Here is a 72,089-nt window from a genome sequence, read left to right as displayed (position 1 = left end):
TAACAATCCATTTGTGGATTACTGGGTTAGTAGGTTATCTCAAGATTAATAAAGCTGTAATGAAACTCAGTAAGTTTGTTTCTGTTTCCTATAGTTCTCCCTTTTGCCACATGATTTCTTGCTTCAAGACTATAGAGTCACCACTAATATGAAGGACCTCACCAAATACAGTCCCCGTACCCTGGATTGTTGATATTTCACAGCTATGAGCTGAATAGATATTCTACTCCTTATAATCTGCTTAGCCTGTGGTATACAGTTATAGCAACAGGCTGTGCACCAAAATACAGGTACTCCAAATATCTTGTTCAAACTTTCATTCACTCAGCAAATAGTTGCAGGTGTCTACTTTGTGTGACGGTTGTGCTTGGTGTGCAGAATACAGTAATGAAGAAGAGCACACACTCTATGTTCGAGGTTTGCATGTCAGTGCTGGCATCGTTCTTAACCCAGTACACATTTCAACATCTCTTTCATTTTTATCCTCTCATTATAACTCAGTAGACATTCTACCACTAGCTCAATATAATTTTTCAGCTTCGATGTCTCCCCTGCATACAACTTTTTATCTTCAAATAATTCTCCAGCACTCTGATTCATCTTTATATACAGAGCTTCTACATGAATTCAGTAGGTTATCTTTTCTAAAATGAATGCTAAGAACTCATACAATCACAGAAAGACAACTGTCACATGATCTCATTCATCTGCTGTTCCTAACCTGGTCAGCCCGAGTTGCTGACATACCTGAACAGTATCTCGAGGCTTAGACAATAGGGAGGGTAGGGCTTGGGGGAAGGGAAAAGGTGGGGGGCACAAAACTAAACCCAAATTGAACTGGTAACACAGAAACCTATATCCCAGAAGTTAGACTAAAAGCTTGAACCCTCAACAGGACCTTAGGGAGAGCACCTGAATTGAAGGGCCCTGGAGTGCGTGAGATAAAAACTAAACTTAAATTTCTCCTGTTGTTTCTTTCCTTTCTGTCTTTTTCTTTTCCCATGGCCCTGGCCTATAATTCCCTGTACCAGGATGTGGACTACATCCACAACTGTTAATCAGAGAGATAAGGTTTCCCAAAACAAATAAAACAGACTTCTGTCAGAGCACTTGATTACCCACAAGAGGTTAATGGTAAGACCCTACTGCTGAAGACACTGTACATTGTTGGCATTGACCATGGAGAAACTTGGTTGGGATCTGGAAGAGAGCCAGTCCCCAGACAATTAGCCCATCTAGTGCTGGAAGGTGCTACATGAGCTACTGGGGGAAAGTGGCCAACATCTGTCAAAGCAACTCAAAGTCTAAGCGACTCACAAGCAGACAACCTGATGTGATGCTCACATAAGTGCAATAGTGGCACACAGCCATGGTGAGTAACCAACTGCTCTTGGATTGGCTAACACATCTGCTCAGTGGGAAGGAAACCATATATTAAACTTGGAAACAAGTCAGAATCATATCCACTTAACAATTTTGCTTTCCAATGTTAAACTCCCACTAATCTTGGGCTATAAGAGGGTCTACACCCTTTAAATTCTCTCTAGAGGAATAATGGTTATCCCATTTAACTGGCTGTCACTTCACTCTCCAATGAAGATTCTTCTCTTTTTCAAATAGGAACAGTACTTGCAGAGATAAATGACCCAGCACACTTTATCCTGGCCCCAGATGAAACCACAGAGGAATTGGGGGAAATGAGCAAAAGTGCTTCTTTCTTACTGAATTTGATATCAGTACAAGGGTGTTGCAGTCCAGTTCATATTGCTGGTAGAAATCACCCAACCAAGAGCAGCTTCTGGGAAAAAGATATTTATTTTGGCTTATAGGGTCAGGAGGGAAGCTCCACGATGGCAGGGGAAAATGATGGCATGAGCAGAGGGTGGACATCACCCCCTGGCCAACATAAGGTGGACCATAGTAGCAGGAGAGTGTGCCAAACACTGGCATGGGGAAACTGGCTACAACACCTATAAGCCCACCCCCAACACTATACTCCCTCCAGGAGGCCTTAATTCCCAAATATCCATCAGCTGGGAACCTAGCATTCAGAATACCTAAGTTCATGGGGGACACCTGAATCAAACCACCACAAAGCGTGATGGAGATAGACACTGATGACACTCACACCTACCAAAGCAGAGATCCAGAGTCAACTAAGAGCCTATCACTGAAGTAGACTTAAAATTTACCCAACACAGGCTAGAAAGATGGCTTAGCAATAAGGCAATTGCCTGCAAAGCTTAAGGATCCAGGTTCAATACTCCAGGTCCCATGTTAAACTATCAGATACAAAAAGTGGTGCATGGCTAAAGGCCCTCGTGTACCCATTCTCTCTCTCTCTATGTCTCAAATAAATAAAAATAAATATTTAAAAAATTACCTAACATGGCTCAGGGAATTTTGTGAGACAGGGGGCAGAAAGATTGTTAGAGCCACAAGTTGGGACATTATACACAGAGACATTGCTTCTCCCCAATAACTGACTTCTGCTCCACAATGCATGATCCACAATCCCCATGGGTTTAACCTGTAACACCAATGATGTCTTTGAAAAGGGGCCGGGATGAAGGAAAGGATCATACCAACATGTGTTGTTTACATACTAAGTATGTCCATATCTAATAAAAATAAATTTTAAAAATGAATGCTAAGTCTTTTCCCTTAAGCCTGTCATCTATATAAATTCTGAAAAATCCACATGAAATATCCAATCACAAACCTGTAATAAGTTATTGGTTGATATCCACCACACTCCATGTAATATCTCCATATTCTCTATTATACAATATTGAAACCCCATGTCTGAATTTCAGGAACATGGGTTCTCTAGTGTCAATCATCATTGCTTAATTATCAATGATTTCCTTCAATGTCAAAACATTGCATGCTCGTTCATTCAATTGTATGTCATATAACTTTCAATTCATGTCTACTTTTGACCATGCTGATTTACTAAGATAATGCCAGCTACCTTTAATATTCTTCATTCTCTCTGTCCCCTTTCCAAACCTAGTAATTATTTTAGAATTCAAGAATTTTAGAATTCAGGAAAACGTAGATCAATCCACAATCTCTCCCCTTATTGGTGAATTCAATGTAACAAAACTTGCTATCTGCTGTAAGTTTAATAAATGTATCCCAAAAAACTGTCCACAGTATTTACAAGTGATAGGGACAATGTGAGAAGCTAAGTATAAAAATTATAAGCATAGTGTTTGGTTATCTGAAATTTTCATTACAGAGAAGAGAAATTCAAACCTTTAATTAGAGACTCTATGATGTGTGAGTTTTTGATTTATTTTACCTTAGAGGTCATACCTCTTTGACAAGAGTAATTCATTCTGGAGAGATAGGAGGATCACCACAAATTCGAGACCACCCTGAGACTCCACAGTGAATTCCAGGTCAGCCTGGGCTAGAGTGAAACCCTACCTTAAAAAAACCAAAAAGAAAAAAAAAAAAAAAAAAAAAAAAAAAAACTAAAGTAGAAGGGCTGCTATGAATTTGAGGCCAGCATGGGGCTACAGTGAGTTCCAGGTCAGCATAAGGTGTTGTCTCTGCCTCATAGGTATTAGGAGCATAGATATATGTTTGCCATTAAGATTTTTTTGGCTAACTTCTGGTTAAGATAGTGACATAGGTACCACACCAAAGCAGCCTTGGGGTGGGGGGGGGAGAAGACAAAAAAAAAATCTCAGCAAAATACACACTTTTACTAAAAAGTGAGGTGTATAGGAAATTGAAATGGCAGCGGACAAGTAGAAGAGATCCAGAGCATCCAGAGCCCACACAGGAAGGCAGAAGCAGCTACAACAGGTCTGCTGACCGCAGCATGCCAGAAAGCCACCAAGCTTGGCTTGAGCCACAGGAAAAGCCAGGTGAGGGGAGTTTCCACTTACACTGGAGCTCTCTGCAAACTCAAGAAACGTGAAGGGAGAATGGCAGTGAACAATGGAGGAGCAGATCACAAGGGAGAAGAACACATGGAACAGCGAGAGAATGAGAGCAGTATCAACAGCCTCCCCTCTCCCACCTCCAGTGCCTAGACCCAGCTAACAGAGCAATGCCAAGTTGAACTGACAGCGGGACCCAGGAAGGAGCAGAGGTAACTGGGATTACACCAGGGAAGGGTCTCACCTGGTAACAAGCTGACTTGGAATCCTCAACAGAACAGAGATCTTAACCTCCTTGTTGTCCAGATTAAGGGTGTGGGTGGGGCACCACACACCCTAAGGGATAGTTAGAGGATCTGGTTGTCATAATACCTACTCTTGGATAAACACTTTGAGCTGTTTTTCATTAAAAGTGTACATTGTTTAGTTAAATTTTAGAATCTGCCTGTGTTTTATTCCACTCAGCCTAACTGAATAATCTCATAGCAGGCCAACCCAACAACTAAGGTCACTTTTGTAGATACTCTGAGAACCTTGAGAGCCACACCTAATGCCTTAAGCTCCTACCCTGAAGTTATATTATATATTATATATTATATAACATCAGATTGTCTGATACATCTAATATATACAGCCAACTAGGAAATCCAATCAGTAAATAATCCAGGATGCAAAAACATATACATTATAACACAAGAAACACCAAAAATCAAGACACTATATATCCAGCAAAAAGTATTAATGCACCAGAAATGACCTCCAGTGAGAATGAGTTACAGGAAATGCCTGAGAAAGATTTCAAAAGAATGATTATAAATATGTTCAAAGTCAAAGAAGAAATCAAAGGAATGAAAGAGGAAATCAAAGGAATCAAAGAAAACTGAGGACATCAATTTAATGAAATAAAAAGGTCAATACTAGACATAAATAATAAAGAAAAACCAGTCAGAATTACTAGCAATGAAGAACACAGTTAATGAAATAAAAAACTTTGGAGAAAATCACACCAATAGGATGGGTGAAGGAGAGGACAGAATATCTAAGCTAGAAGAACAGGTGGCAGATCTAAAACAGTCCAACAAAGAGAAAGACAAACTTATAGAAAAGTATGAGTGGGAATTTCAAGATATTTGGGACACTATGAAAAGATCAAACATAAGAATTCAGAGGATAGTAGGAGAAGAATTTCACTTCAAAGGCATAGTAGACGTCTTCAACAAAATCATAGAAAAAAACTTCCCCCAAATTGGGAAACAGGTGCCAATGCAGATACAGGAATCCTTTAGAACACCAGACAGACAAAACCTGGAAAGAACCTCTCCTCTCCATATTATAATCAAACTACCAAACACACAATCCAAAGAAAAATATTGAAAGCAGTCAGAGAGAAAAATCAAGTTACCTACAAAGACAAGCCTATCAGGGTTACAGTATATTACTCAACACAAACTTTAAAAGCCATAAGGGCATGGAGTGATATATTCCAAGTCCTGAAAGATAACAACTGTCAACCAAGGTTACTTTATCCTGCAAAACTATCCATTCAAATAGGTGGAGAAATAAGAACATTCCATGACAAAAGCAGGTTAAAGGAGTATTTGAAGACAAAACCAGCTCTACAGAAAGTACTTGAAAGAATCCTCCATGGTGAAGAAAAAGAAAAGCACACATATAAGGAACTGGGAAAAAACAAACAATACTCAAGTACTAGTTAACACAAGAGAGCAAAGGCAAAACCGGAAGAACTACAAAAAAAAAATGGCAAAAATGAATATACACCTTTCAATATTATCTCTTAATGTCAACAGCCTCAATGCCCCAACCAAAAGGCATAGGTTCACAGACTGCATTAAAAAGAAGGATCCTTCAATTTGTTGGCTCCAAGAAATCCACCTTTCTACAAAAGATGGACCATATCTTAGGGTGAAAGTTTAGAAAATGGTGTTCCAAGCAAATGGGCCTAGAAAACAAGAAGGGGTTGCCATCCTAATATCTGACAAGGGGGACTTCAGTCCAACATTAGTTAAGAAACATAAGGAAGGTAACTTTATATTGATTAAAGGCACCCTCCAACAGGAGGACATTATAATCCTAAACATATATGCATGTAATATGGGGGCACCTAAATTCATCAAACAAACGCTATTAGAACTAAGGTCACAGATAACACCAAAAACAGTGATAGTGGGTGACTTCAACACCCCACTCTCATCAATTGACAGGTCATCCTGGGAAAAAATGAACAGAGAGGCATCTGGACTAAATGAGGTCATAGAAGGAATGGACCTAACAGATATCTACAGGACATTTCATCCAAATGCTGCAGAATATACATTCTTTTCAGCAGCACATGGAACATTCTCTAAAATAGACCAAATATTAGAACACAAAGCAAATCTTAACAAATACAGGAAAATTGAAAGAATTCCTTGCATTCTATTTGACCACAATGGAATCACACTATAAATCAATAGCAAGAAAGGCTATAGAGCATACACAATATCATGGAAATTAAACAACACACTATTAAATGATGAATGGGTCAATGAAGAAATCATGAAGGAAATCAAAAAAATTTATAGAGTCAAACAATAATGAGAACACAACATACCAAAATTTCTGGGACACAATGAAGGCAGTCCTAAGAGGTTAATTTATAGCTTTAAGTGTCTAAATTAAGAAACTAGAAAGTTCACAAGTAAATGACCTAATGCTTCACCTTAAAGCCTTGGAAAAAGGAGAACAAGGCAAACCAAAAACCAGTAGACAGGAAGAAATAATAAAGATTAGGGCAAAAATTAATGAAATAGAAACAAAAACAACAATCCAAAGAATCAATAAAACAAAGAGTTGGTTCTTTGAAAGGATAAACAAGATTGATAAACCCTTAGCAAATCTGAACAAAAGAGAGAAGAGACACAAATTAATAAAATTAGAGATGAAAAAGGTAACATCACAACAGATGCCAGTGAAATTCAAAAAATCAACAAGACATACTATAAAAGCCTATACTCCACAAAGTATGAAAATCTGAAATAGATGATTTCCTTGATTTATATGATGTACCTAAATTAAATCAAGATGAGATTAATCATTTAAATAGCATGGAGATCCAAACAGTTATCAAAAATCTCCCAACTAAAAAAAGCCCAGGCCCAGATGGATTCACTGCTGAATTTTACCAGACCTTCAGGGAAGAACTAATGCCATTGCTTCTTAAATTTTTCCATAAAATAGAAAAAGAAGGAATAATACTAAATTCCTTTTATGAAGCTAGCATCACCCTGATACCAAAACCAGGCAAAGATAGAACAAAAAAAAAGAAAATTACAGACCCATCTCCCTCATGAATATAGAGGCAAAAATTCTCAACAAAATATTGGCAAACAGAATACAAGAATATATCAGAAAGATCATTCACCCTGACCAAGTATGCTTTATACCAGAGATGCAGGGATGGTTCAACATACGCTAATCGATAAATGTAATACGTTATATGAATGGACTGAAGGACAAAAATCATATGATCATTTCATTGGACACAGAGAAAGCATTTGCCAAAATCCAACGTCCCTTCATGATAAAAGTCCTACAGAGACTGGGAATAGAAGGAACATATCTCAATATAATAAAGGCTATTTATGACATATTACTAAGTGGGGAAAAACTGGAAGCTTTTCCACTAAGATCAGGAACAAGACAAGGGTGTCCACTGTCCCACTTTTATTTAAAATAGTGCTGGAAGTCTTAGCCACAGCAATAAGGCAAGAGATGCACAAAAAAGGGATACAAATTGGAAAGGAAGAAATCAAGTTATCATTATTTGCAGATGACATGATTCTATATATAAAGGACCCTAAAGACTCTACCAGCAAACTGTTAGAGCTGATAAACACCTACAGCCATGTAGCAGGAGACAAAATAAACACACAGAAATCAGTAGCCTTCATATATGCTAACAACAAACACACAGAGGATGAAATTAGAGAATCACTCCCATTCACAATTGCATCAAAGAAAATAAAATACCTTAGAATAAATCTAACCAAGGAAGTAAAGGATCTCTACAATGAAAACTATAAAACACTGTAGCAAGAAATTGCAGAAGACAGTAGGAAATGGAAAAACATCCCTTGTTCCTGGATTGGAAGAATCAATATTGTGAAAACGGCAATCTTACCTAAAGCAATCTACACATTTAATGCAATCCCCATCAAAATTCCAAAAGCATTCTTTACAGAAATAGAAAAAACAATCCAAAAATCCATTTGGAATCACAAAAACCTTGAATATCTAAAATAATACTGAGCAACAAAAATAAGGCAGGAGGTATCACCATACCTGATTTTAACATATACTACAGAGCCATAGCAACAAAAACACCATGATACTGGCACAAAAGCAGATATGTAGATCAATGGAACAGAATAGAGGACCCAGATAGAATTCCAGGTAGTTATAGCCACCTGATATTCGATAAAAATGCCAAAAATACTCACATGAGAAAAGGCAGCCTCTTCAGGAAATTGTGCTGTGAAAACTGGATATGTATCTGTAGAGGGATGAAAATAGATTCTTCTTTCTCTCCATACACAAGAATTAAATCCAAATGGACTAAAGACGTTAACATCAGACCTGAAACTCTGAAATTGCTAGAGGAAAAAGTAGGGAAAAGCCTTCAACATCTTGGTCTTGGCAAAGACTTTCTGAATATAACCCCAATTGCTCAGATAATAAAACCACAGATTAACCACAGAGACTTCATGAAATTAAAAAGATTTTGTACTGCAAAGGACGCAGTGAATAAAGCAAAGAGGCAACCTACAGAATGGGAAAAAATCTTTGCCAGCTATATATCTGATAGAGGATTAATATCTAGGATATACAGAGAACTCAAAAAGTTAAATAATAAGAAATCATATAAGCCAATTAAAAATGGGTTATGGAGCTAAATAGAGAGTTCTCAAAAGAAGAAATACGGATGGCGTATAAGCATCTAAAAAATGTTCTGTATCTCTAGTCATCAGGGAAATGCAGATTAAAACTTTGAGATTCCATCTCACTCCTGTCAGATTGGCTACCATCATGAAAAGAAATGATCATAAATGCTGGTGAGGATGTTGAAAAAGAGGAACCCTTCTTCACTGTGGGTGGGAATGCAATCTGGTCCAGCTATTGTGGAAATCAGTGTGGAGGTTCCTAAAACAGCTAAAAATTGATCTACCATATGACCCAGCTGTAGCACTCCTAGGCATACATCCTAAGGACTCATCCCATTTCCTTAGAAGTACATTCTCAACCATGTTTATTGCCACTCAACTCATAATAGCTGGGAAACGGAACCAGCCTAGATGTCCCTCAACTGATGAGTGGATAAGGAAGACATGGCATAGTTATACAATGGAGTTTTACTCAGCAGTAAAGAAAAATGAAATTATTAAATTTGCAGGAAAATGGATGGATCTGGAAAGGATTATGCTAAGTGAGGTAACCCAGGCCCAGAGAGCCAAGCACCGCATGTTCTCCTTCATATGTGGATCCTAGCTACAGATGATTAGGCTTCTGTGTAAAAAGGAAAAAAACCCAGTAGCAGAGGCCAGTAAGTTAAAAAGGAGATATAAGGAGAAGAGAAAGGAAGGGAGGAGGGTGCTTAATAGGTTGGTATTGTATATATGTAAATAGAAGAATAGATTAATGGGGATGAAAAGGCCCAAAGTGAGGTCAGGGGAAGAGATTGAGTAAAGGAAAGGTAGAGGGAGGGCTAATCAAAATCTAAGAGGATGCAAATAAATCATATGGAGTCCCCTGGTTTTGGACAATGGAACACTCAGGAGCCATAGATCATTATTAGAAAATTTTCAGTGCCAGGGATGATATACCTCCAGGGAGTTGTTGGCAAGGGAGGTCCCTGATGCCCCCAAAACATTATAGGCCATTGCCGAGGCCCTTGGTTTCCCACCAGGAATCGATAGTAAGACCTTATTGCTGAAGGCTCCACATACTTGGGCTGCAAGGCCACTGAGAAATCCTGCTGGAACTGAGCTGATAACCTCCCAGCTGACAGAAAGCTGGAAGAAGCCATTCTATGTATTCTACGTTCAATGGGAGAAAGAGATACCACCAGTGAAGATACTCAACAGTGGACACTGCAAGCCTTATATTTGGCCAGCCAGGCCAAATGAGCCAATGGGTGCAATAGTGGCACGTCTGCCATGGTGGAAACCAACTGCCGTCTAATTGGACTGGAGGCCCGCTCCATGGGAAGGAATACATCCCTGATACTGAAAACTAAAAACAGGGGTAGTCATGAGCCCTAGGGGTGTAATATCTGCTGATGTCTGAGAAATGTATATACTATGCTTATCAAACTGCTCAGTAAGCACTTCTCTTAATATTTATACCCTTATATTAATGCTACTCTCACTTTGGGTAGAGAATCTTCTCTTTTCAGATGGCAGTGACCTTGGGATGACTCAGAAGGTATCATAGTGCTGGAAAGAAGTGACTGGAGTACTGAGTAACATCTAGATCACACCTTCCAAGGCTCAGGGTCTAATGCAGAAGAGGTGGCGGAAAGAGTGTAAGAGCCAAAGGAAGGGTATGACTCCTTACAACATACTCCCTCAAGACATAAAATGACCTGGATATCCATGACCTCATAGTGCCTGACACTACCTACACAAGACCATCATAAGAGGAGGAAAAGATCATGACATCAAAATAAAAGAGAGACTGATTGAGATGGGGAGGGGATATGATGGAGAATGGAATTTCAAAGGGGATAGTGGGGGGCAAGGGAGAGTATTACCATGGGATATTTTTTATACTCATGGAAAATATTAATAAAAATTGAGAAAAAAAGGAAAGAAAGAGTAATTCATTCTGTATATAGTTTTACTGGTAGATAGTACTCATTGGTAAATAACTATATCTGAACTCACAAATAGTTCTTAAGTTCTTACTATTACGAAAAGCTTTAGAAACATACTATTTAGATATATAAAATAGACACCATCTAGAGTAAAAACTTCATTTAGTTTACATGTTGGTACAAAAGCCATTGACTTAAGCAAATATAACTAGATTTGATGACAGATGGAGTAACAAATATGTAAAAATAAACTTGCATAAGACTATTAGGGGATTATTAAGTATTTGAAGACAGTCTTAATTTTTCCTATTGACTTAACTTTCTGCTAAATTATAACCTTTCCAATAGAATAATAGTGAAAGTAGGTGAATAAACCCATTGAATTTTTTTCTGCTGTACACATGGTAGGTTTAACAATGAATACTGATTACTGACAATAGTGTGTATCAGATCTGGTTTACAATTTTCTCAGTACTGATTGAGAATAGATTTGGAATTCTCATAAGAATTCCAAAGTAATTCCTTTCATTGTTTTCATTATATGGTGACTAGTTTCTTTTCTTCTTCTTCTTTTTTTTTTTTTTTTTTTTTTTTTTTTTTTGAGGTAGGGTCTCACTCTAGCCTAGGCTGACCTGGAATTCACTACAGAGTCTCAGGGTCGCCTCGAACTCACGGCAATCCTCCTACCTCTGCCTCCCGAGTACTGGGATTAGAGGCATGCACCACCATGCCCGGCATGGTGACTAGTTTAATTGAATTGTTATACCCAATTCTGCCTAATAAAAATTTTAAAAGTTCCTATCAAAATTTCATTGTGATGTGAGGACCAATATCTTCTTCTGATACAGGCCTCAAAAAATGTTGGCACCTAATGCACTTATAAATGATTTAAGGCTTAATAAAAATATAAATTTGCAATTTCTCAATGCAAGTTGGAGGCAATAACTGAATGTGTCTATACACAGATAGTCCCAGGTATAGATAGCATCTTCCTGACTCAGGTGATAACCACACCAACCACACTGCAGGCTCAATGGGAAAGTGAGTGTACTGCCCAGACCACAGCCTCTGAGGAAGAGAAGGGGGAAAGGGTGCAGGCAAAGGAACCTTTCAAGAGAAGAGGCCAGATTTGCCTGCTGGTGGGTTTTGTTTGTTTGTTTGGGAGCTCAGATCCAGAGAGTTGAACATGCTCATTTCCTTACACATTCTCATCAATGGTTTTGGCAGAACCTTTCAAAACCTCTCTCCCAGTCAACACCCCTCCAGCAATTCATGAGGGTTCCTCTTTGTCCACACCTGGTATTATCCAATTTAAAGGGTAAATGGCTGTGATCCTCTGTGCCATGAGATAAATAACTAAATAGGTGAAAGAAGACAGAAATCATTTTCACCTAAGATGATAGTAATTGTTTTTATTTCTTTGCTTGATCATTTGTTTTCAAGGTAGGGCCTCACTTTATCCCAGGCTGACCTGGTATTCACTATATTCTCAGGGTGGCCTCAAACTCATGGTGATCCTCCTACTTCACCTCCCGAGTGCTGGAATTAAAGGCATGTGCCACCATATTGGCAGTAATTTGCTTTTGAATATATTCTATGGCACATTGAATTTAAAGGTAACAAATACAAATTAGGAAGATTTTTAAAATATTCCATGAAAAAGATTTTTGTTTAGTTGGGTGTTGTGGCACATGCTTTTAATCCTAGCACTCAGGAAGCAGAGGTAGGAGGATCACCATGAGTTTGAGGCCACCCTGAGACTAAATAGTGAAATTCCAGGTAAGCCTGAACTAGAGTAAAACCTACCTCAAAAAAATGAAAGAAAAAAAAAGATTTTCCTGATGCTTTCAGTCATACACAGAGGGAATAGACAAACAGAAAGTGGAATTGGCTATTTTCTAAAAAATATTTATATTTCTGGTCAAATATTTGCATTTGGAATATATTCCAAAACTCGTTTCCACATGACTAGAATTTTTTTTATTCAGAGTGCAATTACTTTAAAGCAGAGACAAATACATTTAATAAACATGGATCTTTTTCATTGATATTTGAAGACTTTTAGTGTCTATATGAAAATAAAATAGATAAAATAATAGGCATGTGATTTTAAAAATATTCATGTTAATATAATTAAAATCTTTCTTTTCCCCCATGTTATTTTCTATATAGATTCTGGTCTTGAATGCTTTAAAGAGGAAAGGGCTGAGAGATGGCTCAGCAGTAAGTGGATTTCCTATGCAAACATGAGAGACTGAAGATACCTGAGATCACTCGTTTGATTCTCCAACACCCACATAAACATCTGGATGTGGCCTTGCACATCTGTAATCACAGTTCTGTGACTCAGAGTGATCAAATAGTGACTAGAGTTCATATAAAACGGCAAGCTTCAGGACCAGGAAGATGCCCCTTCTCAAGGAAAGTCAAGTGCATGAGCCCTAGACAGGAATGCCCTGTTCTCCTATGACCTTAGCAGGTGGACACACATGGGCAGATGCACACGCATAAATCATACACCACACACACACACACACACACACACACACACACACACACACACAGAGCACTATACACATGAAAAAGGGGGAAACAGAGAAAAGTGTTTTTTTTTAATTAAGCATGATTAGTAAGTGTTTTAATAAATTAAGAGTGCCAACTAAAAAGTAGCCAGCTATTGCATAGCGAGTAATTAGGTAAAATACTTTGCAAGTAGTTTTAGATTAAAGACAATTATTTAGTAATGACTAGAAACAACTATTTTAAATGTCTTATTTAATTGGTTTGACATTTGAAACCAAAACTCTAAAGGATAATTTTAAATCACTTTGTCATTAAAATAGAATCTAGACTTCTGAACTAATTTAGTTAAAAACCATTACAAGTGTCTAATGATTACATTGCATACTGAAGATAGGCTTTGTGTTTTCATGACTGGAAAGAAAATAATGAATTTGATACCTGGAATGATTTCCTGTATAAGTGTGATTAGTTTTGTCCATCCAATGACTGGATCAGCGAGGCCATATTTATAATCTTGTTATTTCACTTGACCTGTGATATTCAACAGTAATTTATCTTAACATGTTTATAGACAAGAGAGGAAAAGCACTCTAAATCTTTCAGATCTCTGAAGGTGGATGATGGTTAGATTTTTCAGAAGGAAATGACTAATGTGTACAAAGTATTTTCCAGAATTCTGCAAGTGCTATAGTGGAGTGTTACAGGGAGACTTGCATGGGCTAGATTTGGTTCTACTAATGCAGCCATAGGCAGTTTAAAACTGAGGTCAAAGTGCCAGACCTCTGTGAAAGACTCTGCTAGCTTGATAAAAATCATCTGTTGCTTCTCTTTTCTCCTTTCCATAAAAACCACATCAGGGAACTGAGTGCCATTCTGAAATAGCTCAAAGGGAAAATTATCCCGGTTCATTTTGAGGTACCATCAATCCCTTTTCAATTCTCTTGCCCTTGCCATCTCAGCTCCTTTCTTCCCCTTCCTTGACCTCTAACAGGAAAAAAAAGAGCTAGCCTGCCATCAGAAGTGACCCCTTTCTCCTTTCTTATATTGAATAAGAGGCTAGAGATGCATCCCACATAGCAATTGGGGCCTTAACTTTAATTCCAGGACAAAATAAAAGGTCTCATTCAATACCTTTTATAAGAGTGTCACATGAACTTGAGACTGAAAGCTTGAACAAGGCAGACCAATCAATGATACCAAGAATCAATATTTGCATTATTTATAATAGACAGATAGGAGGGAAAGAAGTCAGTAAGAGATCCATTAGCATTCTGAGCTTGTACAGTGCTAAGTGAGAAATAAGACATACTGAACTTGTGCCTTTCATAATAGGAATATAAGTTAAATTCAGAATGATTTGTATGTTAATAGGAATTGTTTTCCAATTTGAAATGGCTATAATATAATTCAATGAATACTTAGTGGGTCAGGATACTCAGAAATGGAGGGAGCTGATTCAGTGCATGTTAATGGTAAGATATTTGCAGTAAAGACATGAAGCATGCAGTGGAAAGATGCAGACAGAGAAGGAACAAGGCAAACTGTCTGGGATAACAAGGGCTTATGCAGCCATGTTGGGGGATTGATGTCTCTTAAAGAGAGAGCTTTCCTTAAGAAGTGGTTTAGCTAATGGCAGTCAACTGCTGTGCCACCAGGACCATTAGGGCTGAGGCCATGCTTTCCTAGGATTGTTCCAGGCAAAGACCAAGGCTGAGGCTATCCATGAGCTACAATGCAGTCAGAGCTCCTTACCAAATCCTTCCCACAAGTATCTCATATGCACCATGTTGAAAGACCTTCGCTGTGTGCTCCTGTTTCCCCTCTCCAGGCATTTCCCAGCAAATCTCAGGAAATCTAATTCTGTCAGCATCAGCTTTCTAGAAGAATTTCAAAGACACAGGGAATGATCTGACACTACTTGTTTTGTCAAAGACAAACATTTGCAGAAGGATCTTGATGATTGTGGTCATATGGATGCCATTTCAGTGCCCAGTCTAAAACCAATGCCCTGTCTTTCACTGTGGCAGAACAGGTATATCAACCCCCATTTCTGCTGAAAGCTAAAACTGCGAGACACAATATTTTACAACATATCCTTAATCCTATCAATGACCTGACCTTGGCTAAAAAAAAAAAAAAAAGGAAAAAAAGGAAAAGCTTCTCCAGTCTAATTTCAAGTACAATCTGAACAGTTAAGAGAGAGCGAAAGCTAGCTTTGATCATGCAGATGTTGATAAACTGTGAACTTGAGCTTTGGTGGGTGGTCATGAGCTTTGGTCAGTTGTCATGACTGTTCAGAGTGTGGGAAAGGTCATAAAGACCAGGAAAGCCCAAGGCAACAGGAAGCAGTTGTGACTATGTAAAGCCACCACACTGTAAGACACAAAATATACACATATACCATTACCATTCTGTCAGTGCCTGAAAATTATTAAAATCTGAGGAGAAAAAGTTGCCTCTTTTAAACTCTTGATAAGCCAGGTGTAGTGGCAGTTACTTGAAGTAAGTAATCATTTGGAAGGCTTAGATAGGATGATTAGCTCATTTTGGGCTACAGAGTAAAACCATTTCAGAAAACAAAGAAGTCTGGTGATGAGTAAATTCTATGTCCTAGGCAATGTGTACTGACTATTCAACTCTATCACAGAATGAATGAAAAATTAAACTATATTGTATATTTTTGGTTTGGACTCATGATCTCATGTGTGATATTTGAATATCACATTGATAAGTCACTGGAAGAAATAAACAAGGTCTCTGAGACTAAATTCATGGGGTCTTAAAAACTGTCACAAATAAAGCCATGACATATGATTATCAGAGTCAAAAGACTTAAACAAACACAGAAAAATCACCATGCATATGATCCTGGAGAAATAATATATCACAGAGTGAGACCAGAAAAAAATTATGGCATAACTATCAGATAGGGAACATAAAATCTTTTGGGAAAATTTGAAGAAATAAAATAAGGTACCAAAAGATAAATAAAAAGCAAGGGTCTGGGCAAAAGTTCAAGTATAACATTTATTTAAATAAAATTTTTCATTCAGAAATGAAAGTCACACAGGAACTGAAGAGAATGAATACATTGAAAGGTAATTCCAATGAAATCAACTAGAATCAGGCATAAAGAAAGAAATATGAAAAGAGAGGTCTATGAAAAATATGCTTCGTGTTAAGTTACTGAGGGCCTATAGGAGATAGTCCTGTGAAGATTTAGAAGGGAAATAGAAAAAGAATAGAATAAATTCAATATCTGAAAAGATAATAACAAAGATCTTCTAGAACTGGATGACATAAGATACACGAAGCACCACAAACCTCATCATGGTTCAACTTGCATAAGCTTAAGGTGGGGGCGCAGTGGTGACAATCCTCAAGAAGAAAACTTTTACCAAGAAATAAAGAATACTGGAATCCTTACTTCCTTCTTTTAAAAAAGAAAAAATAATAATGCAGGGAAGCCAGTCGTGGTGGCACAGGCCTTGAATCCCAGCACTCGGGAGGCAGAGGAAGGAGGATCACCATGAGTTCGAGGCCACTCTGAGACTACATAGTGAATTCCAGGTCAGCCTGAGCCACAGTGAGACCCTATCTTGAAAAAAAAAAAAAAAAGAAAGAAAGCAGGGAAAAATGATATATATTTAATGCTAACTTGCTCTGTTTTTCAGAGCTTGGTGTCTGATTAGTCCTTATAGCCATAATCCTCAGTACATACATAATCTTCCTGACTTCTAGTGATAACTGTGAGTGCCTTTGCAAGCCTGACTCCCTATCACCACTGGACCAGAGTGGTTTGTGATTCAACCAGCTGTTTTGTGGAGGTGTAGTTAAGTCCTTTGTGTTGATATAAACCATAACTTCCAGAGCTGTGTCACATGATAGAGGAGTGTTAGACTTGTGTGCCAGAGAACCAGTCAAACTTTGAGTAGGTATTCCCACTAGGGTGATTATGGTGGCCCAAAATGTTTGACCACCAAAGTGGAAAGCTCATTGCCTGCTATCTCTGGTTTTGGTTTTTGTCAAACCTTAATGCCCAGTTTCCATCTTATGAGAAGCTGCTGCTAGGTCCACCATACGATGTAATTTGTTACATATGAATTAACTCAGGTCATGATGTTCATTTGGTTTGTACATGTGGTTCCTATTAGTGGATTTCAGGTTTGAAAATTAGCTCAAGTCCAGGAAAGGGAACTGCACCCCCACACCAGAGGCCATGCAACGTTGGATATTTGATATGTAAGTTTTATCTTTAGTTTGACACTTTCCTCAATGTAATAACTTATTTGGATACTCATCCAACTCTTTTAATTGTGAAACATTGTTGTTCCAGAAATCAATCAGTTTACATGCATAGGAGTTCTTGCATTTTTTTTTTCTAGACCAACAGCTCTGGTGGGTTAAATAATCATAAAAACATAGGAGCAAAACCAACAAAAATAACCTGCCATTTGAAACCTGATTCTGATGCTTCCTTCTTTCATTAGACATTAAAACAGATTACGTAGCCAGGTGTGGTGGCTCATGCCTTTAATCACAGCTCTTGGGAGGCAGAGGTAGGAGAATCACAGTGAGTTCAAGGCCACCCTGAGACTACATAGTGAATTCAAAGTCAGACTGGGCTAAAGTAAAACCCTACCTTAAAAAACAAAACAACAACAACATAGAAAAACACCATTTCTTATGGCTATGATGTCTTCAAATCATCCTTTCATTAAATCTTTTCTTGATTTCTTAGAATTTATTTTAAGTAATAATTACTTGACCTGAGTTCTCAAACTAATTTTTCCTCTAATGCAAATTGTTATAAATGCTAAGATATGTACTTTGAATATTTTGTCTAAATATTCATGTGTCATGCCCTGCTCATGTTAATTCAAAATATTTGTATAATTTAATAATAAAAATGTACGTGATGAATAAATAGTTATTTATCCTTAAGACCCTGGTCATCTTTTCATCACATTGCTTAGTGCTTAAATTTAATGAGCTTAAAATCTTTAATTGGAATAGTTTCTTCATGAGGTATTCTCTTCTGAAAGTTAAGGCATGATATCATAAGGAAAACAAATTACCATATATGTTGCTGGGAGATTAACCATGAGAAAGAGAATGAGTACTGTGAGCCATTTTGACATATTGACTCACTCACAATGTGAAGTGTTTAACTACGTTTTGTTCTTCTGTTTTCCAGTGCATAAAATTTTGATTAAGTACTCTTCCTCACAAGAACGTGTCCAACTCTTCTGTATGCATAAGACCTTACGATTGTCATTTTTAAAATGGAATCCTGTTTTTGTTGATAACAAGTGCAATGTAGTCACTTTGATATTCATAAGCATCTAAATACAGAAATGAGTTCAACATAGTTTAATAAAAACAGCCCCAAATAAAATGCTGTAGCAATCTTAATAAGTGATCTATGTTTGGTATATGGGAACATAATAAACTTTAGACAAATAAACTGATGCCACTCTTAAAATGCTTACTCTCATAATTTAAAGGGAGGATGACAGTGACACCTCTCAGATAAAGTCCTTGAATAGGGTTTACAATGAGTTTACAGACATGAGCATGTCCAGCTCCTATTCATTTCTGAGAAGCCAGGTAAAGAAAGATTTGTTTGTTAGTCCAGTCTCTATATTGCCCTTTAGAACCTAGTGACACAAATACATCCAGATCCTCAGTAATGTGGAAGGGGGCCAGAGTTACTAATTCCGGTGTCTGTTTTGAATAACTGTTCTATTAGCAACTTAGGTTATTGGTCACAACACTGTCATTTTTTCCCACTGATTAATATAAGGAGTCATAAGAAATAAAAGACTCCACAAGGGTAGACATAGGGATTAGCACAGGTTAAAATTCCTTCTCTAATTAAGTTAAAGATATGTTTCAAGGGTTATAAAAATTATCCTTTTGGAATTTAACTTCCAGCAGTCATAGATAATTTTGGAAATTTTGCATTTCCCTTTTGAGGGGTCATTAATCAGGTAAACTTTATTCTCAGGTAGCCAGTTAGGAGAGGACACAGAGAGAACCAAAATCTATGTCACCCTGCTTGCTTCTTCAGAACTGGAACTTAGCATTTCAACCAGTCTTGTCCAGTCAGCTCTCTGGCCCCCTACTGAGGTGTGCTTGCTGACCTCTTCCTGAGCCAGGCCTCTGACCCCAGTCCAATCCCAGGGTAGAGCCCACCACAATAAGATTAATAGATTATTATGAAACGGTCAAGGTCTTTGTAGCTCCTTATGACCTTGGAAGCCTGAACCTCCAGGTCTCTGCTCTAGTACAAACCCGCAGTCTAATCTCAGTTGGGCCAGTATTGGGGAGAGGACTTAACCCTCTCTTACCTCCCTCATGGCAGGAGCTCTGTGCACTTCCTTTTTCCTTCTATTAACCTAATTAAGTCTCTCTAAACCTTACCGTAGGGACATACTGCAGAGAGAAACACCATAGAAAGCTAAGGGTCAGCTTGCTGAGATTCACAAAGGACCTGAAGCTTTCTCTTCTCTGAGACAGAAGTCAATTTCATTAAAACTATATGCCTTTTAGCTTTCACCTTATGGAGTTGGTTACAGCCCCTTTCCCTATGCCTAGAAATACAAGCTTTCTTGCCTAAGACACCTGTGGTAGTTGTGTGTAAAATGTCCCCCATTGTGTCCTGTGTTTGAGATTCAGCCTCATACTTGATCCCCAGGTGGTGCAACCTGTGACAGATGGAACCTTGCTGAGGGAATGTTTCACTGGGAGTGGACTGTGGGGTTTGTATAATCCAGCCCTCCTTGCCAGTGCTAACTAGGAGCTCACTATTCCTACTTTCTCCCTGCTACTGATATGTGATGATGTGGGCCAGGTTTTTGTTCATGTTGTGCTTTCTCTACAATGATGAAACTTCCCCTTGAAACTATAAGCTGAAATAAACCTTTTCCTTCTGATCATGTGAAACAAGATTTAGCTAAACAAAGTTTCTCAATATCCAACTTACCATTTATAGAAATAAATTCACATCCTATAATTGGCATACAAAATAGGGTGCATAGATTAGATAGATGATGATGATAGATGATAGATAATTAGGTAGATAGATAGATAGAGAGAGAGAGAAAGAGAGAGAGATAAAGGACAAAGTTCTACTTGAACATCTAGTATGATACAGTTGAACAATGTTCAAAATACTTTTGTAAATGTATAATATATAGTAGTAACTAGAAATATAGAATCAATATCAATCCTAATGAATGAAAAAGGATAAAATCTAAATGACTTTTGGATTTGGTGATAATTTTTTAAAGATAAAATACCAACATGCAGAGCCATGAAAGGAAAAATTAATAATATGGACTGATTTGAAATTGAAATTTTCTGTTTTGAGAAAGATATTGGTAAGAGAAAAAGAAGAGAAGTGACAGACAGGGGGAAAAGATGTCCAAAGTATGTTTCTTATCAGAAACAATTTTCCAAGTATATAAAAAACTCTTAAAATGCAACAATTATTAAGAAAAACAACCCTTATAAAGGAGGCCAATCACCCTAACGGACACCTCAACCAAGAGAATTGTGCAGATGGAAAATAAGTATAGGAAAAGACCCTGTACATCCAATGTCATAAAGCAGTGATATTCCACTATATGTTTATGTGAATGATCAAAATCCAGAAAAATGACAAGTCAAATGAAACTAAGAAGTGAATCAACAGTTGCTGTCATTCATCACTGGTACAAAAGCAAAATGGGACAGTCACTTTACAAGAGTTTGGCATGCTCTTGCAAAAGTCAACACACCCTCACCAACTGTGCATGCAAATAAATAATAAGTTGATATCAACCTTAAGGAAATATAGCGGAAGTACCTTTCAAAACCTGTATGACAATGTTTACAGCTATTTCTAATCTTGTGTAATCAAGATATCTCTATGAGAAGGTAAATAGAATTTATTCAGCTAAAAATGTGTTAGAAAGCCATAAAAAATATAAAGAAAACCTAAATTTATATTAATAAATGAAAATTCTATCTCCTGTGGGATTCTTGCAACAAGCTAGTCTAGAAGAACATCAAAACTACCAAGGCAATAAAAATACCAAAGTTTTCCAGGGTTCACAGGTGAGAGAGAGATGAATAGGTAAGGCACAGTGCATTTCACAGTGGGCAAAACCAACTCTGTGATGCTATTAATGGTGATACATGGAGGGATGCATGTGTCCAAACACACTAAGTATACACCATGAAAGAACTCTGAGATGGGCTATGGTTACCAAGTGGTAAGAATATGTCAATGAAGTTCTGCCAGTTGTAACAAATGTACCATTCTGGTGGGGGATGTTGACAAATTAGCTATGCTACATAAAGCTATATAAAGGTTAAGCCTCATATGGCAATCTCCCTACTTTCTGTTCAATTTTGCTATGAAATAAAACTTCTTTAGATAAAAGAATAATTCACAAAATCAATAAAAGACAAAGGAGAAAAAAGTAAAGGATTTCTTGGATGCTTAGCTTGTCTCAATTCCATACATTATTCCTCACAATTCATAATTCTTCAATTAAGAAGACCCCTGGCTAATTCTACTGTCCCAAGAGAATAACATTCCCAATGGCCACAAACCTCCTAGAATTTGTATATCTATTACCAAGACACATTGATCCACATTGTCAGATCTCTCAGACAACCTTCTGTCTCCATTTCTACTTGGAACATTTCATTTGTTGGTTGGTGGCCCATCCTTATGTATAAACAATTGGGAGCCTGAATTCAGCTTTTCCATGAGTTTCTCTCATCCTTTATTTTTATGGATTGTATTCTAGTTTCAGTCTGCTTGTGTGTTATCTTTATTCCACTCCCATGATTTACTTAAATAAATATCTTAGCTTTTGTTCACATAGTTATATCCCTGGGATGATGCTACTTAGCATCATTAGGATAGTCTACAGCCATATTCCCCTAATTTCCATTGAGAAACACTAATTTTTCTCTTGCCTAGAATTCTGTGTGCGTGACTTAATAGCATTGCTGTTGATAAAGTACCTCATTTCTGTATATGCTTGAGTTTCTATAAGAAGATATTGTTAAATTTACAATTATCAAAAAATAAAACATTTAATTGTATATGGCATTGTTCTAGATATTTTGGAAAAGTTGATTTGACATCTGTGGTTCCATCCTTCAGAAAGTTTTTTTAATTTATTTTTATTATTTTTAAATGTTTTCTTTATTATTGATTTTTTTGAGAGTGACAGAGGGAGGAAGAGGCAGATATATAGAGAGAATGGGAGTGCTAGGGCCTCTAGCCACTGCAAACGAACTCCAGATGTGTGTGTCCCCTTGTGCATCTGATAACGTGGGTTCTGGAGAATTGAGCCTTGAACCAGGGTCGTTAGGCCTCACAGGCAAGTGCTTAACTGCTAAGCCATGTCTCCAGCCCTGGAAAGTTTTTTTAAGACATAAAAAGGAAATATAGGCATACATTTCAAAATAAAGTTCTTTCTATACTCTCTAAGAGGAATGTGATTTGTTATAGTTATAGTCCAAGGACTTCAGTAAGGGTGAACAGGAATGATAGATGATAATATCCTTCTATTCCAAAGAATTTATTAAATATATCTATCAATGTTTTTATGAGGACAGTGATTTATGGCACAATAATAAAATAGAACCTTACAATATGTTCTCAAATATGTCATGCTGCTTATCAATATCTCCACTGTTCCCCTGCCTACTCTCTCTTACTCCTAGAGCTTATTTTCCAAAATTCATACTTCTAAAATTAAAATGGATTATTTTAAAATAAATGTTATGTATTATGTATAATTCTTGAAAGTAAACAACAAATTCAATTAAACATTTTGAATAGTGGGAGGAAATGAGTGTGCTTGATATATAAATACTGTCTCAGAATTGCAAAATGCTCTGATAGTTTATGTTGGTGCTCTTATTTTCAGTCATTTGTCACACCATACTGCTTAATTTTCAAAGTACAGCTATGATGGAGAAGGCAAATAACTTTTAGTCCTTACTATGTGAGTATGATACTTGGGTATAAAGGAAAATGCTCATTGGTGTCACAGAGAAAATGTTAAGGAACCATTGTAGCTATGTCTTGTTCTCTAGTCAATACCAGTAACTGCTGAGGAAGACTACAGGGAATGACTTCTTTCTTTAGGCTATGTGTGAGACTAAAGAATCAAGATGAATGAGGGAAAACAAGGCAAATCAATTACAGACAGGGTAGCTGGGAAGAAATATAGAAGAGCATCTCCTATTCTAGTATGAAAAGGGCAGAAAATCCTCCAAAAATAACAATACAGTTAGAAAAAAAAATCTGGCAAAAAATAATAGTTTAATGGTCATGAAGTGAAAATGCAGACAAGAAACTATAAGTCATTTACTGTTTCAAAGTGAGTAGCACATCCAGTAATAACAAAAGAATAACTTGAGATAGCCATTACAAAATAGGCTTAATAGGTAAAGAATTAAAGGAAATTTTGTTCAAACCAATGAAAAGATAATACCAGAAAAAGCTCAATTCTTGGAGATAATGAGTATGGAAATCAAGAAAACTGAATGAAATTTAGAGTCTAAAGTATAGTAACAGGGCTGGAGAGATTGCTTAGTGGCTAAGCACTTGCCTGTGAAACCTAAGGACCCTGGTTCGAGGCCTGATTCCCCAGGACCCACGTTAGCCAGATGCACAAGGGGGCGCATGCGTATGGAGTTTGTTTGCAGTGGCTGGAAGCCCTGGCGCGCCCATTCTCTCCCTCTCTCCCTCTCTCTCTCTCTCTCCCCCCCCCTCATTCTCAAATAAATAAAAATAAACAAAACAAAAATTAAAAGTATAGTAACAGAAATGACTCATTCACAGTGTATATTCACCAGCAGATTTGAGAAAGGAGATGGAAACAGAAGACTAGAAGGCGGAGAAACAGAGGTGAACACATGTTAAAATAATGAGAAAATATTGAAGAAAAATTAAATTTACAAAACTATTCAGTACTCAGTGTGCACAGAAACATATTGGTAAGGGAAGACCTAGGGTCTTACAATACAAAACTGGAAAATACAACAAATAAATTCAAAATAGAAGGAATTACATGGAAAAGTTCGAAGTTAAAATATAAAGAAGAAAGGATAACATAATAGATAAACCTCCAAAATGATTATGCCAAACACATACAAAACCTTTAAAGTGATCATGAAACACCCAAGAAACAGGTTTTATCAGTTAAGCGGAAATAGTTGACATTGAAATTGAGCTTCTATCTCTCTCCAAAATTCCACTGTATGTCTGGAGCACATTTGCTGCATCATTGAAAAGCCAAACTCCAAGCTCCAATGCTAGCATGTGTTCTTGGCTCATGACCTTCCTCATGAGTTTTCTCAAGGTTCCACCTTGGGATCATTCCAAATTTTAGCTATTGTTCCCCTTTGAAGCATCTGTTCTCTTTGAAAGAAAAAAAAAAAAAAAAGAGGAACTTTCATTGCTCTGAAAATTTCTTTGCATTTATTTCCTTTAAAATTTGCAACTTTCATCCCTCTATATTGTCCCATCTCTTGCCTTTCTCTTTTAATAACTACTCCTTTCTCTGAAATGAAAATTATTAGCTGAGGAGGGTTTCAAGGTCATATTTAGGGTTTTTCTTCTATCCATTCAAATAACTATATTTCACCTAACTCCGAGTTTAACAATATAATTCATTTTTGTTTTTACTACCCATAATATAAATCATCACATCAGTGTAGCCATGTGTTGATTCACACCAATTTCAGGTTGTTTGAGGTGAAAAACTTGGCTACAATAAAGCTCATGTGCCTCAGCATATCCTGACACTGCCCACATCAATTGCAGCTAGACAATTTCTTGCCTGTAACCCCCACTTCCAGTTTGGGGCTACCATCCACAATGAGCTTTTGATCAGAGAAACCTACAAGGTTTCCCAAAACAATGACAGACTTCTGTCAGAGTACTTGATGACCCACCAAAGGCCAGTGGCAAGACCCAATTGCTGAAGACTCCATATGCAGCTGATATGCAAAATCGAACGGAATGGCTGGAAGCCAGGAGAGAGTCAGTCCCCAGACAGTCAGCGTGTCTAGTGCCAGAAGGTGCTACATGGGTGACTGGGGGAAACAACCAATATCTGTCCAAGCAACTCATTGTCTAATCTAATTAGCAACAAATAACCTGACGTGATGCCCACACAAGTGCAATAGTGGCACACAGCCATGGTGAGGAACCAACTACTCTTGATATGGCTATCTGATCCACTCAGTGGTATGGGACCCATAGCTGGAGCTGGGAAACAAGTCAGAACCATACCCAAACACAAGCCCACTCTACAATATCAAGCTATCATCAATCATGGGGAACAAGAGGGCCCACACCTATCAATCTGTCTATCAAAAATGTAAGTGTTATTTCAATTTTCTGGGTGCTAACTTACTCTCCATTGGAGAATCTGCTTCTCTTTTTCAGATAGATGCAGATCCTATGGAGAGATCCTATCCCCAACATACCTCAAAAGGAGCCCAACTGAAACTAAGGACAATTGGTGAAACAAGCAAGGGTGATGTTTTCCTGTGAACCGGACACCAGCACAAAGGGGAAGGAGACCAACGCAGAGAAAAATCAACTCCTACCAAATCAGAGAGCCATAGCCTCAGAGGCCCCCAACACCTCAGCCCTGAAGCAGACCAAAAATGAACCCAACATGGCTCAGGGAAATTTTGCAGAAGAGGGGGCGGAAAGAATGTCAGAGTCACATGTTGGATCATGATTTGCAGAGACTTTTAGCATACCAATAACTGGGGACTAACTCCACAATGCACGACCCATTTACATCAACAAGGAGGGTCTAATGGGAGGGGGTAGATCACAGATGAGCCTAAACAATGGTACCAAACTGCCTGTATTTGATGAAAAGAAAACTAATAAATCAAATTTAAAAAATAAATAAATAAAATGTGACAATTACATGGTCCTGAAAGTGGCATCTGTAGGGATGGTAGGAGCTCGGTGTTTTCTGTTTAGCATTCTTCATTGTAATCCAGCCTGCTGCAAAATTGCATGAAGGTTCAGAAGATGAAAAATTGAGAAATAAGTCCCTTAACTTTGACAATGTTGTTCTACTAAAATAAGATATGACAATAAATGATTTCCTCTCTACTATGTGATCAGAACTACACGTGGTATAAAGAAAACGTTGGAAGAATTCAGTGATGATACAATTTCCTCACTCATTTATTGCTAATCTCAATGTTCCAAACTTTGGTTATTTTTGTGTCATGATTTCTTAACAACTTATGTGAGGGCCAGAAAAGGATTGTCACTAGTCCAGCAGGATGCTGCACAGAGCAGTAGCTATATATCCTCCCATTCCATGCATCTATAATCTGAAAATAACGGGGAAAATAATGGCTAAGGACAATCCACTTACATGGGTATCCATTATTTCATAAAAAGAAGTAATGTAGGTAATTTTGATTTAAAATAATGACTGAACATAGGAACTGCTATGGTTTGGATTTGGCATATCCCTGAAGCTTATATGTAGGAGTCTTAGTTCCTACGTTGTGTCAATATTTAGGTGAAAACCTTAAGAGGCAGGCCTTAGATGGAAAAAGTAGGCTACTACAGGCTGTGTACTTAAATGCTGTGTCTAAAAATGCACCTCCCTCTGCCTCCTGTCCACCATGAGGTAAGCAGCCTCCACCACATGCTCCTATGGGATCATGTTTAAACTGGGATCATGTTTAAATAATATGCCATTAGAATGTAGCGTTTTATGGGAAGGAAATAAGCATTAAATTATGGCTATAAATAACTTTTGATACAAGTTATTTACTAGGAATCTATCCCCAAAATTCCATATACGCACAACCATATAAGTGCAAGGATATTTATTGCAGTATTACATATGAGATAAAAATGAAACATCTAAAATATCCATTAATTTAATATGTTCAAATAATTCATCTGAACTGTGGAATATACACATATATAATACCTTGATCCCATGTACCCTAATACATCCAAGAAAATTGTAATGCAAACAATTTTCAGTTAGCCACAAATATCTTACCCATATATGTAGTTTGGGGCAGAGGTGTGGTTGGGTAAAGATAGGGTCTCATTATGTAACCAAGACTGACATTGAATTTGTGGTTCTCCTGACTCAGCTTCCCAAGTTCTGGTATTAAAGAATATAATGTGGAGCTGGGCATGGTGGCACACACCTTTAATTCTAGCACTTGGGAGGCAGAGGTAGGAGGATTGCCATGAGTTTGAGGCCACCCTGAGATTACATAGTGAACTCCAGACCAGCCTGGGCTAGAGTGAAACCCTACCTCAGGGATAAAAAAAAGAAGAATACCATGTGCCACCATGACTGCCCTATTTATATTTTTCAGACACAAATATATGTGCACATAAAATTTTCAGTGCATGCAGAAAGATAAATACTATATGTCCAATCTCAATAACTGGGATTAATTAGAGATGAGTGCAAATAGTAGTCAGCATCAGGAATATGAGCATAAAACCAGAATGAGAGCTGGAGAGAGAAGAAAAAGGGAGAGAGGAGAAGGGGAGGAGCTACTTGACAGGTTAGGGGAAGGACAGATGATCAGGAGTGGGAAGAGACTGGAAGGGTAGGGGTAGGGAGCTTGGGGAGGGAATTACACAAAAGTTAAGACAACATGAATCAGTTCTATAGAAACACTCATTTTGGTTAGCATTCTACAATATATAGCCTCCAATAAAGGTGGAAAGAGAGGAGCCCAGAGAGACTCTGGACTCTGGCCAGTAAATCTCAGGCCCAGAAATAGGTTGCTCCCTAGGGTGAGCTGTTGGCTAGGGATACATTTGAGCCCCGCCCCCTGCAAACAATGTAGGCCATCACATTTTATTACCTGCCAGAGATAAAAGGTAAGATCCTATTGCTAAAGATAGCATATACTGTGGCCACAGGATATCAGAATATCATGCCTGAACCAAAAGAGAAACTAGCTCCCTCTTGACTAAAATGCTAGAAACTCCTATGAGAGCTGCTGGAAGAAAATGCTCATCAACATCATGAGTAAAGCAGGAGACCCTGCAGACTACAAAATCAAACAGCCAGACAAGAAGTACACACTTGCAATAGTAGAACGCAGCCTCTGCAAGTTAACTAACTGTTCCTTGATTGGACATGAGACCTGCTTATTGGGAAAGAACTCATATCTGGTACTGAAAACCAAGTCAGAATCCCATGGTCAGGAAACTCATATGTCAGAGAGAAGTCTCCACCACTCTCTGGGTAACAAGAATAGGCTTGCACACTAAAATGTGTCCTTTAACTCATACTACTCTCAGTCTTGGTTGAAGAATCTGTTTTGTTTTACAGATGGCAGAGAAAATGGAGGAGAACCAAGATCCACTGATAAGACATAAAGGCAGTCAACTGCCCACTACAAGACATGCCACCTCTACCACATGTTCCAGGCCCAGGACAAACTGCAGACATGAACTCTTCTCTTACCACTAACCTGACAACCAGCTCTAAGGCAATGGTATCAGGCATGGTGATAAATTAAAAACCATCAAAGCAGAAATCCAGAGGCTACAGAGAACTCAGCACTACATCAGACTGCCAAGAGGCCTTCCAGGGCTCGGGGAACTTTATGGAAGGGGTGGTGGAAAGATTTTAAGGTAAGGGCCACATAATGGGTAGGGATATTCTGAGGCACAGACACCCCCAATACCATAACTCTACTGAGGAGGGCTCCAGGAAAACAGCAGCAGGGGCAAGGAAATAAAAATGTATAATCTGTATATATATTATTTCAGTGCATGGAATGGGACCTAGAAGAGGCCCACCTCTTGTTGGAAGTGAAAACCACCTCTGGAGAAGTTGAAAGTAATGATCATGGCCATATGGAATAGTGGAAGGCAGAGACTTTGGTGCCACACGTCCTTAATTTGGAACCTGGCATGGACACTTAGCTGTGTCCTTTCCAATTTTCTCATTTTTGAAGTATGGCATGTACAAGAATATTGCTCAGAATAGTCTATTGATATAATAAGCCCTACATCAATTAGCAAGCATTCGCTGGTATTTTTAGGAGGGCTTTTCATTTTAATCCTGTAATTGATATTCTATTGAACTCTTGTACAATATATTAATGTTGCATTGTTTTGCATGGTAAAATAAAGAAGAGCAAATACAAAGTGTTGCTGTTACTGCATTCAGTTCCAGCACCTTCACTTCCTTTGCTGGTAAAGAGATTGGAGTATGCAGAGTAAATAATTACCCTCTTCTATCTCAAGGGCAGGGAGTGATTTCTCCTTGCTCTTAATGAACCCTGCAGTGCTGCATACACAGCAGGGGTGCACAAAATGTTTGCTGATAATGATAATGGTGAGGATGCTGATGGCTGTGACACACTGGAAAGCTTAATTTAAAAGCCAACAGGAAAATAAAACACCAACTATGACGCTTCCGAATTGTGTCATCCTGGGAAAAAAATTCTGTCTGATTATTAATAAGGTAATTCAGTTCACATTGTACTACTGATTGGTTTGGTGCCATTCTGGGTTTTGCTCATTAGCATGACCTAATTATTACTTCAAATGAACCAGGGGGCAGAACAAGGTCCGTTCTCTTATTCAGCCTGAAAAGTTTGTCTCCTGTAAGCAATTTTTTTAAATTAAATGCACAAGATGGCTGCTTTCAACCAAATTATATTTAATCCCTGCAGCAAGATTTATAATGCAGTGTTTTCTAGCTCCTTAAATCACAATGTTCCTTTGTTTCTATAACGTGACACCATTTCCCTCTGCATTTAGGTAGACTATGCATGGAGAGAATGATTTTATTGAAAGATTTTTGTGCTTCCCTATTCTAGACCTATCCTAGTTTGGGGGTGAGACTGCAACTACTAAGGTGTCAGCTATACTTCCTGTCTTCCACCAGCACTGAACACTATAATGATGGTTCCTATACCTCTGTCATCAAAGTCTGACATTAACCTCCTTGAAGCTAGTATGATGGTGAGCACAAGGACACCACATGCAAGAAACACAACAGAGAACACAAAATAAGATGGAGAGACTTCCTCAGTGGGACATTCACCTTCCATTGCTATTTAGAAAAAAAGAAGCCACATTGGCAGTGTGTGGAGGAAATGTTATGATAAGAAAAGATGAAGTAAGCTGGGCATGGTGGTGCATACCTTTAGTTCTAGCACTTGGGAGGCAGAGGTAGGAGGATTGCCAAGAGTTCACCACCCTGAGACTACATAGTGAATTCCAGGTCAGCCTGGACCAAAGTGAGACCCTACCTCAAAAACAAACAATGAAAAAAAGATGAACTAGTAATGGGATACCAACTGCTTGAAAGATGGAAGCAGAGAACCCAATGTAGAGAGAGCTTCGTCAGAGAGAGTGGGATGTCCATGTTATCAGATGATTCCTGAGGTGTTCCCACATGGCATGGGTCAGGTTGCCCAGGAGCTGGGGAGAATGACCAACGTGTCCACTGGAGCATAAATACAGCTCAGTAGAGTGCCAGCAGCAGAGCCAGATAAGACTGAACACTTCCTAGGAAACCACTCCCTGATGAGCTAGGGAGGTTTGCAAAGAAGCCACCCTGAGTCCATGAGGAAGCTGAATGATTGGCTGGGAAGACACAAGCTGGGGTAATGACAAAACTCACTGCATGGCTGAGGAGAGGTAAGTGCCACTTATAGAGAGCTGCACACTGCATAATCCAGAGGGACTAACCATTCCCCCAAACGTATGCGGGGGTAAAAATACCTTCCTCCTGCATTCTCCCTCCAGTGCCCTTTGTTGGTATTAATCCTAGTGTGCTTCCTGGCCAAGAACTGCCTACAATGCTGGTTTTCAGTAAGGCAGGGAAGAACAGGGAGAGCTTGATTCAGAGTTCAGAAAGAATAAACCAAGAACTGGTATACTAGCAAAGCCTAGAATATTGGAATTTACTTTTACTAAAGGAAATACTAGTGATTGCTTGCTTAGTATCTTAACAATTTAATTTTTAATTTACTTATTCAAGAATTATTTTATTAACCACCTTCCATTCAGTTGTCACTACTTTGACCATGGAACTAATAGCCAATGAGAGACATGATTAGCCCCTGATGGTTAATATTCTCCCTGGGGTTGTTAAGTTTACCCCCAGTTTGTTTAATATTTCTCCTATTCCCCCGATATACCTCCTTCCTTTGACTCTAATTCTTTTTCCCAGTATGCTTCACAGTCATGGGCTACTTGGGTACTTTAGACCTTGATATTTAGTCACCCCCCCCAGAAAAAAAACATTTTGCACCTTACTGCAGAATTTTGATATTTGGCCTCTTGCTTATGTAGGAAGCTAGAGTGTGGTGAAATCCTAAACTACAGCATTAGCAGTTGGAGACTAATCATCAAGGAAAGGGAGAAGACACTTCCCACTGGGAGTCTACTTCCAGACTTCATGGTAGGCTATGGGAAAAGAGAAAGTCTGCTTCATGCCTGGAGTCATCACATCCATACTCTATAACAGAAACAGGCAAAAAGCAGCAATATCAAGACCGTTTCTCTCCTACACTCATGGTCCTAGGAGTAGCCACGTGACTCACCCTCTGACATTTCCTGTTTCCCTAGAGTTTATTTGATTGACCTGTGCCTCTCCTAACCTTCTTGTTCAGTTGACAAGTTTTTGACAGCTATTGGCAGTAAAGGGCTCTCTATTTTCTCTATCCGACTCTCCCAAACAAGATCCCTGAGAGCCTAACTTAGGTGTAGAGCTGAAAGTGAAAGAGGGAGAAAAGGAGAGGTGGAGCAAGAGTAGCTTTGCTTTTCAGGGTTCCTTGTTTTATGCACACATTGCAGAGCCAACTCTGAACATTTGTGCTTCTATTTACAAAGCAATTTCTAAACTCAGGGCTGTATTCCTCACCCCATGCATTTTTAAAACCCCTTAGTACTAGACAAGGTAATATGCTGTTCACTATAGAAATCAATATAGAGACTCCTGAAAAAGGTGGAAATAGAGTTACTACCTGATCCAGAAATTTCTCTACTGGACATCTACCCTAAAGTCTTCACTCTCCACTGCGGAGATATTTGCTCAACCACGTTTATAGCTGCTCAATTCACAATAGCTAAGAACTGGAATCAATACAGATGTCCATCATTTAATGAGTGGACAATGAAGATGTGGTATAGATACACAGTGGAATTCTACTCAGCAGTAAGGAAAAATGATATAATGAAATTTATAGGAAAATTGATGATTTGGAACTGATCATACTAAGCAAACTCACCCAAGCGCAGAAAGACAAACACCATGTGTTCTCCCGTATCTGTAGTTCCTAAAGTGCAATAGCTTGAGTTGCTGGCATACCCGACAGACAATAGATGATAGGATGGGAGGGCTTGGGGGATGGGAGTAGGAGGGGGAAGATAAACACAAAAACAAACCCAAAATGAACTAATACCATAGAAAACTTCTTCCTGAAGAGCAGACTAAAGGATAAAACACTCAGTAAGAGAATGGAGGGATTGTCTGGTAAAAAGACCCCTGGAGAATGTGGGATGAAGCCTAACCTTAAAATATTTGACCCTGGCTTGTAACTCCCAGTACCAGATATTGGTTACAAACCACATTGAACTATTGATTGGAGGTCTTCAGACAAGACAGGCTTCTGTCAAGACACTTGATTACCCACCTAAGGTAAAGGTCAGATCATATCGCTGAAGACACCACATGCTGCTGACACAGAACTTCAAGAGATCTGACTGAATATGGAAGAAAGCCAGTTCTTAGATGCACAGCTTGTATACTGCTGAAGAGCACTGCATGAGTTTCTGAGAGAAAATTCCCAACAATATTGTGAGCAAGGAGGTGACCCTGCTATATGAAAGCAACCAGCCTGACAAGATGTACACACATCTGCAATAGTGGCACACAATCTAGGAGGGTAAACAATGGTTCTCTGATTGGCAAAAAGATCTGCTTAGTAGAAAGGAACCCATAGCTGGAACTGGAAACCAAGTCAGAATCCTATGAAGACCAAGATTTTGGACTCCAACAAGAAGCCCCCACTTGTCTTCGGCCAACAAAAATAAATAAATTAATTAATTAAAATCTCTCCAAATTAAAAATGCTTATACCCTTTAACCTATCTTGATCTCATTCTCCATTGGAGAATCTATTTTCCTTTTTCAGAAAGCAGCAACAACCAAGGACAATGAACACCTATCAACAAGACAAGGAAAGATAGCTGACTCCCTGTCAGCAGATGAACCACCCCTCACACAGTAGCTAGGGCCCAGGGGAGACCACAGAGGAACTGGAAACATGAGTCAGAGTGCTGCTTCCACAGTGATCCTGACAACCTGCACCAGGGTGATGGAGACAGACACTGAGGATACTCAAAATGTACCAAAGCAGAAATCCAAAACAGCTGCTGAGAACTCAGCACCAAAGCCCACTGAGGCTCGGGGAATTTTGCCAAAGAGGGGGTAGAAATGTAAGGGCCACAGGTTGGGAGGGAACATGCAGAGGCACTGCTCCCCCCACACAATGACTAACTGCTGCTCTCATGGCACATAACCATGGTAAACACCAGCCATACCACTAAGAAGGGCCCTCAGTGGGGGCAGGGAGTGAAGAAAAAAATGATGGTACCAACACATAATGTAACCATTCAAAGTTTCTACTAAAAATAATTTTTAAAAGCCTGTAAAAAATACCCATACTACTTGACTGGAAGTTTGAAGAGTATCTGAACAAATCCCTACTACTTGTTAATCATAGTCAAAAACAGTAAAAGCAAGTGCTAACTTAGCCAGTTTATATTTGGAGGATTAGCACCCACAATTTTTCATGTTATTGCAAATGGTTAAGAACCATTGAGAAATCCTGCCACTAGAGACAGTATATGTGCTATAAGCATTTAGTATTGTGTGAGCTAAGATGAATTTAGTTTAAAAATGAGGGAACTTAAGCTTGGATTTATTCCTATTTATAGAAGACAGACGGTAGAGTGTGAGTAAAGTAGGACCTGGCACCTGTTAGGACCTGCTACTAGCCTCCAGTCTCTCACATAATGGTCACCTGTTGAAAATAGGGACTAACGTGCATCAGGTAGATGTGAAAGATAAATTTTTTAGAAGACAGTTTGAGGACAGTTGTAGTTACCTTCCTGTTACTGAGGAAGCAACTGATTGGGGGGGGGGTTCCTTTTGAAATAGGGAAAACCTCTGCCCCTCCTCCAAAAAAATGATGGGAGGCAAGTGTAAGTGTAAGATATGGTCTTAGGTAGTCACGACTGGCTTCACACTTGCTATGTAGTTGAGGATAACCTTGAACTCCTGATCTTTGTGCTTCTGCCTCCCGAGTGCTGAGACTACAGGTGGGCACCAACACATCCAGTTACCTTGAGGAATTATAAACAAGCAAGTGATATGATTGCATTTGTGAACAGGAAGTTTTGTTTGTTCCACAAAGAATGAATTTCTTGGATGCAATGTAGAGCTCCCAAGTGAAGATGGGTGGATGTGTGGCATATTCATCCCGAGGTGATAGCAATGTAGATCCTGGGGTTTCTGGAGAGCTTGGCCTGCCTGTCTATCATGTGGGACAGTGTCATAGAATTACATGATGCTTCATGAAAGTCAACCTAAGCCAAGGAGTTTTATGTAAAGTTGCTTCAAGAACTGCCCCCACACAAACGATCAAATGTAACACCACAAGCCTGTAAATTAGATTATCTTATGGCTTACCCTCCAAGACCTTGTTCTAGTATTCCCAGGTTTTTTTAATTTAAAAAAAATTTTTTATTTATCTATTTGAGAGAGACAGACACAGAGAGAAAGGCAGAGAGGGGGGGGGGAGAGAGAGAGAGAGAGAGAGAGAGAGAGAGAGAGAGAGAGAGAGAGAGAGAGAGAGGGAGAGAATGGGCCCACCGGGACCTCCAGCCACCGCTAACGAACTCCAGATGCCTGCGCCCCCTTGTGCATCTGGCTAACGTGGGACCTGGGGAACCGAGCCTCGAACTGGGGTCCTTAGGCTTCACAGGCAAGCGCTTAACCGCTAAGCCATCTCTCCAGCCCTAGTATTCCCAGTTTTGAAGGCTAGAGGACTTCTTGGAAACCGAATGAATAAAAACTGAACATGCTGTCCCTCTGCACTTTTAGTGAGCACTCATGGTGATAGTAGATCACTCAGGATATGAATAGCATTCTTTGTGACAGAAGTGCATCAGTTGTGGTGGAAGGGCTTTGAGGGTTCTCTCCACTAGATCATAGTGCCAAGAGTCACAAGAAAATTGGTGATGTCTCCAGTGACACTGGTGATAAAATGGCTATTTTCACAGTTGTCATAAAAGTGTCCATAAAACATATTCCATCAGTGCAAATTTAAAAAAAAACAACAGCAAGGTGCATGATTTCCTGAGCTATCCAAGGTCCCACAGAAAGCTTTCCTAGGACAGGATTAATTGAAGAGAATCACCTTGAATATAGTTCCCAGCAGGGCATCACTTACTTATAGGAACAGGAAATATGTAGACCAATCGCTTACATCTAAAACTTTCTGATCGAAGAAAATATCCACTCAGATCAAGAGAGTCCCTGGAATTTAGTAGCTGGCACCAGCCTTCTCATCTGTTGTGGTAACAGACTGGTTGTGCCAGCCCCTTGTGAGACTACTAAATAAAAGCGGACAAAACCTGAAGGGTCTTATAGCTTCCTCCATCTCTAATACCAGTTTACAAAAGATATACTTGTCATAGCAAATCTTAGCTTAAAGGGAAGAAAGTAGCTGACGACTGACACAGACATGTTCCAAGAGCACAGGAAAGATCCCACAGGTCCCATAAGACAGCAAAGGCTTCAAGTAGAAGGGCACTAGCAATCCTTTACAAGTTCTAGAAAGTCCTAATTAGAATATTGGGATACATTATTAATAATGTATAATAAACAAAGAAAAACCCAGATGAGAGGAGCCAGAGAAATACTTCTGTAACTCAGTAATACATAGCTTGTGGAAATGGATTACCTATAACATGTACACAGAAGCTATGCAAAAATACAGTTAGCCCTATTTATCCAAGGGTTCCATACACCATGGGTTCAGCCAAACATGGACCAAAAATGCTTGGCCAAAAGATTCTGTTATGAACATGTGTAGCTTTTTGTTCTTGTCATTATTCTATGAATAACACAGTACAACTACTGCTTATATAGCATTTAAATTGTGTTATGTATTTAATCTAGACATTATTGAAAGTATTCATGAGGCTAAACACAGACAACATGTATTCTGTTATTTTTATGTGAGGGATTTGAGCGTACATGGGTTTTGCTGCCTGCAGACAACTTGGGAAACACCCCCCTTGGAACACCAAGGGATAACTGTACTTAATTAACTGTATAATATCTATAAATGTTATACCTACAAATATATGTGAGTATATATAAAATTTAATTGCCATATAGCTCTTCTACTCACATGTTAGTGAATTTAAATTTAGCAGCATTTTGTTTAAAGTGAACAGGCTCTCGACCCTCAATAACAATCAGTATTTTAATTTTATTTTTAAGAGAGAATATTCAGATACTATGGCAACATTTTTACTGACCTAGATTTGTTTCTGTAAAGAACTGAAAGGAGGAGTGAATATGCAAAACAGAAATCAAGAAGACTGATTTTTTTTCTGTTTCTATTGTATTTTGTTTATTTTGACATGTTTGATCCCATTAACTTTTTGTTTTTTAATATTACCTCTATATCATAACCTTTTAAAATTTTAATTTATTTATTTGACAGAGAGAAAGAGGAAAGAGACAAAGAGAGAGAGAGAATGGGTGTGCCAGGGCCTCTAGCCACTGCAAATGAACTCCTGATGCATGTGTCCCCTTGTGCATCTTGCTAACATGGGTCCTGGGGTATCAAATCTAGGTCCTTTGGCTTTGCAGGCAAATGCCTTAACTGTCAAGCCATCCTCCAGCCCCATATCATAGCCTTTTGACTTTCCTTAAAGAGTTAAATTATTTCTCAGTGTAAGTAATACACAATCCTTTACATACAGCTTATAAAAACAAGCCCTGGGCTGGAGAGATGGCTTAGCCATTAAGCGCTTGCCTGTGAAGCCTAAGGACCCCGGTTCGAGGCTCGGTTCCCCAGGTCCCACGTTAGCCAGATGCACAAGGGGGCGCACGCGTCTGGAGTTCATTTGCAGAGGCTGGAAGCCCTGGCGCGCCCATTCTCTCTCTCTCCCTGTCTTTCTCTCTGTGTCTGTCGCTCTCAAATAAATAAATAAATAAACAAAAAACAAGCCCTGGAAATTATGTATGGATGTCTGTGCATGTTTTCTCTTAATTGCCAAATTCAGTTCTAGTAGGAGAGATAGTAGCAACTGGACCTTATAGCACAGTTCTCTCTTTGTTTTTGAATAAATAACACTCAAGGTGGAGCAGTTGCAAGTGCACCCAGCTATGTGGTATTTTCCTGGCCTCGCTCACACTTACCCACAGCACAGTGATGAAATCCTCCCCCAGGGAACGTGGCTGCGGGAGCATTTTAATGTGCTTTCTGTGCCTCCACTGACTCTCGGTTCTCTCCTTCCTGCTTCCTGTGATAGGTCCAACTTCAGCACCCACCTTCCAGAGAGGGAAACCTCATGCCAAGGATGTCCAGTGTGAATATGCCATCCACCTCTTGTTATCTAGCAGCATTGGGACACACAAAAGAAACATCTATTTTACTTTCTTAAGCACCTTCATCTTTAGGCCTGGGGTATAGCAGCTTTTCTTGCACTCAAACTACAAACAACAAACTCTAGAAAATTGCCAGCCAAAAAGAAACAAGCAATAGAAGAGTGAAATGAAATAAAAACAAGAAAACACTCACCCTACCATGTCACTGTATCAAGAGAAGTGCACAGCTCTGTTTTTTTTTTTTTTTAATTTGGTGTGTCCCGCCCTTACTTTTTTCCCCCACATTTTTATTATTAACTTACATGATTATAAAAAAAATCCCATGGTAATACCCTCCTTCCCCGCACTTTCCCCTTTGAAACTTCATTCCCCATCATATCTCCTCCCCATCTCAATCAGTCTCTCTTTTATGTTGATGTCATGATCTTCTCCTCCTCTTATGATGCTCGTGTGTAGAAATGTCTAATTTGCTGTACAAAATGTCAGAAACTTCTTGAAGATATAGGAGGTTTGGCTCACCAAAATCTTTCCCTCACTAGAGGTTATGTATCTTGACATTTTTCTATGCACGTGTATGCTAGTGCCTCTATGAGGGTGCATGTGGAGGCTCTTCAGGAATGCTGTACAACTCCCTTGAAACAAGCTCTGTTTCTGGCCTGAGCTTACACCAATGTGTCTAGAACGGCAGGTCATGGAGCCCCAGAGATCCTTGTCTCTGTCCCACCCCCCAACACTGTCATCACAGGCAAGCACCACCACAGCTGAAATCTTTATGTGGGCTTAGGGGTCAAATGTAGGTCCCCATGCATGCAAGACAAGCACTTAACTATCCCCAGATTGATTTTGGCTTTTTTTTTTTTTTTTACTAACTAAATATATTCGGGGGCTAGTTCAGTTATAGAAATGACCTCAAATATTACTCAGTGGATTCAGTCTATATCTGCTAACGAACAGAAATATTGCTTTGATAACTATCTTCCCAGTTGGTATCCAAAGATTTCCATTCTGAAAAGACAGATCTCTCTTACAAATAAATAAATAAAAATATTTAGAAAATTAATATCAGTACATAGCATTTGATTCTATTGGCTAGTTTAGTAGGAATAAAAAACATACAGATTTTGTGCAATAAGACTGTTCAAAGACTCTAGGAGGTGTTTTTTAATTGTTTTTTCCTGAGGAAAAAGCATGAAGATTAATTAGTGTGCCATATGTCACCATTTCTGCACTGTTAAGCTAGGGGTAGCATCCTTGCAAATGGTTAGGAAGTTTTATATTTTTTACCCCTTCAGAGAATACTCATTGTTGTTTTACTTTTCCAGAGTAACAGATTTACATTATTTAGCACTGGGATAATCTACCAAAAAGTTAGCTAGAAAAAAGAAGGAATATCAATATAACCAAGCAAAGTTAATCACTTTAATAAATGATGCTGGAAAAACCGGAAATCTATATGAAAACAGTAAGTCTATTCGCAGACATTAGTCCTTCCAGGAAAATGAGCTCAAAATAGAGCACAAGCCTGAATGTAAAATATATGACTAAGAAACCCTAGAAAATAATATAAGTAAAAATACAGATGGCCTAGGATTTGATGATGACATTTCAGATATAATAACAAAAGGTCAGCTTTGTGTTAAAAAGGAATTGATGGATGGAAATAAAAAATGAAGGAATCTGTACTTCATTTAAATTGAAAATATCTTCTCTGAGAAAGATAGTTTCACAAAAAGCCACATACTGACACAAAAATATTTGCAGTGGGTGTATCTGATAAAGGACTACTGAAAGGATTACTATTCAAAATGTACAAGGAAACCTTAAGACAGTCATAAGAAAACAAACCCAATTAAAAATTAGACCAAAGATCTTAATAGACTCCTCAGCAAAGATGTGTGGATAACCTTTAGTTTCTGGAAAGATACTGCACATTGGTTGTCATCCAGGAAATATGTCAGTTGAGACAACACTGAAATCCACTACTTACTTATGAGAGTGACCAAAATCTATAATTTAATAACATCCAGTATTGTCAAAGATGTGGAGCACCAGGAGCTCTCCTACGGTGTTTAGGATGGTGCTAGGTCAGCCACTTTGGAAAACTGGGTATTTCTTGAAAGCAAAACCTACTCTTACCAGACATATGAGCCAGCTGGGTATTTCTTGAAAGCAAAACCTATTCTTACCAGACATATGAGCAGTATGCTCATATAGCTACTCAAAGCAGCAGAAAGCTTATGTACACCAAAAAAAGGGGGGGAGCTGGACAGATGGCTTAGTGGTTAAGCACTGGCCTGTGAAGCCTAAGGACCTGGTTCAAGGCTCAATTCCCCAGGACCCACGCTAGCCAGATGCACAAGGGGGCGCGCGTCTGGAGTTCGCTTGCAGTGGCTGGAGGCCCTGGCATGCCCATTCTCCCTCTTTCTCTCTCTATCTCTCTGTCTCTATCAAATAAATAAATAAATGAACAAAAATTATTTTTTTAAAAAAAGCCTGGTCCTGAATACTTATGGCAAATTTATTTATAATTGAGGAAACTTGGAAGAAACCAAGTTGTTTTTGAGTAGGTGAATGGATAAACTGGTGTATCCATCCAGTAGAATATTAGTTTTGGAAAGAAATGAGCTACCAAAACCATGAAAGACATCAATCCCAAAAGGTGATGTACTAAGTGATCCCAGTGATGCAATGTTCTGAAAAATAGCAACAACCTTCAGAAGCAGTAAAAGGTTAGCATTTGTTGGGGGGCTGTGGTAGTAAATTTGAGAAGCAAAGAGATTTTAGTTATTTCAAATGATCTGTATGATACGTTAATGATGAATGCATGTCATGACTAATACATATGCGGAAGCTAATAGAACGCATGACACTTGTGAGCTGCAGTCTTGGCACAATATTATACATCACTTATAACACAGGAACCTCCCTCACAGGGGACACTGACCACAGTGGATCTGCAGATGGGCAGGATTGGGGTATGTATAGGAAACCTCTGTACCTTTTGTTTAATTTTCACTGAAAGCTTTAAAAAACTCTCTAAAAGCAAGTATACTTGTTAAACGATTAGCTATTTATATTTAAGGACACATCTGTTTTCAATGCCTTAAAATATCTCCTTATTGCTATATTATTGTAAATCATTCATCATAAAGGTCTCAAATTTACAGAGTACTGCTTTTAGAAATCTCTTTTAAAGTTTATTTATGCCACTTTAAATTGGTAATATACACTATATTAATGTGTTGACAAAAACAGAATTTTAAAGACTGTCTGAATATCACATAGCCAGATGGTGTGTGCTTTAAGTCCTGAGATAGATTTTTGTATTAGGGAAGTAATACCGTCTGAAAAATTCTAGAAGAGAACTCTAGTGTACACTGGGTTAGTCAGGAAGCATAGGGACTCAGTGGATTAAGATGTCACTGTCCCAGGACTCTAGATGGTGCATTGAAACTCCTAACCAATATTATAGAAATGTAATCAGCACCTCCAAAGTAACATAACTAAAACCAGACTCCTAACATTTACCATACAATTTGTTTTCAGTTTTCTCAAGATGCTAGAATTTGAACTGTCAGTATGTATTTGATTTTCTCTTCCTCTTACAATCCACCAGAAAGTTTTATTCCATTTCAAAATCTCTTTAGAATCCAAGCATTCTTATAGTATGCCAGTTGATACCACCCACTACCAGGCTGACTGAAAGAATGCTTTCATTCCTTTCTCTAGTTACTATATACATGTACGTTTCCTTCCTCTCTTGGCTTGGATCTCTTTCTTATTTACTTATTCATATTTTCCAAATCTCAGTTTTAAAATATTTATGTATTTATTAAGACAGAGAGAGAGAGAATGGGCATGGACATACCAGGTCCTGTATCTACTGCAAACAAACTCCAGATGCATGTACCACCTTGTGCATCTGGCTTACATGGGTACTGGGAAATCAAGCCTGGGTCCTTAGCTTTGCAGGCAAGCATCTTAACCAGTAAACCATCTTTCCAGCCTACAAATACAATTTTAACTGGATTTGTTTACCAAAGGACAGAGGTTGAAGCAGAAGGAAATGGATACTTTTAGGAATTCATCTAAGACTACTGGTTAGTACAAGCCAATTGTAGTCATTGATGACATTTTTCTTTTATATTCGCTAATTTAAATTTAAATTGTGGGGCTGGAGAGATGGCTTAGCGGTTAAGCACTTGCCTGTGAAGCCTAAGGACCCCAGTTCGAGGCTTAATTCTCCTGACCCACGTTAGCCAGATGCACAAGGGGGTCTGGAGTTTGTTTGCAGTGGCTAGAAGCCCTGGCACAACCATTCTCTCTCTCTCTTTCTGCCTCCTTCTTTCTCTCTGTTGCTTTCAAATAAAGAAATAAAAATAAACAAAAAATAAATAAAGTTAAATTGTGTATAGATAGAAGAATGAAATAGACTGAGATATTCAGGTATTCACCCCAGTGATGTGACTTAAGGAAAAAGAAAAGACAGAAACCCTTTATGTTAGACTTATACTATAGTTAAAAATTTGTGATCATCTCAAAAAAAAATTTTTGAGGCAGAGCCGAGAATGGGAGCTGAGCGCAGCGTCTGAACCATACACCAATCTCCTCTCCGCGCTCTCTCCACCTCGCTCTCGCCGCCTGCCCACCTTCCTCCCCGCCGGCCTGCGGCCGCCCAGAACGCCTTCCACCATGGCCACCTCAGCAAGTTCCAACTTGAACAAAGGCATCCAGCAGCTGTACATGGCCCTGCCTCGGGGTGAGAAAGTCCAAACCATGTATGTCTGGATCGATGGTACCGGAGAAGGGCTGCGCTGCAAAACCCGCACCCTGGACTGTGAGCCCAAGTGTGTAGAAGAGTTACCAGAATGGAATTTTGATGGCTCCAGCACTTTCCAGTCTGAAGGCTCCAGCAGTGACATGTACCTCCTCCCAGTTGCCATGTTTCGAGACCCTTTCCGCAGGGATCCTAACAAGCTGGTGTTCTGTGAAGTTTTCAAGTATAATCGGAAGCCTGCCAAGACCAATTTAAGGCACACCTGTAAGTGGATCATGGACATGGTCAGCAACCAGCACCCCTGGTTTGGAATGGAGCAGGAATGCACTCTCATGGAGACAGATGGGCACCCCTTTGGTTGGCCTTCCAATGGCTTCCCTGGGCCCCAAGGCCCTTATTACTGTGGCGTGGGAGCTGACAAAGCCTATGGCAGACACATGGTGGAGGCTCACTACCGGGCCTGCTTGTATGCTGGAGTCAAGATCACAGGAACAAATGCCGAGGTCATGCCTGCCCAGTGGGGATTCCAAACTGGACCCTGTGAAGGAATCTGCATGGGAGATCACCTGTGGGTGGCCTGCTTTATCTTACATCGTGTATGTGAAGGCTCAGGCTGCCATACCAACTTGAGCAGGAAGGCCATGCGGGAGGAAAATTGCCTGAAGTACATTGAGGAGGCCATTGAGAAACTCAGCAAGCGGCACCAGTACCACATCCGTGCCTACAATCCCAAGGGAGGCCTGGGCAATGCCCGCCGCCTGACTGGCTTCCACGAGACCTCCAACATCAACGACTTTTCCGCCGGTGTTGCCAACTGAAGGGCCAGCATACGCATTCCCGGTCTGTCGACCAGGAGAAGAGGGGTAATTTCGAAGACGGGCGCCCTTCTGCCAACTGCAACCCCTTTGCAGTGACAGAGGCCATCATCCATAGGTGTCTTCTCAAGGAGACTGGCGATGAGTCCTTCCAGTACAAAAACTAAGGGGACAATGCTTCCAGTGACTGAGCCCTTCCCAGCTCTTCATCCCACTGCAACTCTCCCTCTCCCTGGTGTCTTAATTATCCTCATTACTCGAAAGTGGGATTTCAAGGTCTTTTTATTCCTCATGCCCAGTGAACCTTGTTTTTCCTTGGTCAGGATAGAGGGGTCAAGTTCTTAATCTCCCATGTACCCAGCCCCCGTTTTCTTCCTTTCTGATGTGCGGGTGGGGGCAGGGAAAGGTGGTGACTGCTTCTCTCTGGAGGTGTCCTTGTCTGGTAGATGTCACTTCCACACAAAGCAGCGTGTGAAGGAGGGGAGAACTTCCTCTAAAGGACAGCTGAAAGGGCAGGCCTGACTACTTAGGATGGCATGTCTCCTTCAATTCTTAAGATTAAGCCAACTCTCACTAGTGGAAGTTAGGAGAAGAGCAAGAACTGGGGGTTAGTTTACCTCTTGTGTTTCTCTTGCTTGGAGCCACACACACCCTTCACAAACAGCAGCTCAGCGACAACAGATGGCTGTCCTACCTTAAGAGAAGAAAAGTTCTTTACTGCTTGGTCCTCCATTTATAACACAAAGCAAAGTAGTATTTTTTTTTAATTTTATTTATTTATTTATTTGAGAGCAACAGACACAGAGAGAAAGACAGATAGAGGGAGAGAGAGAGAATGGGCGCACCAGGGCTTCCAGCCTCTGCAAACGAACTCCAGACGCGTGTGCCCCCTTGTGCATCTGGCTAACGTGAGACCTGGGGAAACAAGCCTCGAACCGGGGTCCTTAGGTTTCATAGGCAAGCGCTTAACCGCCAAGCCATCTCTCCAGCCCCAAAGTAGCATTTTTATATTTAAATGTAAAAACAAAAAAATTATATAAGGGTTGTGGATATGTGTGTTTTTCTAAAGAAAACAAACATCCTGGTCACTGGGTGCCAAATGTGAGGTAAATTATTTGGTTCAAGGGTCCCCTTTGTAAGTAAAGGAAGTAGCAGTGGGGAGCACAGTACTAGAAAAATTGGTTATTTGGGACTGTTTCTCATTTTACCAGGATTTCCCTGCCCATTTTTTTGCAGGCGATAGGTACAAATTACTTGCAGTCTCTGAGCCCCGTGTCTAACTCTAGAAGACACAGACACACTTGTCCACACGTGGGTTTAGAAGTATGTGTTGGCTGGTCAACTTTGTTACTGACAAGGGGGTGTTGGGGTTATTTTTTGGTGGGATTTTAGCATGTCACTAAAGCAGGCCTTTTGATATATTAAATTTTTTAAAGCAAAACAAGTTTTAGATTTTAATCAGATTTGTGGGGTTTCTAAGTCTAGTTTTACAGAATTGCCTGTTTGCTTCAACCGTCTTTCCACTTGCTTCTTGGCGGAGCTGGGGACAGACCTGGAGTTAAAACACTTGTAATTTTGTATTCTAGTGTCTTGTTCTCCCAGCAAAATGTTCTTGTTTGTTAAAATTCCTTAGGGAGTAGTCTTTCCTATCATAATAAACACGCCCAGCCCCTTCAAAAAAAATTTTTTTTTGAAAAGTTAAAGGTCAACATTGTAAGAAGGTATTCATGTTATTTGAACTACTTTATAGTTTTCCAATGATAAGTTTCAACTTGCATCATGTATTATAAATTGTTTATGCTGAACTTTGATATTATAACAGAAATTAAGACCACACAATCTACAGCAGGCTGTCTGGGATCAAATCCAAGCTGTCATTTCCTATCTGTGCTTCTGGGATAATTGTCTATGTTTACTATTCTTTAGATTATTCATTTATAACAACCCAGAAAAGAGTGAGTTAGCCTAGTACATCATATGGGAGGAAAGAGTTTATTTTTGGCTTAAAGTTCCCAGGAGACACCTATCATGGCAGGGAAAGCACAGCAGGAGCAGACAGCCAGCATCACATCTTCACATCAGGCAAGAAGTAGAGAAGGCAGCCAGCATCAAGGGGAACTGTGCTACCACACCTCAAGGGCTGCCTGCCCCTAGTGGCATGCTTTCTCCAGTGACCTTCCACCTCCCCAAGGTTACCCAACAGCACTAGCATCTGGGGTCTAACACAGGATCATGAAGGAAATTTGCATTCAAGCTAGGACACTCTCTATCCCACACTCTTACTTTTCTATGTCTGAGTAATGCATCCATTGCTAAATCAAGGGAAAAATATGTTAAGGATTTCACATGTAGCCACAAAGTGGACTGCAGTGACATAGATATTGTTGGGGATTATCAATGACATATAGATGGATTTGTTTATCAACACAAAAGTTGAATTTTTTAAAAAGGTTTGATTAAGTTCTCATTTTATTTTTAATATTTTATTTGATTTATTTATGAGAGAGAGAGAAAGAGGCAGAGAGAGAGAGAGAGAGAGAGAGAATGGATATGTCAGAGCCTCTAGTCACTCCAAACAAACTCCATATGAATGAGTCACCTTGTGCATCTGGCTTTATGTGGATACTAGGGCATTGAATCTGGGTTCAATTCAATTCATATTAACTGATACATGCTGAGTACTTCAAATACTAACAAAAGAACAGGGTGTATTACAATAATATTAATATTTTGTAAAGCCATGGTTCATGATGTTTTTATAATAAGTACAGTTTTCATTGTATCCACATTAAATTTTTGGTCGTTTATTATAAGCCTAAAAATTGCATTTGTCTTTCAGGCCTTAACAGTGGTCTACAATTGGTATGAACACAGAAACATTTTGCTGCGAAGAAGTTGGAAATTGCTTGATACTGCAGTTTCAAAGCAATGCGTGTTAGCCAATAGCACACTTGGGACAGTACTTCTGAGAAGTTATATGAACCAGCTTAGATTATAAAAGGAAGTACTGTGGTTGTCTGGCAACAGGCTATTTTCTAAGAAGGCTGTTTTAATGAAATACTGTCTCAATGTTTTAGGCTGGTGATTTTTGGTTCATTATCAAAGAAATATAGAAGGTTTCCTACTCAGACCCTTATGCCAAAAATTAGACCTCCACAATAGAGGCTCCGAAAATTCCCATGATGTCAGTTCACTGAACAGTTTTCAAAGACAGCAGTAGACCATAGCTGTGCCTTACTAGAAATCTTCCCAGAAAGTGGAGGAGAGTTCTGCTGCCTCAATCCACAGGATAAATTAATGGATCACAGTCAGCAAAGCACTGCCCATGGATTGTTCTTTAACTGAAGAATGCCTAGATCAGGTGCTGAGGAGAAGTACCTTAATTGATTAATTGCAAATATGAGGACCAGAATTCAATCCTCAGAACCAACCTAGAAATGGTAAATGAGGGCTGAAGAGGTGGCTTAGCAGTGAAGGTGTTTGCCTACAAAGCCAAAGGACCCAGGTTTGATTCCCCAGAACCCATGTAAGCCAGATGCTTAAGGTGGCGCATACGTCTGGAGTTCATTTGCAGCAGCTGGAGACACTGGAATGCTCATTCTCTCTCTATCTGCTTCCCTTCCTCTCTGTCTCTATCTCTCTCTCCTTCTTTTTCTTTCTCAAACAAATAAATAAATAAAAATATAATATTTTTTTAAAAATGGTGAGGGGCAAAGAGATGGTTCAGCAGTTAAGGTGTTTGCCCATAAAGCCTAATGACCTGAGTTTAGAATTCCCCAAAAGCCATGTACAAAGGTAGATGCACAAAGTGGCACATGTGTCTGGAGTTTGTTTGCAGTGGCTTGAGGCCCTAGTGCACTCATTCTCTTTCTTTGTTGATGGAGCATATCTTTAACCCTAGCACTTGAGAGGTTGAGGTAAGAGGATCACTGTGAGTTTGACATAATGAATTCCAGGTCAGTCTGGGCTACAGCGAGACCCTGCCTAAAAAAAAAAAAAAAAAAAAAAGCTAGGTATGATGGTGACACCTGGAATCCCAGCACTCGGGAAGGGAGACAGGAGGATTCCTGCTTTAGTCTGGCAAAATGTCTACTTAGTCTGAAGAATCACTGAGCTCCAGGTGTGGCAAGAAACTCTTTCTCAAAATAAGGTAGATGACATTCCTGAAGATGACACCTAAAGTTGCCCTCTGGCCTTCATAGGCACATGCACACATGTGCAAACACATCTGCACACATGTGCACATGCACACATATATACAAAAATAATGCCTTCCTTATACTGTTTTCAGCAGAAACAGATTTGACTCTTTCTAGATGAGCCATATACTAAGCCAGTGATATAAATCCTAAAGGATGATTTTAAAGAGTCAGGCAAGGAAGTTCTGAGCATCGTATCCTTGGAAAGGTGTGCTTTCAGTGGAGCGTGGATTAAGCTCAGGAAGAAGCAGTGGGGGAGGTAGAAGAACACCGGCGCCATGGGGCTTCATCTGCTAAGACAGCTTTATACACACGCAGCTAGTGAATGGCCTCGGCACCGTCTGCCTCTTGTGCTACACTGTTCAGCTTGTTGCCAATTAGCAAGAAATTGACTCAGAAAACTGCATGGGAATCAAGACAATTGCCACTGAAGGAGAGCATCGTGGGTTGAGTAAAATAAACAGTAGGAACTCTCTTCCTCCTCTAGACTATTGCTCTTTCAATTTCCGTCTGCATCTGCCACTATTGAGCATTTCATTGCAATGATCTATCTACACTTAGACTGTGAAGTCCTTAAGGTTAATGTATAATATTAATATTCCTATCCAGATCACAGCACACACAGTGGCTGTTATATTATAGATTTGCTCACTTAGCATAAGTTTTTATGTTATTTATTAATTCTGGTAAGAAAAGCAATTGATCATCAGCCAATTTTTCTCCTTTCCTGCCCTCTGGAAGTATACATTAATCTTTTGGTTTCCCTAGAAAACACCGCTTCTAAACTATATCTTCCCTTGAGATATTTGCTATTCAAAGCAGTGTGACAAGATGTACAGTGGCATCCTGTCCTCCACTGGTAGTATCTGTCTAACCACTGTCCACTGTTGTCACTCAAGGACCAGAAGCATTCTTTTTTTTTTTTTTTTTTGCTTTTTTAGGGGAGAGAAAGAGGAGGAAGAAGCATTTAGAGTGAGAATGGGTGTACCAAGGCCAAGGCCTCCAGCTACTGCAAATGAACCCAGGCACATGAGCCACCTGTATATCTGGTTTATATGGGTCCTGGGGTATTGAAACTGGATCCTTAGTCTTTGCAGAGAAGCACATTAACCACTGACCCATCTCTTCAGCCCCCTGAAGAACTCTCTTTTTTTTGCTGAGAACTCACAACCCTCCAAAAGAATTTGTGTTTCTTGAGACCAACATGAAAAACTTCAAAATTTCTAACATTTTATAATCCTAGAATTCATTTCTCACTCTTCATTTGCATCTCTTTGAAGAATGAAGTCAAAGGAATGCATGAGCTCACTCCTACTTGTGTTTCTTATTACTTAATACTTATCATCAAAATAGACCTTTTTGTTTCCCATATGCTCTGTTTTCCAGATATGAATTGTCAGAAATTCTGCAGGATTTGAACAGAATATTTTCCTAAGTCAAATACATTTTTCTAATATTCAAAAACATATTGTAATATTGAAACAATTCTATCACTCTTCCTGAATGCAGATGAATAGGCTAATGTGTTACTTGTATATTAATGCTGCATACTGGCCGCTGATATTTATAGCTAAGCTTTCGAGCAAGAACTGCTGTTCCCACACATAACAATTTCCTTCCTGTTTACCACAGCATTTTCTATACCAGATTCATATGACCTAAAAATAGAATTTCTTCAATTCTGGTCATTTGTCCAATTTTCAACTTTGGCAGCATGCCTTTCTTTTCTCTGTTCACCCACAAAGTAATTGTGACCAGAGTCCTACTTGACAGTTGCAAATACAGAATATCTTTCAAAATAAAATTTATCACCACAAATTTAAATTATAGTTATGCTAATGATAGTATTATTGTGTTTACCAAAGGAAAAGAAAATAGATAACTTCCATAGCATTAATGAAGTGCAAATTAAATCCACTGTTCTGTAACTCTATATTTTTTATTTTGTATCATGAAAATAATAATTTTTTAAATATGTTCATAACAAATTTTAATCTTGGAAGTTCTGAACATATGACTTTTTAGATAGTCTCTTGCTATGTGGCTCAGACTGGCTTGGAACTTATTGTGTAGGCCAGACTGACCACAAATTCTATCTTCCTGCTATAGCCTCCCTTGCCAAATGCTGGAACATAGTTAATTTAACAGACAAGGTCTATTGATAACAAAAAGACATACTGTTAAATAGTTGTGAGTGCAAAATCATTTTATTTTTATAAAAACCTTTCATTTGATCTATCTATCCATCTATCTAGAGAGAGAGAAAGAGAGAGAGAGAGACAGCTGAGCTAGAAAAATGTCTATCAGAGTCTGTCAAATTAATCACTGTTTAAAAGTTCATTTAGCTCTTTTTGCCATTGCAGTTGGACTGAGCAGCCCCGCACGGTCCGCTTGGCTGTTTTTTGAAGGGGGTTAGACCCGGGTGGGCTATAGCAGGAGGGCCGCGGCAGCAGCGGTGGTGGAGGCCCGGGAGAGGGGACGCCAACAAGATACTTGAAGTATTGATAACACCAAGGAAATCTGTCACAGTTTGAAAGATAAGCAAAGTTTGATTTCCACACAGAATAAGAAACAAAAATGGCATTGTACCATCATCACTTCATCACCAGAAGAAGAAGGCGTCCAATGAGAATTTTTGTGAAAGTTGATCGCCATGTGATGGCAAAGCACTCTTCAGTTTATCCAACACAAGAGGAGCTGGAGGCCGTGCAGATCATGGTATCCCACACTGAGCGGGCTCTCAAAGATGTGTCTGACTGGATCTAAGAGCAGGAAAAGGGCAGTGGTGAGCTTGCTGAGTCTGAAAATATGGACGCACCCCCAGATGATGAGAGCAAAGAAGGGGCTGGGGAGCAGAAGGCAGAACATATGACTAGGACCCTGAGGGGTGTGATGCGGGTCTGCCTGGTAGCCAAGGGTCTTCTGCTCAAGGGGGACTTGAATCTGGAGCTGGTTCTGCTATGTAAGGAGAAGCCCACGACTGCACTCCTGGACAAGGTGGCTGACAACTTGGAAATCCAGCTCACTACTGTAACTGAAGACAAGTATGAAATTCTTCAATCTGTGGACGATGCTGCAATTGTGATAAAAAACACAAAAGAGCCCCCGTTGTCCTTGACCATCCATCTGACGTCCCCTGTGGTCAGAGAAGAGATGGAGACAGTGTTAGCTGGAGAAACGCTATCAGTCAACGATCCCCCAGACGTTCTGGACAGGCAGAAATGCCTTGCTGCCTTGGCGTCCCTCGGTCACGCCAAGAGGTTCCAGACCAGAGCCAATGGGCTGAAGTCATGTGTCATTGTCATCCGCGTCTTGAGGGACTTGTGTACCCGCGTGCCCACCTGGGGTCCCCTAGGAGGATGGCCCCTGGAACTGCTGTGTGAGAAATCCATTGGCACAGCCAACAGGCCAATGGGTGCTGGCGAGGCCCTGCAAAGAGTGTGGGAGTGCCTGGCATCCGGCATCATGATGCCAGACGATTCTGGCATTTATGACCCTTGTGAAAAGAAGCCACTGATGCTATTGGGCATCTAGACAGACAGTAACGGGAAGATATCACACAGAGTGCGCAGCATGCCCTGCGGCTCGCTGCCTTTGGTCAGCTCCATAAAGTCCTGGGAATGGACCCCCTGCCTTCCAAGATGCCCAAGAAACCAAAGAATGAAAACCCTGTGGACTATGTTGTGCAAATCCCTCCCAGCACTACCTACGACATTACTCCTATGAAGCGGCCCATGGAGGAGGATGGGGAGGAGAAGTCTCCCAGCAAAAAGAAGAAAAAGATTCAGAAGAAAGAGGAGATGGCAGAACCTCCCCAAGCCATGAATGCCCTGATGAGGCTGAACCAGCTGAAGCCAGGGCTGCAGTACAAGCTGGTTTCCCAAACAGGCCCTGTCCACACCCTTATCTTCAGCATGCCAGTGGAGGAAGATGGTAGTTCACTGGAGGCCTCTGGGCCATCCAAAAAGACTGCTAAGCTGCACGTGGCCCTTAAAGTGTTACGGGACATGGGCTTACCAACAGGCGCTGAAGGAAGGGACTCAAGCAAGGGAGAGGACTCGGCTGAGGAATCAGAGACAAGGCCTGCTGTGCTGGAAGCTCTTTCCACTCCCAGTGCAGCCTTCTCAGATGCCACTACTGAGCAGGGGCCGATTTTGACTAAACATGGCAAAAAACCCAGTTATGGAGCTTAAGGAGAAGAGGCGTGGGCTCAAGTACGAGCTCAGCTCTGAGCCTGTACTCCACAATATCAGGTAGGGTGCATATTTGTTAATGGGGGGGAGGGAGGATAAAACAGACTTTGAAGAACAGGACACACCTTGAGAACTCAGGCCCCTTCAAAAGTATCTACGTTTTTCTTTTTTCACAATACAGATCGGCTGGCCCAATCTGAATGGTTGTAATTTCTCAAACAATTGCAGCTGAATGGACAGCATTATAGTACCAAAGGTTTCTTTCTATGGACTGCAACTCTGCACAAGTTCTCAGGACATGAGCATAACAGCAAGCCTTTCACACAAACTGTTAGCCCAATCCAGACAAAGCTCCTTTCCAGCCACATAAGCCAAACCTCACAGTTTTTGCTAACATTCTTTCTGTCTGCTTAATCTTGATTTTCTTGATATTTTATTTATTTATTTGCAAGCAGAGAGATATGGGAGGGGGGGGGGGGTAAAGAGAATTAGCATGCCAAGGCCTATAGCCACTGCAAATGAACTCTACACTCATGTGCTACCTTGTGCATCTGGCTTTACATGGGTACTGGGGAATCGAACCTGGGTCCTTAGACTTTGCCAGCAACTGCATTAATTGCTGAGCCATCTGCACAGCCCTAATTTTGTGCTTGTTAATTAGCTAAAAAAAGTAGGCCACCCTATTACCTTTTCATGTCATCAGTTTGGTTAGTCCCCCTATCCTTTCCTCTCATTTATTTCCTTTCCTTTGAACGCACTTTAACCTTCTTCTTAAATCCTCCCTCATCCACCCTTTCATGGCTCATGTGTGACTTCCTGGCCTCTACTACCTTTTACCCCAAGTTATATACCAATCAAAATATTTGAAGTTAGGATGAGAGAAAACATCTAGCATTTGTCTTTCTGAGTCTGGGTTACTTCACATAGTATAGTATTTTTTTCAGATCCAAGAAAAATCCAGGACCAGGAATGTAATACCTCCCATGAAATATTGGTCAAGAAAACCTCTGAGGTCCTGAAAACAATACAGGCTATTGCTAAAGCTCTTGGTTGTCAGAACTAGATAGTAAGTCCTTATTGTTGAAAATACAGCATGGTTTGGTCGTAAGACATCGAATAATCAAACTGGAAAAGAGTGGAAAGCCTCCTCCTTGTTGGTAAGTTTTTATAGTGTTGGAAAGCTGTGCAGGCTGTGTAAAAGAAAAGTTAGCAACAGTCTTTCCCAGTGGTAGATCCACACTACTTATTATACAGCCATCCAGCCAGGCAAGATGTATCTACTGATACACTAGTGGCATGACTGTTAAGGAGGTAGCCAACTGCTCTCTCATTGGGTCTAAGGCCTGCTCTATGGGAGGGAATTTATATATACCTAGTGCTGAAAACCTAGACAAAATCCTAAAAGGTTATAGATACTAGAGAGGAAGCTACCTCTGGTGTTTGACTAGTGGATATGTTGTGCTCACCAAATTTTCACCTAAAATTTCATACTTTCTCCCGTACATTAGTGATGCTCTCCCCCTTTGGCCACAGGGCCTTCTCTTTTCTGATAGTGGTGGATACTAGAGAGGTTCAAATTTCATCAAGGTCTTAGACATCACAGGTAAATGAGACATCTCTAGCACACCCTTAAAGGCTTAGGGAACATTGTAGAAGAGAGGATAGAAAGAATTTAAGAGCCACAGGGTGGGGAGGGATACTTTGGGACACTCTCTTCCAAACATAAAGTGATTGGTAACTGTTGCACTTATGAGCTCAAGCAGACATCATCGCCTCCTCAAGAAATGCACAGTATTGAGCCCATCAAGAGTTCATCATGGAAAATGAGGAGGATTAAGAAAAGAGAGAAAGACAGCAAAATTGAAGAGCTGGAAAGAAGAAAGGGTTTGAAATGGGGTCAGAGAGCGGAATAAAAGAAAATAATGGCAAGGAATTGTGATCCAATTAGAGTACGTTCATATGCAAAGATTGTGATGGCACACTCCTTTAATCCCAGCACTCGGGAGGCAGAGGTAGCTGGATGGCCATGAGTTCGAGGCCACCCTGGTACTACATAGTGAATTCCAGGTCAGCCTGGGCTAAAGAGTGAGACTCTACCTTGAAAAAACAAACAAAAAAAAAATCTTTTTTAGGAAATGAATTAAGTTATCTTTTTCACTTCTGGCTTCATAGTATATATATTCTATGTTACTTTCAAAATGAGAACTATCAACTCTGTTTTAGTTTTAACAATGTGTGACTGTTAGATAGCATTTGAGGTTAATTGAAATATTTTGCCTGGCAGTATTCTGAAAAGTAAACACTAGCTGTATCAATAAAGGAGTATTATTGCTTTCATTTCTGCTGCTCTTTCAAATTAGATACAGGTGTTTGAGTCTTATCTTTCCTTAGAGTGATTGACAAATATAAAAATTCTTAACTATGGTAATACTGTCAGGCATAGTTTTCTTTTGAATGAGAAAGATATGGTATATTTAAAAGTGTTGTGATTCCTTTAAAATAAATACTATGTGGCAACAAAAATAAAATAGAGAAATTTGTAAAATATAATTGAATTACCATACTAAAAATATTGTCTTCATCCCTAGTTTAGTGTTTGTGTCTTTGACTGGAACAAAGCATCAATTACAGGAATGAATACTACCCTTTCTGTAAATATCTTTACTAGTATTTGACAAAAGCCAATAATAAAAAGTGTGGAAAAAAGTCCTAGGAGTCGTATCAGACAGTAACAGTGCAAGACACTACAACACTGGAAAAGTGACCGGAGCATTTGACTATCCAAAAAGAATGATGTCATCAATAATCCAATGTTCTCTTGCTAGCTTGCTTGTACCTAATGCATTCTGTTTAATTTAGTGATTACAATGTAGATAGATGGCGAAAGATATGTAGAGGCATATGTGTATATCATTGGCTTGGAACTAACTCTGTGACCCAGGCTGACCATGAGTCCTGAGTCCTCTTGCCTTCCAAGTGCTACAATTACCAGCATTTACCACCATACTTAGCTAAAAGATATATTCTGCATTCTAGTTAATTTACATTTTGTCCATTTTTAATTTTTTTGAAGAAACATTAGTAACAATAATGATGTATAATTTTTTTCTCAGTGCTGGAACTCAAACCTCAGGCCTTATGCTTTCTAGGTAAGCTTCCTGCCACAAAGCTACATGGCTGGCAGGATGGCTCAGCAGTTAAGGCACTTTCCTGCAAAGTCTAATGACTAGGGTTTAATTTCCCAGTACCCACATAAAGCCAGATGCACAAAGTGGCACATTGCATCTGGAGTTCATTTGCAGCAGCTGGAGGCCCTAGCTCACCCATATTCATTTTTCTCTCACTGTCTCCCTGCTTTCAAATAAATAAAAATGTTTTTAAAAAGATACAGCCCAAGATTCCTATACATTATGACATGGAACATGTGTCATTAGCAGTTATTACAGAAAGGGAAGTTTTATGGGTAACCACTGTTTTGGGTTTTTTTACTTGGCATGGGATTTCTCAATACATTCAACATCTAAAGGATATATGCTTCCATGAGGGAATATGGTATGCATACATTTTCAAAATAATTGACCACAGAATTATTTTCCAACAAGATGCCTATTGATGTGGAGAAATAAATTGAAGTGCAGCTAGCTTCTACCTACATATACCAATGCTGATCTGATCATTTGGAACATGAGTGAAGACAATTATCTCAGAAAACTTCTTCAAGGGTTCCCCATCCTCCTCGTCACACTGATCATTTCTCTCTGCATGACCTAGAACTTATCCTGGAATTTGACTTCCACTCTGATTAAAATATTCTTGCCTTAAGAAATACCTGAACAGGGCTGGAGAGATGGCTTAGCGGTTAAGCGCTTGCCTGTGAAGCCTAAGAACCCTGGTTCGAGGCTCGGTTCCCCAGGTCCCACGTTAGCCAGATGCACAAGGGGGCACACGCATCTGGAGTTCATTTGCAGAGGCTGGAAGCCCTGATGCGCCCATTCCCTCTCTCTCCCTCTATCTGTCTTTCTCTCTGTGTCTGTCACTCTCAAATAAATAAATTAATTAATTAAAAAAAAAAGAAATACCTGAACAGAAAGAATAGATTTGCTTGCTATAAATTTAAACACCTTATGACAAAAGGTAAAAATTTAGATGTGAAAATATATGCATTTTTGAAGAAGACATATCTACATTTTAATATTTTCCATTAATGCACAAAGATTCTGCCAAAATTCTCATGCAGAGATGGAGTTTGCTATCAATTATCTCATAGCTTCAGATTTATATGGATACAAAAGTTCCAGCCAAGTTTTCTATTGGAGAATGTAGTTCACTAGAACACCAATAATAGCAATGTGCGAAATGAGGGCAGCAGATAGCAATGCTCCTGTTAGCAAGATACCAATAGGAAATGCAAAATACATGAATTAAGGCTCCGGGGCTATTGCACACCCCAGAAGTGACCCAGTCTAACCACTTCCTCTGATGATGGACTTGTTTCAGTCCACTAGATGGCAGGATGACTAGAGAGATGATGGTTTCCCCTGAAAGTATCAGTGCCCAAACAGAAGCTAAAGGGCCATGCCAGAGGTGCTGTGAAAGACAGTGAATTAGGTGACCTTGGAGGCTCCTCTTCTCTAACCTACCATAACCCAAGATATATTAAAGTAACCCAAATGGCAAAACTTAATGAAATTTTGCATATTTTGCTTAAAAATTGTTAAAGTGATTTGTGTAGAGTGAATGCTCACATGGTTGTGTTGTTTTAGAATGCTATTTATAAAACTGATGTTCTGACCATACCTTCTGCTTGCAGCAGAGAGTAAATGTTTCAGGGAGGAAATGGGGAAGAGAACATGCTTTTTAAACATCCTAGGAATCAATAGGAGTCCCTTTTACCTTTCCATGCTTTACTAATGTCTGATCGATAGCTGGTCTACTGAAGACATCTAATAGTGTCAAGAATATCCTGCTTGAAGTTGATGTGCTTAGGCAGAGACAGTCTGGTAATCAAAGTTGCATCAAAAAATGGAAAATTTTCCATAGTGAGAGAAATGTGCTCTGAATCTATCTCTGCCCCTGAAGTGGGATGAAGAGAGATGAAGACAGTTCCATGTAACCAACAGTCAGTACAGAGAGGCTTTGTGAGGGTTCTCAGACAACTCTTGCATCTGGAGGACGTAGTGGGCTGGCTACTGACGCTCTCATCAGAAATACAAAGGGGTACAGCTATGACTGGCTTGTTGCTCTGGTGACAAAGCAAAACAGTTCTATGCAGAGCAGTCCAGCTCTCATAATTTTTATAGGAAGAAAGGAAAGAAGAAATGGAGAGAAGGAAGGAGAGAGGTAAAATAGCACAGAACATACTGTCTTAGAGTCTTAGAGGCAGTACTTCGAAAGAGAATCTTGAGGTATCTTCGTATGCCTTAAAGTAAGAAAGATTTTTAATAAGTCACCAAAATAAGATGGATGACCTCTACAGGGAGCCAGGGAAGAGAGGCTTCTTGAAGGTGGGCTGTGGGAGGGACTTCAGAGAAACTATCTCAGTGTTTCTTGTCTGCAAATCTGGGACAGAAGAGTGAGGGTTCAATTCCAAAGGGCGTCCCAGCCAGCCCTCACTTGTCTGTCTCTTTTCATTTTCTCTACCTTGCCTGCACTCTCATCATGGTGTAGTGAAACATGGTCACTGGAGTGAGGAAAAAAACAGTACAGACAGATCTAGAAAAGTTCAAATTCTGACTTTGAGTGTAGATTAAAATTATGATGATTATACTGGTCTAGAAGCATTCACTAACTGGAGAATTTTTTATTACATGGGATTAAGAAAATCATACTCGGGCTGGAGAAATGGCTTAGCAGTTAAGCGTTTGCCTGTGAAGCCTAAGGACCCCGGTTTGAGGCTCGATTCCCCAGGTCCCACTTTAGCCAGATGCACAAGGGGGCGCACGCGTCTGGAGTTCGTTTGCAGAGGCTGGAGGCCCTGGCACACCCATTCTCTCTCTCTCCCTCTATCTGTCTTTCTCTCTATGTCTGTTCCTCTCAAATAAATAAAAATAAAATTAAAAATATATATTTAAGAAAAGAAAATCATACTCTAAGCCAGGCCTGGTGGTGCACACCTTTAATCCTAGCACTTCAGAGGCAGAGGTAGGAAAATTGTTGAGACTTAGAGGCCACCCTGAGATTACAAAGTCAATTCCAGGTCAGCCTAGGCTAAAGCAAGATCTACCTTGAAAAACCAAAAAAAAAAAGAAAGAAAAGAAAGTTATACTACTTCAGGACTAAGACGCTTCATATGGGATTGTTCAATATAACAGCAAGACCCTAGAGTTCTCCACGCAAGTATACATCAGAAGCAGGTATGCAGTGTGACTGAAGGAGAGACGTCCAAGGGTCTTATATTCCTCTAGAAGGAAGACCAAAATTAACAAACCTACAACAGTTAATCAAAACTAGTTGTCTCCATCTCTATCTCTCCTGATACCAGAAATTAGGCATAACTGACGAGGGCAAGGAGTAGTCACTGAACTGACTTGACACACTAAGTTCATGCTTGACAGAATGCAGTTAGTGGACTAGGGATCTTTTGTTTTCACTTTAGGGTAGAAACTGATTTGAATAGGAGGTTAAGCTACTCTTGGATCCACGTTTAATGACTAAGAAATTTCTACTCATCAGATTTAACAAACTTAAATTGAATCTTTCCTTTTTACACCATAACATTCAACTTCTCGTTTGAATTCACTCAGAATCACAAGGGGGATTCGTGAAGCACACATCTGTTGTTGGTGGTGACATCTCCAGAGATGATTAGGTCATGATAAATCAGAGCTAATCAGTAGATTAATTCTGGGATGGATTCATGTTATTGAGAAATAGAAGGTAGGGCCTTTGGAGGACGTAGGTCACTGGGGCTATATGTTTAGGGCAATATCATGCAGTGGCTCCTTCCCGCATTCCTTCACTCTGCTTCTTGCCCAACACAAGATGAATGATTTTCTTTGCCTTATGCCATCACTGTCATGATGTCCTGCCCATATGCCTGGGGTGAAATGATGATGGTCTGACCCCTCTGGAACTTTAACAGAGTTAAAATTTCCTCTATAAAGTTATCCTCAAAGGCATTTTGTCATCGTGACCAAAAACCCAGCTAGTGAATCCTGGTAAGTATTATCTCCTTTTTATTCCTGCTAGAACTTCAACAATACAGACCAGGCTGGGCTGATGGCTCAGCAGCTAAAGAGCTTACCTACAAAACTTAATAACCCAGGTTCAATTCGCCAGTACCCATGTACAAAGTGCACATGTATCTGGAGTTCATTTGCAGGGACTAGAGGCCATGGTGTGCCTCCCGCCCCACATCTGTATCTCTCTGCTTGCAAATAATTTTTTTTTTTAATAAAGCCTGTTTTCAAGTCAGGTTTGTATTAACACAGGCACTAGTGAAGGGGGCTCTGCCTTCCCGGTAGGGCATTATGCATGCATCAGATGACTCTTTTAAGATATGGAATTCAGAGGTTTAGCATCCCTTCAGGATTCACAGTGACTTTCTAATAGTCGAAGAACTCCAGTGACTTTTCTTATTATTGTGCTCATCGTCCCTTCCCACCTTGGGACTTCCCGCGGTTCCCTATTCTCTAAACTATCCTGTGCTCATCATTCTTCAGAAATTACTTTTTAGGTTTCCCCCCCCCTCTACTTTGCCTCTTATATTTCTTCTTCCCAATATATTGTCTCAGAATTCTTTAATGAATTTTTTATTAAGGAAACTGTACGTTGGAACTCAGTCATAAGAAATAACACATAGATCCCTTGGCAGTTTCCCCAGCAAGAAAACTTTCCAAAAGAAAAGAAGAAAGAAAGAAAGAAAAGTCACAGCCAAGATACTGGCATTTGTTACAGTGTATTAGGCTTATGCATATTTCTATGTTTTATTTTTGCTTCCATCTCTGTGTATATAAATTCTATGCAAGGTCATCACCTGTGTAGGTTCATGTACTTACTAAGTCAAGATAACTGATTTGTTCACACTAGTAGGCTTGTGTTGTTGTGTTGTCTTTTTTTCTTAATCTCCATCCTACGGTCCAGTGCTCATTACACCTGACCATAACTAATCTATACAGCATCCTAAAATCTTGAAATTTCAAAAGTGGAATGTAAGAATAACCTTTAAGCATTTGCTCTAACCACTCAGCATAATTCCCTGGAGGTTCACCTAGGTTGTTGCATAGTTTAGTACCACCATCTAGTTAACACCTGTCAACAGAATGAAAACATGGTTTAATGACTTTATATGGATAGCTCATTACTTTTTTGTTCAAAAGGAATACCCAATTTGGGTACCTTTTCATGTCAGTTACAGAATATTGCTATATTCCATACTTCTTTATTTTACATGAGGTAAAAGAACCTAAAGAATATATTTTCTTTCATCACCATGACTCAAACACATCAGAATAGAAAAGAATGCTTCTGTGGAGATAATTTCATAGTATCTCCTGCACAAAATCTTGGCTGAAGCCCAGCCAGCTGGTGTGTGTCATTGGCAGCACAAGTATAAAACAGGTAAGATTTTAGATAAACCATTCTAAAGTCTGTCTTATGAGAATTCCTAATCCTGGCTCAAAAGGAGAATCACGTGGTGAATGATCAAGAAAAATCAATTCTGAGGCCTCACAAAGATGACTAAAATCATAACTTTTAAGGGAGAATACATTAAATTCAAAAGTGATATCTAGCCGTTTGTGGTGGCACACGCCTTTAATCCCAGCACTTGGGAGGCAGAGGTAAGAGGATCACCAAAAGTTCAAGGCCACCCTGAGACTACATAATTAATTCTAGATCAGCTTGGGCCAGAGTGAGACCCTACCTCAAAAACACAAAAACAAAAGCAAAAAGTAATATCTAGCCAAAACCTGTTATCTTTTTTTCTACTTGGCATCCAGCATCTATTTCAATCAGACAGTGCCCAGGTCTTAAAGGTTCTTAAATATTTTGAATAACACATCTAATTATATCACATGGCATTATGAAGTTAAAATATGTTTTGATCCTGGTGCTAAAAATTATACCTGAAAATTGAAGTGGAATTCTGACACTTCTGGTAGAGAATATAGCAGATAATCTAAACTGTAACATCCTCTTGTGGCCCTTATAAAGAACTCAGGCAAGTTAGCTTTCATAACACCAACAATATTTGAATGTGGACAATGTCTCAATATTTCTTTCTGTTCAGTTTATTTTTAAATTTATCTTTTTTTAAAAAAAACTACATTTTTCATGTGATGAATTTACTGTCTTTAATACATCCTTCAGTTTGGTCTAATAAAATTCCTTCAAGAAGTTTTGAAATTCGTTAGTGATTACCCTCTAAAACGTTTAGCTACTCTTTCACATTCAAAGAATTTTAGCTTATTCTGGAGTAGTAGAGTGGCCAGTGAAAATCTCAATATCAAAGGTTTCCTGCAAGTAAAGATAGCCATATGATACATATATGACCAATAATACTGTGGTGGTTTGACTCAGGTGTCCCCCATAAACTCAGGTGTTCTGAATACTAGGTCTCCAGCTGATGGCAATTTGGGAATTAAAGCCTCCTGGAGACAGTGTATTGTTGGGGTAGACTTATGAGTGTTATAGCCAACTTCCTCTGTGCAGTATTGTCCATCTGATGTTGGCCAGGAGGTGATATACAACTTTTGCTCATGCCATTTCTTTCCTCTGGCATCATGGAGATTTCCCCTTGGGTCTGTAAGCCCAAATAAACCACAAGCTGCTCTTGCTTAGGTGTTTTCTGCCAGTAATATGAACCTGACTACAACAGTAAAATTGGTACTGAGAAGTGGTGTCATGCTGCTAGAAATCTGACTGTGTGGCTTTGGCCTTTTGGAATTGCTTTGCAGGAGGAATGTGGACAAATTTGAAATCATGGCCTAAGAGACACCTTGTAGTTCTCTAAGTACAGCTTGATGGACCACTCTGGTCAGAGATGAAAGATCTGAATGCAGTAAGAACTATGGATTGAGAGGTTTGACTTATGAGGGTGAGAAAGAGCTTACCTGGATTGGATTAGAAGCAGTTTGTGTGAGAAGCTTGCTGTTAAGCCCATACCTTACATTGCATAGAAATGGAATGGTGTGAACAGAGGGACATGGCACATAAATAAAATGTTTGGGCTGAACCTTCTGTCCTTTCAGTTGCAATTGTAAGAGAGATTGCAACCTTTGAGAATGGGCCAGCTGGCCTGCATTGGAAGAATACAAACTCTTTGGAAGTGGCCTGAAGAAGTGTCCTGTTCTTCAAAGTTTGCTTTATTCCCCCATGGAGTAACAAATTGGCATCCCAACTGGTATTATGAAGTATAACAAATGCAGGAAAGAGAGGATCATTGAATTTGCAACACAGTTTTGTATTTTGGAAATGGCCATGGGCAGTGTGAAGCAGGATTGTTGAATTACCTGTGTGGAGACCAATGGAGCCACTAGGATGAACTGTGGGTTGCAGTAGAGATCCAGTAAGGATGCCAGGACTAAGGGATTGCTACCAAGAAGAGCTTCCAGCACCAGATGCATATTTCTGGGACTGTGAATAGCCTAGCTAGAGGAGCAGAATTGGAACTCCAGAGATGTGTCAGTGGTGTTGGAATTATCAAGCTTGGAGACTTGTAACGGACTGGAGCTGTTGGACTTGGAGCTATCTAGCTTGATGTTTTCCCTATTTAAATCTTGTTTATTTGTTTGCTATGCCTAATGCCATCTTTTGCAGCATGAATGTTTATTGTGTGCCATTATAAATCTTTTTTTTTTTTTTGTATTACTGCTTAGTTAAAAGACCTTGGACTGTGGGCATGATTGAATATTGTTGAGATTGATTCAAAACTATGAGGACTTTTAAAGATGGATGAATGCACTGTTTTACATCATGTATGGTTATTAGTTCATGGGGTCCAGACTCAGGTGTTCCCCCATAAACTTAGGTGTTCTGAATGATAGGCTCCCAGCTGATGGCAACTTGTAAATTAAAACCTCCTAGTGGCAGTGTATTGTTGGGGGGCAGGTTTATGGGTTGTATATCCCACTTCCTCTTACCAGTGTTGGGCACACTTTACTGTTGCTGTTGTGTACCTGATGTTGGCCAGGAGGTGATGTCCACCCTCTGCTCTTGCCTACATTTCCCCTTGACATCATGAAGCTTCCACTTGAGTCTATAAGCCAAAATAAACTTTTTTCTCCACAAGTTCCTCTTGGTCATGTGTTTTCTGCCAGTAATGTGAACCTGACTGCGACAAATATAAAAACAGATGAGCTATTAAATACTAACAAAATATTGATATTACTAATCTTGTGTGTGCTTTGAATGTAAAAAAGATTAATGAAACCATATGTGATCATGCATTAAGCACTATGGATAATACAAAAATAAGTTGGGGCCCTAATTTTGTGAAACTTGATCCTGAATTGCACTCTCAGTAAGGAATATAGGAGTGTTTATTTATTTATTTATTTTGGTTTTTGGAGTTAGGGTCTCACTCTGGCCCAGGCTGACCTGGAATTCACTATGTAGTCTCAGGGTGGCCTCAAATTCACAGCAATCCTCCTACCCCTGCCTCCCGAGTGTTGGGATTAAAGGCGTGTGCCACAATACCTGGCTTTAAATATTTTTTTGCGGGGGTAGTGTTTATTCTTTATCTCTCATCACCAACAGCTGATATTCTGATCTTGGCAATTTGGGAGAAGGGATGCCATTAAGTAAGCATTGCAGGTGTCTGCACAGAAAAGCTTTCAGGATGAATTGGAAAAGTGAGTGCCAGGGAATAGAACAAAGACACAATTACCATCTGCTTCCTTGATCAAAACACAGTTTTCATAAGTTGTGATTTGAACTTTACACAATACTGAGGATAGCATTTTAAGTATTGAAGTAAGGATAATGTTCAGTATACCTTGGGCCTAGAGGAATTTAAAATAGATTTTTTTTTCCAAATCCTGAAATATTTGAATTTATACATAGCAACATGTCTTAGGAATAGGATCTAGGTTTAAACAAAAAAATTGTTTATGTTTCATGTGTTCCTTATACATGTAGCTTGAAGATAATTTTATATAATATTTTTAATAATTTTGTACATGAAACAAAGTGGTATTATGTTAGTACCCAAATATTTCAGATTTTGGAGCATTTCAACTTTCTGATGTCCTTGATTAGGAATGAACTACTTGTAATAGTTTTCTAGAAGAAAAATAAGATGACTTTTGTTCTTGGAGAACGAGTAGAAGAAATTCATAGTGAATGGGAGAATACCATGTAGGGATGCAGCCATCCTTGATAGAGAGACCTCTGTGGTCTCAAAACACAAAACAAAAACTTAATTTAAATGTAACCAGCACTTAGCTATGTCTAGGTTGGGTGCCAACAGTGTCTCACACCCCAATCTTTACACATACACACATGCATGCACCCCATAATGTACTCTACACCTTAACTCCCACATTGGGAAAGTCTTTTCGCTTGATTCCAATGTTCCTCAGAAACAAGTTTAAAAATTCACATCTTCCAGATCTAAGAAAACTTGTATGTGATGGTTGTTTCCTTGTTGTAAACTTGATAGGGTTGAGAATGACCATGGAAACAAATTTATGAGACTCTCTGAAAGGGATTTTCTAGGTGAGATTAATTGAAATGGAAAGGCCCATTGTAACTGTGTAATTGTAACCATTCCATGAGCTGGAGGCCTGGGACTGAATAAAAAGGACAAAGTGAGTTGAGTAGAAGCATTCATACTTTGTTTCCTGACTATGGATGCAATGTGGCCAGCTGCTTCTCACTCCTGCCGCTATATCTTTCTGCCAAAATGGACACACTAAGAACTCTAAGCTGAAATAAAGCCTTTTCTTCATTAAACTGGTTCTTGCCAGGTATTTGATAATAGTAATAAGTAAAGTAACAAATACATTGTCCCAGCTCCCACTTATTTCATCCCCGGCTGATGGCAATTTGTGAGGTGGAATCTTACTGGAGGAAGTGTGTTTTGTGAGACAAGTTTTGGGGTGTTATAACCAGCTCCCCATTGCCAGAGGTAGCTTCATTCTCCTGCTGCTGTTTCCTACCTGCTGTGGCAGAGGTGACATCCAGCCTCTGCCCATGTCATACTTTCCCCTGCCATCATGAAGCTTCTCTATGACTATAAGCCAAAATAAACAACTATACTCCCCTCAGCTGCTTTTAGTCAGGTGCTGCGTCCCCAGTGAGAAGGTAAGTGCAGAGGCCAGTCTCACCTTTCTGTAAGATTTGCAGGACTGTTACCATGCTTTGATGCCCTGCCCTGAGATCCGAGGCATCTGGATTCACTGCTGATTGGTGGTTCATTTGTTTTGAGACAGGGTCTCATTCTTAGTTCAGGTTAGCCAGAAACTCATTAGCTAAAGTTGGCCTCAAACTCATAAGCAATCTTCCTGCTTAAATTTCCTGAATGCTGGTATTAGGCGCATGAGCTACCATACCATAATTTGAATCTACATTTTAAAAGTTCCCTAAGTTTTGAATCTCAAGAAGATGCTCTTGAGCATATTAAATTTCTGGGAACTCTCCTTCCTGCCTAACAGAAGAACCCTAAAATTGGCCTAAACCACTCTATCTTCAGAATGGCCACATCAAAGAGGGAGGGATTTTTACTAGCTCCAGGAGAGTGAGATGGAGTGCTGATGGATTTTCTCTAGCCATCTTTTTTCTCAGGAGATTTTTTTTTTTTTGAAGTGGTCATTTCTATCCTAATGTCTACCTTCCTAACTATACCTCTACCAAAATAGGATTGATAATGTTTCTGTCACTGTGGGATTTGAGACTGAAACTAGATAGCATTTGGCTGTAATGTTGTACAGCTCTTTTATACATCTGAGAGATTGAATCAAATAACCACTAATTTTCCTTCCCGACTTAGAAAGTTGCCTTACTATGAGATGTTCAAGATTCCTAAAACCATGTTAAATTTAGCATGTGTAAATGTTTAAGTTTTCAAGGCAAAAATTGCCTGTGCTATTAATTTTTTTATAGTCATTGGGCTAAAATAGTATTTTCTCATTACAATAATCTGTAAAGCTAAGGTATATAAGAGAAATGGCCACCTCATGATCAGAACTATTTGTCTTACGAAATACTGAGAGATTTTTCTGGGAGTTGGATGGCAGGATGTTAGGCAAATGCCCAGCTGCTTATCACAAAGAATCCTGGCCCACACATTCACACAGCCAACTCCTGACAGCAGGGACTACAAAGCAGTGAACATGGCATCTGCCTTTTCCGATAACCACATGGTACAGCAACAGAGTAGAACAGAAGTTTATGCAAAATAATGTGAACAGAAAGCCTACATGAAATATGTTAAATACATTAAGTTCATGACAGGGAGAGGGAGGAGAGACAGGGAAGTAAGGGAGAGAAAGACAGAGACAGAGACAAAGAAATGAAACTCAGGAGTTGTAGAGCCAAGGAGCTATGGTAATTAAATCTAGTTAAATCCTCTTTGTTTTGATGCTAAGTGTGCATAGATTCAGCTTTTATTCAATTAATGTCAAGCTTATTTCTTGATTATAAGACTAAATTTAAGTCATTCAGTCTCTAAGCATGTTTAAACATTGTGAGAAAAGCTATGATTTTTGCCCAAGTAATACCATAGGCTGTATTCATAACCTTGATATTAGGTTATTTTCATGGTTTCCAAAGCACATGAGCTTTAGCTATATATATATCAAAATTTACTCAGTACCCATTCTTTATACCATTAAAATAATTTTCTGTTATATTGGCTATGGCCTATTTTCTTTCATTAGTTAACATAATATGTGTTAAATTCAGAAAGTTAGAAACATTTAACAAAATACTGATATGCGAATATTTTAAAATCCAAATGCTCCATCAAATTGTGCTATAAATTCATCTGCAACTCAAATCATTTGTGGAAAAGTTCTTCCTAGCTTCAGGGACTGCTAAGAAAACTATCTTCATGTAAAAATGTGATTGAAGTTTGTTTTGAAACATTAAAGAAAGACACTTTAATTAAGCTCATGGATATTTGAATGTATTCCCAGGAAATATAATTAGTGTAACTATCCAACAGAATGACAAAATTAGAAAAGTGAAACCACACAGAAAAAAAAAATTAATCCCTTAGGAGGTGTTGTCTTAAAACAAGAGAAGGAAAGGACCTCTCAGTGGTAGGAAGGCCTGTTTTAGAAAGTCCCTTCTCCTGGGACTTCTACCTCCTATGTGCTTACTAGAAAAAATTAATAATACTATGGAGTATTAATGAATATATGACATAATGAATGGCCAAGAATTTCTTTGCTAGGTAACCTGTCTTTTTATTTTAATCTCAATGCTACCACTTTCTGTTCCTCTCCATCCTCCATCCAACTTTAGACACATACTTCCTCCAGAGTTGAATCATCCTCTAGCTTGGCTACCTGGAGCCACATGGGCCACAAAACAAGTGTCATTAAATAGAATCCACTCCTGAATGTAATTTTAAAAGTGGAATGAGAAAGAGATTTTTTTTTTTCCCATGGTAAGAAATCTGGGGTGGTGAAAGTCATGAATCTTGGGCCTGATGTATTTTCATTTTCAGAGGATACTGCTGAAGGAAGGAATGCAAAACTCAGAGGGAGAAAGAGCACCAAAGAAAGTTCATGTGACATTCAGTTCCAGCTAGTTTCCTAGAGTCCTGTTTTGATGCTACTTACTTGGTTTCCTAATAAAAATGCTTTCTTTTAGACCAAGCTAGTTGAAGCCAGGTTGGTATTGTTTCAATCAGAAAGCTCTGCATGCTTCCAAGTCTCTGGAAGCATCTTGAATAAGGGGCAGAAAGAAGGTGACTGTCTGAGGGAGGGAGGGACTATTGTGAAATACTGTCTTCTGGACATGACAGGCCATAATTATAAACTCACAGCAGCTATGATTATCAGCACACAACCCACACTTGGTTGGGCCCAACAGTCTGGCTTATTGGGGCCCTCTTCTTCAGAGGATGTATAGAAAGTTAACGGTTTCTGAGGGAGGGAGAGACATTTTCATCAGTATTATAGCCATTGTTCATGTAAATAATCCCTTACTTGTGCTCCTGTAAGCAATACAAATACCTAATTGGGTCACAAGAAGAATGAACACAGGAAAGAAGGAAAGAGGAAGAGAGCAAAGGGAAAAAGAAAGAGAAGAAGAAAAGGAAGGAAGGAAGGAAGGAAGGAAGGAAGGAAGGAAGGAAGGAAGGAAGGAAGGAAGGAAGGCAGGCAGGCAGGCAAGAGGAAAGAAAGAAAGAAAGAAAGAAAGAAAGAAAGAAAGAAAGAAAGAAAGAAACAAACAAACAAACAAACAAACAAACAAACAAACAAACAAACAAAGACAGGCTGGAGAGATGGTTCAGCAGTTCAGGCACTTGCCTGCAAAGCCTAAGGACCAGAGTTCACTTCCACAGTACCCACATAAAACCAAATGCACAAAGTGGTGCATGCATCTGGTGCTTGTTTGCCATGGTTCCAGAGGCCGTTGGTGAGTCCATTTGAATGCTTTCTCCTCTCTCTGCCTTTCTCACTCTCACCCTCACTCTCATAAATAAATAAATAATAAAATATTTTAAAGGATCAATGAAAGAAAGAGGGAAAAGGAGAGAAAAGGGAATATATAACAATGAAGGGGCCTGATTAGAAAGAGGGTTTAGTAGGAGTGGGAAGGAGATAAGAAGGTTGAAGATTAATACATTTTAGGAACGTGTACCAAAGTGTGGTGTCACATACTTTTAATCTCATCACTCAGGAGGCAGAGGTAGGATGATCACTAATAGTTCAAGGCTGACTACATAGAGAACTCCAGGTCAGCCTGTGCTAGAGTGAGACCCTACCTTGGGAAAAAAAAAAAAAAAAAGATGTGTGTAAGAGAGGAAGAGAAATGAGTAGAGCATCTGTATTCATCCCTGTCTGCTTCCTGACCATGAATGTGATATGTTCAGCTACCTCATGCTCCTGCCACATGCCTACCCTTCCATGATAGATTACATCCTCAAATAAGCTCTTCCCTCCTTAACAGAAGTTCTGAGTCATATTGTTTTATGTAAGATAAGTGATTGATGGATTGGCTATTTTATAACTTGGCCATAGGAACTAAATATACATAGAAAATAAATTCTGTTCTGTAGTCAAATTTTATGTACCTTATAATTTATGATCTCTAACTTGCTCCATCTTCTACTACAATAATGAAATATCCCAGGTGCCATCTCCCCATTTACATCCATTTTCATTACAAGGAATAACTTGAAGCAAACTTGCCCATGGATTCCCATATCCTAGTTTCTGTTCATGGTAATCAGAACAATAAAAAGGATAAAACTACAACAAAACAAAACTCTACAGCACAACAGTGATAAGCCAAACCATTTTGCTGGGCAGTTCTTAAGCTTGTCCAAAATAACCGGATGAATATTTCAATTCAGATGGTCTAATACAATGTTCGAGGTTTCCTGAAAAATAACTCCAAAACTCATTGGTCCTGCACAGGAGATCAGCTTAGACTTTGGGCTATAAGAAGTAAGAAATTAACCCAATCTCAGCTTTCTTTGAGAATAAGCCTTACTTATCTCTCTCACAGGGAGAAATACAACCCCAGAAGCCTAAGCATCTTGGTCTAAAGAGACAAAGTCTGGGCACAGAGGCCCAGACAGTGAGAGAACTCAGGCTGAACTCCACCAAGTCTGCCAGAGAGTCTCTAAATCCAAATTCCTTTAAGAACAGAGTGACAAGAAAGGGTCAGCGGGCAGATGTGAAAGGACAAGAGCTGGCACAAAGAGCAGCTTGAGGCAGGGGCTGCTGCAAACAGAGCACCATTATTTCCCTGAGAACTGGGGGTGTATGAGTCAGGCTGGTTTAAAAGTTCAAGACCAGGGAACACAGCAGTAAATGAAAAAAGCTATTATTCTTTCATTGATATTGTACCTGGATTATTAAATTTTCTTCAGGCTAATTCCAATGCTTATGGAAAATTCAAATAATAGATACCTTGTGTTTTATCACCTTGAAGAGGCCAACAGATATAGCCACAAACCACTTAAAAAAAATCTTTCAAGAAACATAAATGAAAGCTCTAAATCAAAATCAAATCTTTGTTGACATGACAAAATAGTCATTCTGAAGTGAAGCACAGTGGCTGAGTTATAACATTTCAGACTTCAAAATGGTGAAGCAATTTTCTGATGAACATTTTATAAAAACATTTTTTTTTCAATAATATAACCTCTATAGCCAGGAGTGGTAGCACAGGCCTTTAATTCTAGCACTCGGGAGGCAGAGGTAAGTGGGTCACTGTGAGTTTGGGGCCGCCCTGAGGCTACATAATGAATTCCAGGACAGCCTGGCATAGAGTGATACCCTACCTTATAAAGCCAAGAAAGAAAATTGACGTCTATATCCCTGTCCAAAGTACCATCATTTACACTTTTTCTTATCCATCCTGTGAAGTTTTTTGGATTAATCTCAGTTTATCATCTCCCACCTAGGGTAAAACTTATCTAACCCCTGTTTTTTCCCACATTTAAAAAAATCATTTTTATTTATTTATTTATCTGAGGGAAAGAGAGAGAGAGAGAATGGACAAACCAGGACCCTCTACCCGCTGCAAACAAACTTCAAACACATGTATCACTTTATGCATCTGTCTTACATGGGCCCCGGGGAATTGAACCTGGGTTCTTTGGCTCTACAGGCAAGCACCTTAACCACTAAGCAATGTCTCCAACCCTTTTTTCCCACATTTATTAGCAGACATTTGTTCTTTGGGTGTCATAGAATTTTTTTTTAATTTTTTATTAGTTTTGTATTCAGAAAATACAGGCAGTTTGGTACCATTATTAGGCTCATCCATGACCTACCCCCTCCGCATTGGCCCCTCCTTGTTGAGGTATATGGGTCATGCATTGTGGGGTTAGCCCATAGTTATTGGTATGATAAATGTCTCTGCATATCATGACCCAACATGTGGCTCTGATATTCTTTCCGCCCCCTCTTCCCCAAAATTTCCCTGAGCCATGTTGGGTTCATTTTTGGTCTGCTTCAGTGCTGAGGTGTTGGGGGCCTCTGAGGCTATGGCTCTCTGATTTGGAAGAAGTTGATTTTTCTCTGTGTTGGTCTCCTTCCCCCTTGTGCTGGTATCCAGTTCATCAGGAAAACAGCACCCTTGCTTGTTTCACCAATTTTCCTTAGTTTCAGCTGGGGCCCTTTTGAGGTATGATGGGGTGGCTCTGTCCTTAGGATCTACATCTATCTGAAAAAGAGAAGCAGATTCTCCAATGGAGAGTAAGTTAGCACCCGGAAAATTGAGATAACACTTACTTTTTAAATAGAGAGTTTAATAGGTGTAGGCCCTCTTGTAGCCCATGATTGATGGTAGCATGATATTGGAGAGTGGGCTTATGTTTGGATATGGTTCTGACTTGTTTCCCAGCTCCAGCTATGGGTCCCATACCACTGAGGGGATCAGTTAGCCAAATCAAGAGCAGTTGGTTCCCCACCATGGCTGTGTGCCACTATTGCACTTGTGTGGGCATCACAACAGGTTATTTGTTGCTAAGTTGGTTAGACCATGAGTTGCTTGGACAGATAATGGTTATTTCCCTCAGTCGCCCATGCAGCACCTTCTGGCTCTAGACACGCTGACTGTCTGGGGACTGACTCTCTCCTATCTTCCAGCCATTCCATTTCATTTTACATGTCAGCTGCATATGGTGTCTTCAGCAGTAGGGTCTTACCACTAACCTTTGGTGGGTCATCAAGTACTCTGACAGAAATCTGTTATTCTTTTAGGAAACCTTGTAGGTTTCTCTGATCAAAAGCTCATTGTGGATGATAGCCCCATGCTGGTACTGGGAGTTACAAATAACTATAATAACTATAATAACTAAAGCAAATGCCAATAGCATGTATGAGGGGGACAATCATGGTTAAAAATTAAAGACCTACAAAAATGCTTATATCAAGACACTGTTTGTAAATATGTACAGTGAGTAGGTACTGGACATTTTTGGGACTCACATGATCTTGTTCATTAGTGTAGGAATCAACAGAGGACAAAAGGTGAAGACAAAAC

At 39.4% G+C, this 72,089-nt stretch overlaps 1 protein-coding gene and 1 pseudogene across 1 annotated transcript; both read left to right on the top strand.

Moving 5' to 3' along the window:
• Positions 1-29,753: 29,753 nt before the first annotated feature.
• On the top strand, positions 29,754-43,585 carry LOC101611978 (glutamine synthetase-like). The gene is made up of 2 exons (XM_045160068.1): positions 29,754-29,810; positions 42,551-43,585. The coding sequence occupies exons 1-2, from the start codon at positions 29,754-29,756 to the stop codon at positions 43,583-43,585; spliced, it is 1,092 nt and encodes a 363-aa protein (XP_045016003.1).
• Positions 43,586-50,346: 6,761 nt separating this feature from the next.
• On the top strand, positions 50,347-52,038 carry LOC101614305 (annotated as a pseudogene).
• The last annotated feature ends 20,051 nt before the right edge of the window (positions 52,039-72,089 follow it).

The sequence above is a fragment of the Jaculus jaculus genome, chromosome 10, assembly GCF_020740685.1.
Source record: "Jaculus jaculus isolate mJacJac1 chromosome 10, mJacJac1.mat.Y.cur, whole genome shotgun sequence".
NCBI lineage: Eukaryota > Metazoa > Chordata > Mammalia > Rodentia > Dipodidae > Jaculus > Jaculus jaculus.
The sequence above is the reverse complement of the archived record's forward strand: the minus strand, read 5'-3'. Positions and strand labels throughout refer to the sequence as shown.

Bases quoted from the DNA above. Each gene is read 5' to 3' on its own strand.
- LOC101611978 (XM_045160068.1), top strand. From the start codon at position 29,754: ATGACGCTTCCGAATTGTGTCATCCTGGGAAAAAAATTCTGTCTGATT. The intron at 29,811-42,550 runs GTAATTCAGTTC...TTTTTGAGGCAG, and splicing joins TCTGTCTGATTATTAATAAG to AGCCGAGAATGGGAGCTGAG.